We start from the raw sequence: 72,089 nt of genomic DNA, 5'->3' as shown, positions 1-72,089 counted from the left end.
GAATTAAACACGGGACTGAATAAAGTAAATAAAGCAGTTAAAGTTTGTGAACTTGAGAATCTTTGAGCATCTGTGTACACAAAACAATGACCATGGAAGCCCAAGTGATAGTCCCTGCTTCAAGAGAAAGCTTTGCATGGCATTGAGGAATTAAACGTTTTTGCCTTGACTCAGCAAAGCTACATACAAACCACAGTTTGGCTTTTGGATGTTAGAAAAAGAAATGAAGAAAGTAATGACTGCCTAGAATATACTTTTCCAATAGGAATGAGAAGCCATTTTAGAAGTCCACATCTGCCTGGTATGAGTGGCTCACATCTGTAACCCTAGCTACTCAGAAGGCTGACATCTGAGGATCTTAGTGCAAAGCCAGCCCAGGCAGAAAAGTCTGTGAGACTCTTATTTCCAGTTAACCACCAGAAAACTGGAAGTAGTTCTGTGGCTCAAAGTAGTGGAGTACTAGCCTTGCGAGAATGAGCTCAGGGACAGTGCCCAGTCCCTGAGTTCAAGCCCCATGAAAAAAAGTCTACATCTCTTCACTATTTGATTGCTAAATATCTCAAGGAACTTTTCAGCTTGTCTCACAGAGAAAGATGATGTAATATGTACGTTCTTCATAAAGAATTGCTTGATCTACTCAGTGCTTTCTGTAAAACATTGTAAAATGGTGCACCTCCAAGTAAAAACCATGTCATACCAAAAGCTCAAATAGAATAGAGTTTAATTGCACACCCATAGATGGAATTCTTGGCTTTGTCGCTGTTTCATATCTCTCCCAAGTATGCTCAGAACTTTTTGAACAGTCCATGAAAGGTGACAGGGATATTAATTTCCACTTCAGCCCTGGCAACTTCACTCAAGTCCTTGGCATTCAAAATCAGGAGATATGCAGGCTTTTGTCCTGCCCCAGGACTCACCACCACACTTAGCACAACACCTGTAATCATGAATGAATATAACAGTTTTGAATCAAAAGGATATTAGGTCTGTCATTGAGATAATATAAGAGGTGTTACATTAAAATATATAGAAAATTTTGTGACTTGATTTCTTGTTTTGACTTTTCTATCACCTGCTTGTATGGCCACCTAGAGTCATTAATTTTCTTCCTTTCTTTCTTTCTATCTATCTATCTATCTATCTATCTATCTATCTATCTATCTATCTATCTATCTTTCTATCTATCCATCTATCTTTCTATCTACCTACTTATGTATTTATTGTCTGTTATGGGGCTTGAGCTCTCTTGCTCAAGGCTAGCACTTTACCACTTTGAGCCACAGTGCCACTTTTGGTTTTCTGGTTGTTAGTTGGAGACAAGTATCTCATGGACTTTCCTGCCCAGACTTGCTTTGAACCATCACCCTCAGATCTCAGCCTCCTGAGTAACCACCAATGCCCCGCTAACGGAGGCTTTAAACCCATCTTTCCTGGAACATAATCTCCAGAAGGGAGTATGTTAGTATGCTACTCAATATTCTAGCACAGGGACTAGGTCAGCATGACGCTTATTAAACAATGTATGGACAGGTTTGTATTCTCACCTATAATGTAGAGTTCAATATTTGTTCTATCTATTGAAAAAAGTTTTAAGGATTAGGTGAAAAGTATATGAAAAAAGACTGGAGGAAGAGGTATATTATAGCTAATAAGGAAAATCCTTTGATGTGAACTGGTTCCACAATTATTTATCTCATTCTTTTATGATTTTCCATATTTTAATCTCAGAAAGTATAATCTATCCCCTTGTCCCAGCTATGTAAAGGTTAATTAAGATCGATCCTTTGAGAAGTGGAGGTATGGCTCCAGTGTTAGATGGCCAGCCATGAGCCAAAAAAGCCAAGAGTGATAGCAAGGCCCTGAATACAAGCCTCAGTACCAGCACCCGTCGTCCCCCCCCGCCCCCCGGCACAGAGATTGACTCTCTGTACTTGAATTGAGCCACAGAGCTGTAAGCACATTCTTAGCTGCTAGAATCATCCTCTATTTCCTTCTCAGAAAACTACACTTTTACAAAAGCAGCTTTGGGCAGGAAGAACAAACACTTTGGAATTCTGATGCTGGCTTCTTCCTTCTGCTCTCCATCTTGAGCTCATCACAATACCACAATGTGCTTGGCAAGTTTTCTACTAGTCACAAAGAAGATCTGATAACCTTCTTCCAAGAAGTTTAAATTATCTAGTGCTAGCCTATTCCTTATATCAACCTAACGTCCTTCCTATTGAGTTAACACACAGAACTCCATTTTAACACATGCACTGTGTGCATACCATCATCTTCCTCCAGGGCATCTGGGTGAGAAACATAGATGGGTTCTGAGGGATATGAATTTGGCTCTTGCCATATCCATGTTTCTTTAGTTTTGACGTTCAGCTTACAGAGCTGTTTGTAAGAAAAAAGAAATCAATTGATCAATCACTTAATATGCTTTGCTTGAGTAGCATGAAACTTAAAGCCCCATTCTACTGTTCGCAAGATGAATTAATTACCCTGTCTGGAACGAAGTGATTCAAGCCAAGTCCGTAGGCATAGGTATAAGGTTTCCCTCCATACTTCTGGTAATTGATTTGGGGAAACTCAAATGCTACAAAAGAGTAGGCACATTTAGGAGAATTCTTGTTAGCCCTTCAGTTCATCTTTCTGTGTAGAAAAGTTGCTCTCCTCCAACGGAGGTTTTCCTCTAGCCTTGCTTACCTTGACGAGGCCCTGAAAAGAGGATCTCAGGTTCCAGCCAGACGGTCTCATCACTGCATAGAATTGCTGTGGCAGTTGTGTTGGGGAGTGTCACTAAATTCTTGCCTGTGTCAGCCTGAGCAAAAGATCACAGAAACTTCAGGGAGCAGGGTAGAACACGTAGAACACTCAAGTAATCATAACCATACACTCTTTAGTATTTCTTAGGTCAGCATATAGGGAGAAGCAGCAGAGAGACCCTAGATAAGGGAGGCATAGTTCATGAAAGTGATATGTCTACCCATGTGGTCTTGGGCTGGCAATCATTGGGATGTCACATGACATTTCAGGGCATCAATTTATTCATCTACAAAGCGATACTCATCTCTAAGGAAATTTAGGGGCCTGAGAAAGGATCTCTGGGAAAAAAATGATAAGAAAAAATAGACTCTTTAGAACAGCTGCTTGATGGCTAAAAATGTGTTGATCAGTTACAACTAGCTTGTATGCTGGTTTTCTTTGAAATACTCTTAGAGTTCTATTATAAATATTTGTATTTGGTTATTTGAAATTGGGTAGGGAAGGGGGGAAAACAAGATGAGGGGTGAGGGTGGAGGGGAGGGAAATGGGGACCAAGACATGTGAAAGGGTATCAATGTATGGGAATTAATGTACCATCTATCTGGCAAATATCATGTAACCCTTCTATTAATTACAATAATAAATATATGGAAAAAAAGAAAGAAACAAAAAACAGGAAAAAAATGATGGGCCAAATACTTTATAGACATCTATTTCATGCAAATCTCTTGATAGTATTTTATTTAAAACAAACCGAACAGACAACAGTGGGTACCATGAGAAAAGTACATTTGAGGGAGGAGGACCAGAGATGTGGTGAGTAGGTGAGTTGGAACTGTACTGGTTGATCAGGTATATTGGAGACAAAGTCAGAAGATAAAAAAATTGGCAGTGCATTCAAGCAGACAGAACAAAGCTGCCGAGCCGGAGGAAGATGAATGCTGATGGTGTTGGGGAAGCACTGGAAACACTGAGCGAGAAGGGGAGGGCTAGATTGTAGAGATCATTATGAAGATATGGAATTTCTTGGGCAGAGGAGCAATAGGCCATGATTTATTTTTAAAACAAATACTTTGCAGTTCTGTTTAGTCAACCCTTGTATATAGGGTGGATGCCAAGAGTGAAGCCAGAAAAGCTGGTTTGTTTTAGAAAGAAAATGATTCTGGCTAGTCTGGTAGCATTGGAGACAATGAGACTTGAGAAACGAGTCAAGGGATTTTCCTATGGACAGGATTTCAAAGGAGGAGAACTATCAAGCATGGCCCGATAGTGTTTGACTGCAGCAACTGTTTTTCATGACAAAGATTGGCCTTACTGAGGTGGTTTGACTCTGGATAGGAAAATGGGTAATTGGATATATGAGTGCAGATGCTGGTGGGTGAGTAGATGTAGCATGTGTCCGTGGCTCTTTTCAGATTTCCTTCATTTGTTTCAGAGTAAAAGGACACATAGGCATCATCTACATATGAGGGTGGAGGTGGTAGGTGTAAGCAGCTGAGAAGAGGAGGGTGTGGAATACTTAATTAGAAAAGTGAGAATATAAGTGGAATTGGGAAATATAACAGTAACACTTGTGGCCATATATTTAAAATTGGACCAATTAACACCATTATGTGTTTGTAGCACATAAGTTCTAACTTAGAATTACAAACATGGCACGGGGTAGATAAGGTAATACAAGTGGAGTTGTGATTTTGACAAATGAACTTTGATGCACTATGAAAGTAATGAGGATGGGTACAAGTGGGGAATCATAATTTTTGTCCACAGAATCTGAATTGAGTGAGATGGGATGGTAAATCCTTTCAGGGAATCAAAGATAGTGAGAAAGCAATATGCTTGATGGAGATTTTCGTAGGCTAAGTGATACAGAATGACAATGGTAGCATTCAGAGCAGATAATGGATGGGACTGAAACTATAGAAGAAGCACAATCAGAGGTAATAGCAAAGTGAAGAGCATGACTGTGGGAAAGGAGTGAAAGCCAGGATAGAAAAAGACAAGAACCATGGAAGACGTGGTGCACCTGAGAAGTCATGGCATCAGAAGAATCACTAATGAGGCATAAAAGGTGATCCCAAGGGCAGGAGGAGAACTACAGAGAAGCTGATCCAGGATCCAGAGGAAGTTATGGTCAGCAGGAGATAACAATACTGAGCTACATACACATAGATGTATATATGCTTCTTGGCTGTATAATTAAAGTGATGTTTAGGGTGGAGGTTTTAAGAGTGAAGGGAGGAATAATGGACTGAAAGGATAAAAGAGGAGCAAAGAGAGCAATTAATTCCCCAGTCAGTGGTGTAAGGTCTATGTGGAGGAGAAACTGCCTCCCCTGGAAATTGCTCTGAGAAGAGCTCATGTCCTTGAAAAGAAGCCAGAATTTGATTCATGAAGGTGGAGAGTACATTCTGAAGTGAAAATACAGTTTTTTCCTCCCCAATAGTAGATTATGAATTGAGCAATGTAAGGTTTTCAGGATAAAGAAGGAATGGAAAAGTTAATGAAAGCAGTATTTGTGAAATGGGGCCCAAGGCACTTGGTCCTCACGTAGGGAAAAAAAGTAAGTGTGTGCACATATTTTTCTACTTGTCTGCAATCAAGTACAAATGTCATTTGTACCAAACCTGCCAAACCTGTCATTTTATATGGTTTTGAAAAGAAAATAAATAAGAGGAAAAGAAAAGAAAGAAAGCAATGTAAAAAACCTTCTGTAGATATAGAAAGTGAAGGAAGGCTACAGAAAGTCAATTTTTCATATAAGACAATGAGAAAAAGTAATTGTGTAACAGTAGAAATCTTGGGATCTCCTAGCAGGGATTTATAATAGAACAAAATTTAGATATATAAGGCCACATAGGATGATGCTAAATGAAAGGACCTCCAGGATATAGAAACAAAAGCCATATAATGAGTGATTGTTGTCCTTAATGGACTATGTTATCTCTCATCTCTTTTGCTGTCCCTAGGTTATCTCATATTATTACAGTATTTCACCTTGTTATCTGATATATTGTATATATGCTTATTTGATTATTTGAAATAGGATTGGAAAGGGGGGAAAACAAGATGAGGGGCTGGAGTTGGGGGGAGGGAAATGGGGACCAAGACATGAGAAAGGGTATCAATGTTTGTGAAGTAATGCACCTTCTATCTGGTGAATATAATGTAACCCTTCTATTAATTACAATAAAAATATATGAAAAGAATAATTGTGTAATATAGACTTTTCTACAACTATTTAATGCTATTATTATTATTATTATTATTAATTTTTTTACTGGTCCTGGGGCCTAGCTCTGAGCTTCTGTGCTCAGGTTAGTGCTCTACCACTTGAGCCATTGCTCTCCTTCTGGCTTTTTTCTTTTTCTTTTTTTTTTTTGTAGTTTATTCGAGTCTCATGGACTTTCCTGACTGGGTTGGCTTTGAGCTGCCATCCTCCAATCTCAGCCTCCTAGCTAATCACTAGGATTAAGGTATGAGCCACCAGTGCCCGGCTATTCATGCCTTTTGACCTGTAGTGATATTTTCAAGTATTTCATACGACAAAAATGATGGATTCGTTTTCCTACAAGGGTATTTTCTGATGCTTCCTTTCTCTAGAACTTAACATTATTTAAAGTATTATTGACGAAAGGATCCTAAGATTGGTGGGCCTGCAGTATCTTGGGGGAAGCTATGTTTTTTAGAAGGGTTTTATAACTGAGAGAGCCATCATTTCAGGAGCCTGGCTGTCACCCTGCGGGGCTACAGTTGGCTTTTCTTCTGTCCCATCACTCTTCCTTCCCTTTGTAAAATGAGGGAAGTTTAATTAGTTTATTTTTAAAGCTCTTTCCAAGCGCTCACATTTGAAGACTTTATGCATAAACATGAAGCAAGAGATGAACTCCTCAGAGAGAAGGAGCATTCTTGATGTATTTGATGTCTCTGTAGATGGAGGTTACCTTGTCAATGTTTAAAGGAAGGACGTATCTCCTAACTTCAGGTTGAGGAGCCTTTCTGGCATTTCTTTTCACCTCTTCCCAGTTTTCACGTAAATTGGCTAAATATAAGTAATTATAAACAAATTCAAATCTGTAAAAAGAAGAAATCTATCATGAACATAATTATGTTTTTTTCCCTTCAGAGTTCTCCCTATGTGTTCACTGCTAGCCTCAAACAAGCAATCTTCCTGCTTTAGCCTCCTAAGTGCTGCTGTTAACTACCATGCCAGGACAATTACAAAATAACCTTAAAGAGGAAACTCAGGGCTGTTCAGAGAATCTGTGCCTGTTGGTTCTTTATTTTACAACACAGAATTATATTTACATGGATTTTCTTGATTGCTGGTAGATATGTCTTAATAACAGCAGCGTTTTAGTAATTCAGATAGTTTGTAAAAAGCATGCTTCTCCCCATCCTGAATGTGCGATGTTCAAGGCCCTCTAGACATCTTATCATGTATATGTTTGCTTCCTAGGTTGCAGAACCTTTTCTTTTCTGGTCTTCTTCATGAATCCAATTGGTTTTCCTTCATTAATCATGGCTTTGATTTTCAGTTTGTGTTTTCTACTGCTTTTATGAATTATTATTACTATTAGTTTTGGCTGTTGCATACCTCTGGCTTTTTTAAAAGATGTGATTTAGATTAAACAGAATCATATCTGTATAAGAGCCTCGTCTTTTCTAGATACAACATTTTTCTAAATGCAACACTTATTGAATATCCTTTCTTACCCTTTCCAGCAGCAGAGATCCACAATGAGAAAACCATTATCTTCATATGTGTTAATATGGTGGAACAAGTTGAAAGAAGAGGTCCTATATTTGGTATTGAGGTACTTCCTTCGTCTTTTGTCAGCAATGTGGATCCAAACCTTAAAAATCGAGAACACTTTTTGATGCATTTCAAAAGGCAAAAAAAGCATATATCACAAAACACAAGTCTGAAAAAGTCCATTTAAACTCACCCCCATGGTTTCATTCGACTCAAAACAGTCCATGTAGTTGGCTCCCCAAAGACTCCAGGATGAAAGGAACTTGAACAAGTTAATTTTGACAGGTGTCTCCACAAAAACTATGTAGTTGGGAGTCAGACCAAAACTGTTTTCAGAAACACAAAGGGCTTGTGAATGGAGAGGCTGATTCTCAAGCTACAAAGAAACACGTGTACACAAGTTCTTCTTAATTCAATGAATTAACATTATCTCCATGAAGTTGCTTAGATTTGAATTTAGTTTTGCACAAGAAAGCATCACTATTAGGACTGGTATGAAAGTGAAGAAAAGTAAATCTTTAAACTTTTGAGATTTTTCTGAGGATTTGTACCAGACCTTCAAGTTACCTATGGACGTAAGATGGCTTGAAGCGATCACTGCAGGGGAACTGTACAACCACCTCTGACTTGTTTATTGGATCTTCCTTGTCTGAAATAAAGGAGTTAAAAGGCTTTGAGTGGCCTCTCATTAAAAAAAATGAAAAGCATTTTTAATACATTTAATAGTTGTTATTTAACCATTTTAATTTTAGAATAAAAAGCATTAGGCAGGTACTGATATTTTTCAGAGCTTATTTTCATTTTCTCAATCATTGATACAGCTTAGTGAAATTTTTTTCAGTTGCAATTTTCTTTTTTTATATATTTTTATTGTAATTAATAGAAGGGTTACATTATATTCGCCAGGTAGAAGGTGCATTACTTCACATACATTGATACCCTTTCTCATGTCTTGGTCCCCATTTTCCCCACCCTCTCCCCTCATCTTGTTTTCCCCCTTCCCTATCCTATTTCAAATAACCAAATAAACATATACATGTATAATATATCAGATAACAAAGTAAGATACTGTAATAGTATGAGATAACCAAGGGACAGCAAAAGAAATTTTATGTGAAACTGCAATTACCAAGAAAATTCAAATCATAGGAAGTTTTGAAAAGTTCAGAACTTTGGAAAAGTATTATGGATTCCCCTCTTGCAACCAATGCAAGTGAATTTTAAACCAGAGAAACAAGGAAAAGGGTTAGAGGATGGAAATGCCCTTTAGAGAATTTCAGCATGTCTATAAAGTATATTATATTAACATCTCTCTTGATAATTCTTATACAAGTAAAAATTCATGTACAGCCAATGGTCCTCAACTGGAAAATTACATGTGGTACCGAAGAATACGTAGTCTGCTTGGGAAGGGGCTTAAGATTTCTATTTCTAATAGTTTCCCGGATGGTGATGCTATATAAGAAATTATGTTACTAATCAAAAATCTGCATGGAATTAAATCATTGTGTCATCAAGATGGTCAGCAATGAATGTGTTAATGAGCAGAAGATGAACGGACAAGTCTAAATACTCTCCCTTCTCTTTCAGTTCTTTCCTTGACTTGCTTGTAGGTTGGAAACTAAACACAAAATAGTGCACTTTTTAATATATGTATATATCTCTATTACAAATACAGAGATAATTACATAGTTATGTTTGAGATATGAATAAGTGTTCAGTACAGGTTTGGTGTGGTAATTTACACTAGTAATCCCAGTACTCAGTAGGCTGAGTCAGGATTTCCAGGGTGGCCTGAACTACCTAGCAATATTTCTCTAAAAAATAACAACTTGGGCTGAGAATGTGGTTTAGTGATAGAGTGCTTGCCTAGCACACATGAAGCCCTGGGTTCTATTGTTCGGTACCATATACACAGAAAAAGCCAGAAATGGTGCTGTGGCTCAAGTGGTAGCGTGGTAGCCTTGAGAAAGCTCAAGGAAAGTGCCCAGGCCCTGAGGTCAAGCCCCAGAATTTGCAAACAACAACAACCAAACAAATTAGGCTGGGCTCTGGAGGCTCATGATATAATGCTAGCTACTCAAAAGGCTGGAATCTGAAGATTGCAGTTCAATGCCCGCCCAGGCAGGAGAGTTTGGAAGACTTTTTTTGTGTGTGTGCTTTGGGCTTGAGCTCAGGGCCTGAGTCCTGCCCTTGGACTTTCTCAAGGCTAGAACTCTACCACTTGAGCCTCAGCACCACTTCCAGCTTTTTTCTATGTATGTGGTACCGAGGAATCGAACCTGGGTCTTCATGCATGCTAGGCAAGCACTCTACCACTAGGCCAAACTCCCAGCCCAGTTTGGGAGACTTTTTATCTTCAATTAACCACCGTAAAAACTGGAAGAGATGCTGTGGCTCCAAGTGGTAGAGCACTTAAGTGGTAGAGAGCTAGCTTTGAGCAAAAGAGCTCAGGGATAGCTCTCAGGCCCCACGTTCAAAATCCATGACTGACAGAAAACAAAAACAAACAAAAAACCCCAAACCAACAAATTAAATAATTAAATCAGTTATGATAATATGTTAACTGCATATATGCTATCATCTTTTCTGATCTGAAAATTCTATACTTGCTGTAATTTTTTCACAATATAAATACTAGTTTTCAGAGGAGGAAAGGCTGGTAAACTTACCTGCTTGCAGTGGAGGGATCTTTACTATATTATAGGCAATTGAAAAATTTTTTCCAAAGCAATTACCAATGTTGTAAACAGTCCCGTCACTTTCAATGTGGGGGTGAGCGGTGGCTCCGTTGACAGAGACATACTTACAAAGATCAACCTATAGAAGGAGAGTATTGTTTATCCATGGTAAGATAAATCTGATTGTCGTCACATGTGATCCCACTCTGTTTACTTTTTCTTCTGATCTTATCCTCTTTCAGGTTCACTGGAAATCTTGCCTTTACTCCTTCAATTCAGAACTTTCCTCTGACCTCCATCCTATCTGGACCTCTGAAATGTAGATTGCTCTGTCACTGTGCTCTGCACTTGATATAAACCATATATATTGCGCTGGTTGATCTCAAGCAATGATGTATTTGAGTCCTGGGACTTCTATGTATTTCTTCTATTGTATCATATTAGGTTGTTTGGTATTCAATAGAGTGTGACTTATAAAACAAACAAAAATTCAAACTAAAGCTAGTGGCTTTTTTTATTCTTTCTGATCCTGGAACTTGAACTCAGGACCTGAGTACTATCCCTGAGCTTTTAAAATTTAATTAATTAATTTATTTATTTATTTTGCTGAAAGCTAGTGTGCTACCATTTTAGGCACAACTCCATTTACAGCTTTTGGCTGAGTAGGCTGACTTGAACGGTGATCATCTGATCTCAGCCACTTGAGTAGCCAGGATTATAGATATGACTAGCAGTGTCCAGCTTAATTATTACTTTTTAATGATTATTCAAATTCCAATTTTACAAATCATGATGATCTGAATTCAAGATTTATTGAACAATTTTACTTTTTTTTTTTACCTATTTGTTTTTCTTTTAAGTGTGGTAGCATTGTAAACAAATTTCAGATTCCCTGTCACTCATCCCCTATACTCTTTAATAAATATCTGTTGGGAGGGAAAAAAGACATTTTCTTCCTTGACTACAAAGCCAGACAATCCAACGTCACACACAGAGCATGCACTGAAACTGACAGGAACTTCAGGGTTTGTCCAGTGAAAACCATAATTAGGTAAGAAACATGTTTCTTAAGACAAAGCACAAATACTTTTTGAAGAGAGGATTCAGCATTTTAATTTTCTGTAAGAAATTCACAACCGCAAATCTCAGCCTTTCAGTTTTCAGAAGTATCAAACACGTAAAATATCTTGTTCAATGATGCAGTTGAAGAACAAGTAGTTCGCCAATCACTACTAGAATTTCTACCTAGACCTGACTCAATAAAGTTTTATTGAATGAATCAGTAAGTGAGTGTTTAATTAGGAGATTATTTTTAGACCACGCATCACAGAGCTCATCCCTGAGTTCATAACTGATAATCTAGTACATGCCAGAGATGGAGCCATCACACAAGGAAAACAGAAAAAAAAATACCTTCCTTTCAGGAATTCCAGTCTACTTGGTAGCCACATAGCAATTTAAATGTAAATTAATTGCAAATCACACAAAACTTGAAATTCAGTTCCAGAATGGAAGATAAGGCAAGATTCTCAGGAACAATACCTCCAACTGGTGCTTGAAAGATGAGAAAAAGTTAGTCGGGTGGAAGAGAATGACTCTCTTCCAAGGAAACAGGCATGGTCCAGAGGTGAGGGCAAAGAAGTGGGAGTGGTGCATCTCATCTGGGAATCAATGGTTATGCAGCAAGATGGCTGGGAAAGTTTCATGTGCTAAGGAAGTGAGAATGAAGCACCTTCTACCAGCCCCATCTGAACTTTTCCTTTGATACTAGGGGGCTTCTAGATGTGGATGATCCTTTTGTATTTGCATTTTACAAAAGTCACATCTGCTTAATCAGGGAAATTGTACTTTGGAGAATCAGGCTGGAGGAAAAGATACTGGTTGGGGGGGGGGAACAATTAGTAACAGTAAAATAAAAAACTTAAAACTCTTATATGAATTCTTGGAACAGTGTTATTCACAGTGGAATGTGGCCCAGGACAAAAGTCTATGCTACAGACAAACTATAGCTGCTACATTTCCATGGAGGCGCTATGCAACTGAAACACACATTCAGAGTCAGAATAGTTTAGAAACTTAGCTTTCACACACACTTGAACATAGTCACACACATAGCAAAAAGAAAGAACAGTATATGTTAAACTTAGTAAATAGTTTGTTGAGAATTTAGATTTCTACTACCACTTCATTATACCTCTAATCTGTTTTTCTAACTATTAAAAACATAAACATTCTACACTTTCCAGGGTATGCTGTGATGTTTCAATAATATGCACATTGTGTAACGTTTAAGCCAGGTTAAATGTATCTGGTTTCTCTAACTTTTTTTCCATATATTTTTTTATTGTAATTAATAGAAGGGTTACATTATATTCACCAGATAGAAGGTGCATTACTTCACAAACATTGATACCCTTTGCTTTCTCTAACATTTATGGCAAAGCATTAAAGCTGGTTTCTTCTAGTCTTTTAGAATATACATTAATTAGTGTTATCTGCAGTCCAGAATTCCATTCTGGTCTACTGACCATCTTTCTCTCTTTTGTCCTCCTAAAAATATAGCTTTGCTTATGTCATTTATTTAAGCAAAGACTTTCAGTAGACTCTTATTAGCTAATCTATTAATTGCAAAGGTCTACTCCACTATTCAAGCTTTTAGTGTCTCCCCACGCTGTGTCCCACTGTCACTCTTGACATCACATCCCGCAGAAGACACACTCCTAGTTTAGACTGCTGCTGCTTCCTTCTCTGGAAGTATTGGAGGTATTTGGGCCATTCCTGGAATGTAGTAGATGAGGGGAGGGACAGTAAACCTCTGCCATATGCGAGACAGTCCTACAACAGTGAGTTACCTCAGGCCCAATGTTGCCAGGCCTTCCACTGAGAACTGCTGCAAGTCTAACTGAAGGAGATGATTCTCAGTTTCTGTGACCATTTTCGCACTTCTGTATCTTTGCTCAATTTTACCTTCTCCATCTTGAATGTCCCCTCATCAAACTCACCAAAGTTTTACTTCAAAACAAGTTTCTAGCTCAGATGCAAGTCTTTTATATTTTCCCTGATGGGCCTCCACATGTGAGAAATAATTTGTGCTTTGTTCCATTCCCCCGCTGGAACCCCCTTTTTTGGGGTGCCAGTCCTGGGGCTTGAACTCAGGACCTGAGTACTGTCCTTGGGCTTTCTCAAGGCCAGGGCTAGAGCTCTACGACTTGAGCCATAGCACCACTTCTGGCTTTTCCTATGTCTGTGGTACCTAGGAATTGAACCTGGTTCTTTGTGCATGCTAGGCAAGCACTCTACCTCTAGGCCAGACTCCTGCATTCCCTTTTCTTTCTTTTTTAAAAAAAAATAAATTAAATTAATGAATTAATTTATTTTTATTTGTCGGGGTAATGTATAGAGGGGATACAGTTACATTCACCAGGTAGGGTGAATGCACCCTACACTCGGCTCTCCCTTTTCTAAAGGACTTGCTATTCCACTTTCATTCTTTTTTTAAAATTTTTTTTTCATATATTTTTTACTGTAATTAATAGAAGGGTTACATGAGATTTTCTAGATAGGAGGTGCATTCAGTCTATGTGTTGCCCTTCGTAAAGAGGTTTGTAATGCTTTGCGAGTATGTGTTAATAAATGCTGATTAAAATCGTGGGTCCATTTTAAGGAATGCTACATTGAGACTTCCCAAGTTCTTTCAGTCATTTCCTGATATAGCTAATATTTATTCCTGTGCTATTCCATTTAAGGTATAGCTTTATGTTATTAGAAATCTCTCCAAGAAGGGGCAAATTGGCACAACATATTTGTCTAAAATCATAATAGCAAGATTTTTCAATCTTAACAGCCATACTAGTTTGAACACCTACTATGCACCCAATCCATCATAATGGAAAAAGCCCTGGCAAGCCAGACCTTATTGTCTTAAACTTACTGATATATCTCTTACATCTTGCAGAAGTTCTGATACATGGAAAGCACTCAATATGCATTTGTGTTATGAATGCATATGTGATTATATTAGGGATTTTACATGGCTTTCCTCCAAATCCATGTAAATATTTAAAATGTCTTGACTAAAGAGATAAATTTCATCTTTGGTGATATCACTTGTATTGGTGGAAAACAAAGTTCTGAAACTTGACCTCTTTCCTCAAATTGTTTAGTCAATTGAATTCTAAATTTCAAAATTTAAATTCCTAAGCAATGTCGCCTAAGCATTGTTATCATACCTGCTTAATTGTCTCCAAGGTTTCTGGATTAATCTTTGTAATGAAGTTGGTTTCTGTGCAGGCATAATAATCTTCTCCCACTGGGTAGACATTTACAAGGGCATTATCCGTTACTTCCACTCCTCTAAAGTAAGAAAAAAACCTGAAGAAGCAAATTAGTTTGTTTAGTTCAGTAATTTTCAAGGTGTAAGAGGAAAGAGGTTGATGTAAAGTATCATAAAGAACATGCAGCTTGGTTTCAGTAACCTGGAAAATATATTCTTGCAGGGGTCTGGGAAAGCACAGGTGCCAAATTCAGTGATGACGATCCTTTTCTCAGTCATGGCCCGGACGTAAGCATCAGTGCGGATAAACCTGAAAAGTATTGAAACACAGGAATAGGTCACATGCAAGGGCCCTCGCTGCAGTTAGGTAGAGCTCAGGATGATTGTTCTATGAGTTTTTATCAAACTAGGTTCTGAAAGCCATAATGTGAAGAATGAACACACTGTTGGTCTTTTTACTTAGAGTGGCCAAGGGCATCTTAAATTTGGTCTTCTAAACCTTACAGTGACAGATAAGGAAACTGAGGTTCAGAAAATGTAAGTGATGGGCCTAGGAAGCTGATTTGGTTTCCTGGAACTCAGACTGGGCTAGAATCAGCCAACATGAACTTTTTCTATCAGAAAAGTTTTCCATGGGTATTCCGATTCTCTTGTATTCTGGAACCTATCATTCTACATGAAGGGGGAAATCTAGACTCTAGTGTGCTAAATTATATTCCTTTAAATATTCCTGCTTCCCCTTTCTGCTTTGATTCCATTTTAGAATTTATTTCATGAGGGCCGGGAGTTTGGCCTAGTGGTAGAGTGCTTGCTTAGCATGCACAAAGACCCGGGTTCAATTCCTTGGTACCACATACATTGAAAAAAGCTGGAAGTGGTGCTGAGGCTCAAGAGGTAGAGTTCTAAGCCTTGAGAAAGTCCAAGGACAGTGCTCAGGCCCTGAGCCCAAACCCAGGACTGGCAAAAAAAAAAAAAAGAATTTATTTCATGACATCTTTTTTTTTTTTTTTTTTTTTTTTTTGCCAGTCCTAGGCTGGAGCTCAGGGCCTGAGCACTGTCCTTGGACTTTCTCAAGGCTAGAGCTCTACCACTTGAGCCTCAGCACCACTTCTGGCTTTTTTCTATGTATGTGGGACCGAGGAATTGAACCCGGGTCTTCATGGATGCTAGGCAAGCACTCTACCACTAGGCCAAACTCCCGGCCCCTATTCATGACATTTTGAAAATGGATATTCTTGAATTTCCTCCTGTGCAGGCAGATCTGCTGACCTGCATCCCACACAAACCAGCAAATGTTGCCTAGGATTTGTCATGTGAAGAGCAAATTAATATCTGATATGCAGTTTTATGAAGAGGAACGGGAGCTTTATAATGTATGAGAAAGCTCTTTTTTGAACTCCAAAATCTGCTCTCCTGGGTAGATTTTTGGTTGATATGACCAGTTTTATTCTGTCACAGTCCAAGATCTCCTGAATGTTTGAGGTCTTCCTTTTGATGTCAACTCAGAATTCCTGGAATCTGTAGATATCAACAAAGCCATTAACATGCCAGAAGATTGAAACGAGAGACATAGGTATTGTGTTGGCATGAGGGCTTTTTAGAGTGATGGCTTGGACCTTCAAACTCTAGCAATAACCTCTTGTTTTTAGAGAACTCTTTTTGGTATCTCTGTGACATACATGGTCCTTGCTTCCTTTATGGAGCCCTTCTCTCTCTCCAGTCCTTTCCAATTGTAAAAAAGTAAAAGGAATCAAGATAGGTGGTGGCTGAATAACAAAACTTGTCATTATAAAGTACACCTTATGTGCTGGATAGACACTACTGCCAATAATCCACGTAACAACTCTATCAAGTGGACTTTACTAATTGTCCCTTTTCCAGATGATGAGATCAGGAATTAAAGGCCAACATTTTTCCAGGGGTCACCAGTAGAAGCAAATTGTGATGGATACAGGATTTGAAGCCAGGCATATGACCCCTTAACTCTACAACTAGCTTTCTCATTGCTATGATATGGTCCTCAGGAATCTATTAGACACACTGACTGGGAAAGCTTCTGCAGAAAAAGTTGGCACAGAGGTCTCCTCTTGGATTCAGGAGGTATTCATGGTAGAATGAGCTGAGCCAGGCCTTCCTCTGGGGAGAGGGGTCGATGGACTATGCCCTTACCTTCTGTAATATGTTACTTGTCCTTCCTTAAAGTCAAATTTGTGTAGGAGGGCTTGGCCATCAAACAGGTGGTAAAATGGTTCCGATCCAACTTCAAAGAGCCCTGGCCCACATCGAAGGAGGCTGCCAGCAAGCCAGAGGGGTATCCTGCCTGTGATGAAGTGAGACATAGAACATCACTTCCCATCTTTGTCCTTAGTCTGGGTTCATCCCTTGTAAATTGGAATGTTGATACTAGCAGCCCCATTGGGCAGCCTGTTTTGTCTAAGGCTGGCAGTAACTTCCATTCCAGCAACCATGCTGGATAGCACTGAGCCAGTGTCTGCGAGCCAGAGTCTCCTCTCACTAGGAAAGCAGACGGTGGGAAATAGAGCAACACCACAGAGTTTGGGTACTGGGTTGAGGAGGTGAGGGAAACGGGCATCTTGAGGTGAAGAAAATTCTCACCTCAACAGACTTCTCTAAACACAAATCCATTTGCCTTTTGGCTATCTGACTTTTTAAAGAAATTCCAAAAAAGTTCAATGTGTTTTAATGGACTGGGGGGTAGAGGGATGAGAAAGAGAATACGACATTTTAAAAAAGGTGCATTTACAGAAGAGACTGTTTTAATGAAACAGCAAGAATACCTACTGGCATTTTAAAATTGTAATGTATGGCAGGGTTACAGTTATATTCGCCAGATACCTACTGGCTTTTGAAAATATAGAACTCCATTTCTTTCTATCTTTTACTTTTGGTAGGTTATGGGACTTGAAATCTGGGCCTGGGCGTTGTCCCTAGGCTCTTCAGCTCAAGGCTTTGGCTCTACCCCTTGAGCCACAGTGCTGCTTCCTAAAGCTCTGGTTCTTTCCGGGTGTGAATCAAACTTCCTAATGAAAATCAGCTTCCTAGAGCAGAGAGTGTGTAGGGCTGGGTTTCAGGACCTGGATTCTGGTCAGGACATGCCATGGTCCCTGTTAAGATCTTAGCTTCCTCATATGTAAACTAAAGAGTACTCAAGACCATTCTTAAGGATGGTAAGCATCTGGAGTAGTCTGAGCAATCCTTACTAGATTTAAAATAATTTAATGTAATTTTATTGTTATTAAGGTATTGCATAGTGGGGTGACCATTTCATAAGTCAGGTAATGATTCCAATTCTTTTTGGAAATGTCACCCCTTTTTTCACCCCTTTCTTCCTTATCCCCCAGTTTCCTGCTCCTCTCCCTGCCTACAAGCTGTGTAGTTCATTTTATGTATTGAATATCATAACTATATTTGTTCGTACTTCACTCTTCCATGCTTACTGGATTAAAAAACGCATTTTTCCTATAGATCAATTTAAGTAGTCTTTCTGATATGAAGATGAAGAAAGGTGTATTCCCAGGCTTGAAGGAATTGCAGTTAGGTTCCACTTATGCACATTGGAGAGGTGAAATGAAGGTCGATGAGAGAAAATAATGGTATTAAAAAAAACCCCTGAAATTCCCAATTCCCTTCCCTGTAGCCTATAGAGATGGAACAGATATGAAGACAGAGAAGACCTTAGAAAAGAAGATGGTGACCTGATGAGGGAGGCCTACCTGTGACATGAGCTGTGAGCGGCGTGGACAGTTCCTCCACAGTTTCGAACAGCTTCTTATAACCAGCTGCAGGATGCTCGACTCTGAAATGGTGAAGTGATAGGAAGGAGGTGTATCTTGGTACTCTGTTCCAAGGAGGTGGCAGCAGAGTACCAGGAGGGAAGGCCCCATATGCACTACTGCCAATCTGACCTCAGCCAGGGAACATGGCTGAGTGAAAGGGAAAAGCAGTGAGAGGGGCCAGTAATCACTATTGTAAAGTTCTCAGAGCATGGGACTCTTATCTTCAATAAACTACTCAAAAAAGCTAGATGTGATGCTGTAGCTCAAGAGGTAGAGTGTTAGGCTTGAGCACAAAGTGACTCAGAGACAGTACCCAGACCCTGATTTAAGCCCCAGGACTGAGAAAACAAACAAACACAGATCAAGGGAATGAGAGGTTATATACTTACTTATGTCCTACATCTTATCTACATTTTAAAAGTTCCTAGAGTGGGGATTCTGCTAATAATCACAATTACTTGTGTGTTTGTCTATACTAGTATTAGGGCTTGTACTCAGAGTCACAATTTTTCACTTTATTTATTTATTTTTGGTTTATGGCCGATACATTCACTTGAGCCAGGCCAACCACCTGGATTTTCACATTTTGGTGATAGAATCGTGTGGATTGCCAAGGTTGGCTTTGAGTTGTGATCCTCAAATCTCAGCTTCCCGATTAATTGGGATTAGAACTGTGAGTCCCTGGCACTCGACATTCGTAATTACTTTCCACAAATCACTTTTACTCCAAAAATAAATTTGTGTGGTACTGACTCATTTAAATCTCACAGCAACGTAGTAGGGTAAGAAGGATTGCTATAGCAATTCTGCAGATAGAAAAGCCTTTAACCCATCTAGACTTAAAAATAAGTAACTTACTCAAAATCACACTGCTAGGAAATGACTGGGCAAGAAGTGAAAGCAAAGTCTATCAGATATTTCTTTTTTCTTGGGCTGAGGGGGGCGGGCGTCAGTCATAGATCTTGATCTCAGGGCTTGGACACTGTCCCTGAGCTTTTGTACTCAAGGCTAGTCTACCAGTTGGAGTTCCGAGTCTGCTTCTAGTTTCTGGTGCTTATTTGGAAATAAGAATCTCACAGGCTTTCCTGTCTGGGCTGATTTTGAACCACAGTCCTCGTATCTCAGCCTCCTGAGTAGCACATAGGCAAGAGCCATCAAGGCCTGGCTTTATCATGTATTTCTCTGCATGTAACTGCTTTCGAGTCCCAATGTAAGTCACATGAGTCTCACCATCACTTAGATCTGAAATTCTATATCCTTACTTTAATATGGGGAGAAACTCCCCTATTGAGACTGAACAGTCTTCTTTGAACAGATCATCAATGAATGTGGTTCTTTCAGGAGCTCTTGAAACAGCCAATTTACCATCTAGAACCATCGCTAAGGCATTATTAAAAACAAAACACAACAAACAAATGAACAAACAAACAAAAACTCTCCCAGAGATACTTACTGTATAGACATTTTCTTCCAGAGCTGGATCAAGAGGTCTTGTACCAACTGCAGAATTAGGCAACAAGTCCTCAGCCAGGGAGCCTTTGTATGCCTTTTAATTCCTCCCCAGAAGGGGTTATGGCTTTAGGGGCTCCACCTCCTCAGCTGAGGGAGGAAAAGAACAGAAGAGCCTTTCAGCGCTCCTGGTGTTGGAGCATTATTTGGGTTTGATGTTTCTATAACGGTATTTTGGCTGTTTTCCAGAGACCTCAATTCTTCCTAAGGAAAATGAGAAGCAGATTAGAAAGAAAGGCCTGTGTAGGCAGTCAGCCTGAGACCTGAGCTAACCTGAGCTTACCCAACCGGAACCTGACCTGTTTTCTGGCACCTACCTCCTTCTGCCACCTTTGTACCCACATCCCTATTCCCATTCATTTGTTCACATTCCTGGCATTCTAGTGGCTCTATGGAAGCTTCTTTATAGGAGAAAACTGGAGCATGACTACTGGCCAAGTAACTCCATCTTTTCACCATCCCAGAGGTTCTGTAAGCTACCTAATCCTAAAAGTATTTTACATTGTTTTAAATAGATGGAGTTTCTTTCATTGTTTTCAGCTAAAGTCCCAAGCTCTATAAAAGTGAAAAGTGATATAGAATCATGTAAGACATAGGAACAATGTGAGAGTGATACCAGAAGGAAAGGGAAAGTATCTAAACTGAGATAGGAAGAATATATAAAATTCAGCCAGTCAAAGGACAAGTAAAAAGAGTGTTTAGGCCCATTGTAAAGTTTAAGTGTGAGTCTAATGCAGGGAAATAGCAAGAGATGGACTCATACAATGATAAGTCAGACTTGGTAGAACCTTGTACCATAAAGAAAACAAGATATACAATGAGGAGAGAAGGATCACTAAAATGTTTTATTTATGAGGGATTTTTATTTTTATTTTTTATTTTTTTGGTGCCAGTCTTGGGGCTTGAACTCAGGGCCTTTGCACTGTCTCTGAGCTTCTTTTGCTCAGGACTAGTACTATACCTCTTGGGCTCTACTTTTGGCATTTTGAGTGGTTAATTGGAAATAAGAATCCTAAAGACTTTTGTCCAGTCTGGCCTTAAATCAGTTTCAAATCTCAAACTGCAGAGTAGCTAGAATTGCAGGCCTGGTCCATTGGCACTTAGTTTGGTTTGTATCTTATTATTTAGTGTTTACATTGGGCTTAATATATAGCAATACAGGAATGGGGTATTTAGTTTTTATAAATTAGAGGAAGGTACTGATGAAAAAATTGATGATAGCTAGCACAAGATGCACTGTGGGTGGAAACAAATGTTTAGATTCTAGAGATATTTAAGAAGTCTGCTCAAACTTTGTGAGCATTAATCTCCTGGAGAAAAAATGCACAAAAATGATGATCACTATGTCTGGGTTATGCTATAATTTACTGACATAAAACACAGTGTATGATAATGTATGTGTATGCTTGCATGTGCTCATGTATATGCTTGTGATATATCCTACATACGTTCATGTACATGCTTGTGATATACAATGTAGAGAAAACTGTGTTGTATTTATGGTTTATTAAGCTTCAGAGTGAGATACAGTGAGGTGATATGTAAAGGTCAGACTGGGAGTAGACAGAAAAGAAGGGGTAGATTCTGCTGATGAAGGATTCAGACTAAGAGAAGGGAGAGGAATACATCATTTGGAAGGAGAGTGTTAGAAAGTCTATCTCATACACCATTTTATTGGATTTCATTTTCGTAGGGGAGTCTTTTCCTGAGTAGAGGTATAGACGATGTGGTTGAGGCCTTTCAATCCTTGAAGAGGATTCTAGGAAACTAGAATCCAGCTGCTTCTCTCCACTGTCAGCTCTCTTCTCCCCATGACAGGGGATAAAAGCCTAGACTAAGTGAGTGATGAAAAATTCCTGCTGAAGATCACTTCCTGGGAGGTGAAAATCCAATTTCCCTTCGTGCTCCTGCAAGCCACCTGCATCCTTCTCAGGGATTCCTATGTTGCTTCTGGTGTTCTGGGGCTGAAGCCACTATGCTTCTGAACAAAAACTGACTTTTGTTATTTTTTACTTCTTTGGTATCTTTATGTTTCCATCTACATAGATTCTAGTAATTGGATCCTTGAAGAATATTTTCTTGAAAGGTATCAATCATTGCAGCTCACCTCTGGAAAGGCTAAGAAAGTCTGTGAACTGTCAAGTTAGCATGTTTGCTTGAAATCAAAATGAAAACTAATTTCTGAGTGTTAAAACTTATGGAATACTGAGTTTCTCAGTTATAAAGCAAGGGAAATGTGCAAAGGTTCTTTTTTTCTTTTAGCTGAAAATACTACATCTAATATCAAGTAATACTTAATACTTCCTATACATTCTCAGAAAGTTTGATTTGTGTCTTTGAGCTAATGAGCTAACACACCCTACTTTAGGGCTAACCTATTTTCTGTATTCCACCATAGGTATATAGTTAAAGATCAGCTGTGCAGCAGCCTTTAAAAGCATCCTTTTTATTTCTTGGTACCTAAGTACCCAAATATGAGCCTCTTTTCCAGGAGTAACTTGGTTCTTCTGTAGTTTTAGCATAATACCTAGACATTCATCTTCTCTAGCCTGCTTTTTCGCTCCCACTGGAACCCCCAAGAAAGAAATCTCTGGTGGCATGGGAAATGTTGAAGGCACAGCAAGTAGATCCAAAGTCTGCATCACAAGGCAGATAATGAAATTAATTTTTTTTGCCAGTCCTGGGGCTTGAACTCAGGGCCTGAGAACTGTCCTTGGGCTTTCCTCAAGACTAGAACTCTAGCACTTGACTCACAGCACAACTCCTGGGTTTTTCTATGTATGTATATGGGGCTGAGGAATTGAACCTGGGTCTTTGTGCATGCTAGGTGAGCACTCTACCAGCAGGGCAAACTCCAGGCCCAAGACAATGACATTAGGAAAACTGTATTTGCCTCCAGAATATAGAAACAAAAGCTATATAATGAGTGATTGTTGTCCTTAATGTACTATGTTATCTCTCATCTCTTTTGCTGTCCCTTGGTTATCTCATATTGTTACAGTATTTTACCTTGTTATCTGATATATTGTATACATATTTATTTGGTTATTTGAAATAGGATAGGGAAGGGGGGAAAACAAGATGAGGGATGGGTTGGGGGCAGGGAAATGGGCACCAAGACATGACAAAGGGTATCAATGTTTGTGAAGTAATGCATCTTCCACCTGATAAATATAATGTAACCCTTCTATTAATTACAATAAAAATATATAAAAAAAGAAAATTATATTTGTTAGTGCCTTTCTATGTTGACTGACATAGTTGTGAGAATGTAGACTCTGGGATTACATGACTATATATTGAACCCTAGCTCCTTTGAGCAATGGAAGGAAATATCACTTTATTTTTAATTAAAATTATTATCATTAAATAGTTGTACATAGAGGCTTCATTTCAACATGTGGGTCCTTGAGTATAATGCATCTTGATCAGTGTCACCTCTTCCATTCATTTTCTCTCCCTCATGGAGCCCAACTGCATCCATCTCAAGTTTCCACCTTCTATTTTTACATGTATACATTAATACTATGGCTGCTTTCCTCACCATTCCTTTCCCCATTTGCCTACCTCCTTTCCTTAAGTTCTACCCCAATCAGTTAAAATATGTTTCAGCTTTTTGGAATTCAGTTTGTTAAACTGTCAGTTAATTGTTCCAAGGAGTTACACCATAGAAATCCACCCCTGTGTACACTGTACTTTAGTTTTATCGCAGATAATTGCATATGATTCTGCTTAAATTTTCATATACATTTATAGTTGAGATTTAACTTCCTCATCGGAGAGAAAAAAATACACCCTTCCTCAGAAGCACTTTTTTTTAAAAAAAAGCAAATAATGAATTTATCTTTTCCTTGCTTAGGATAGAGGCCTGGAACAATATCTGAGCATGTTAGCAGGGCCAGCGCCTGCCACACCCTTTCCTTTGTACCCAGCAGTAGAAAGTTGTTCACTGGTTCTCCTGGGATGCACGGTATTTCATTTCTTATTTTCTTCAGCTGTCTAGCCTTTTGCTTGCACCTCCCTTTCATTGTCCATCTGGAAAGCTTCCTGCTATGTCTCTGTAGGATGCATCTTTTCTGGAACCCATATGTACCTCTATTTTTGCATAGATTACATTGTGTTCTTTTGCTTTAGGTCAAAAGCTTCTTCCTTATTGAACAGAAATGGAAAGATCACCCCCAGCACAGTCACGTTGGTTCACATAAACTCTCCATTTTGTTAGTCTGGAAAGTGACTGCCCCTCTCCCCAGCCTCCCAGGGGAAAACTGTAGCAGTTATATAAACCCACATAAGTGGCATGTGAACCACCCTAGTGTCCTCACCACCATTGCCTCACCACTCCCATACTTAGTCTGCCTTGACAATATTCAAAAACATCACCAGAAATGGATGCTAAAAGTGTCCTGACCATGTATCTTCTATCATTCCCTCTTCTCCTGTGGTCAGCTTTGGAGTATCTTCTTTCTGATGGGGTCTGTCCCTCATCCTGAGAATTCCAATTGTTTCCATGTGTTTATGTGAGTATAAGCATCAAAATCACTTGTGGTCTCTGGGTTGAGGGGGTAGGCTTTGATAGCTGCTATCTTTTTTCATATATTTTTTATTATAATTAATAGAAGGGTTACATGATATTTGCCAGATAGATGGTGCATTAATTCCCATACATTGATATGTACATTCACATGTATGTACATTGATATGTACATTCACATGTCTTGGTCCCCATTACCTTCCCCCTCACCCCCACCTCTAATCTTGTTTTCCCCCCTTCCCTATCCAATTTCAAATAACCCAATACAAATATATCCGATAAATCAGGTAACAAAGTGAGATACTGTAACAATATGAGATAACCAAGGGACAGCAAAAGAGATGAGAGATAACATAGTACCTTAAGGACAACAATCATTCATTATATGGCTTATGTTTCTATATCCTAGAGATCCTTTCATTTAGCATCCTACTATATGGCCTTTTGTATCAAGGTTTTGCTCTATTGCAAATCTCTGCCAGGAGAGCCTAAGGTTTCTACTGATTATGACAAATGAGGGAGAATATTGGGCCTAAGTTCCTTTGAGTCTGGCTTACTTCACTTAATATGATCTTTTCTAAGTCTTTCCATTTCCTAACAAATGGGGCGATGTCATTCTTTCTGACAGCAGCATAGAATTCCATTGTGTACAAATACCACATGTTGTTGATCCACTCATCAACTGAGGGACATCTAGGTTGGTTCCATATCTTTGCTATGGTAAATTGTGCTGCAATGAACATTGTTGTGCTGGTGGATTTAGTATGCCCTAGTTTCTGGATGATTGGGTAAATGCCAAGTAGTGGAATTGCTGGGTTATAGGGGAGCTCTATGTTTAGTCTTTTGAGGAACTGCCATACAGCTTTCCATAGTGGTTGAACGAGTTTGCACTCCCACCAACAGTGTAGTAGTGATCCCTCCTGGCCACATCCCCTCCAGCATCTGTTGTTATTAGTTTTCTTGATCCTGGCCATTCTAACTGGAGTGAGGTGGAATCTTAGAGTTGTTTTGATTTGCATTTCTTTTATGACCAGAGATGTTGAGCATTTCTTCATGTGTCTATAGGCCATTTTTGTTTCTTCTTCAGAGAAGACTCTCTTTAAGTCTTTGGCCCATTTTTTTAATGGAATGGTTGTTACTTTGGAGATTAGTTTTGGAGTGATTCAATTTTTTGAGTTGTTGATATATTTTAGATATGAGGCCTTTGTCCGTTGTTTGGTTGGTGAAGATCTTCTCCCACTCTGTAGGCTTCCTGATTAGTTTACTAGCTATGTCCTTTGCCATACAAAAGCTCTGCAGTTTAATGCAGTCCCACTTATCCAGCCTTTCTCTGATTTGTTGTGATTCTTGGTCCTTATTAAGAAAGTTTCGACCTGTGCTAAGGAGGCCTAGTGTATCTCCTATTCCTTCTTGTAAAGTTTTCAGTGTGTCAGCTTTCACCTCCAGGTCTTTGATCCATTTGGAGTTAATTCTAGTACAGGGTGACAAAGAAGGATCCAACTTTAGTTTTCTGCATGTGCTTAACCAGTTCTGCCAGTACCACTTGTTGAAGAGGCTATCTTTCTTCCATTCTATTTTTTTTTTTGGCTCCCTTGTCAAAGATTAGGTGGCCATAGGTCTGTGGTTTAATATCTGGGTCCTCAGTTCTATTCCATTGGTCTTCAGGCCTGTTCTTGTGCCAGTACCAAGCTGTTTTGATAATTATAGCTCTGTGATAGAGTCTAAAGTTTGGTATTGAAATTCCTCCTCTGCTGTTCTTTCTGTTAATAGCTGATATCTTAAAAAGTAGAGTTTGGGAGAAACCTCATGGCAAAAGCTAGGCATCAGAACAACACTCAAAACTCATCATCACATAAATTCAGTTAGTAGCAGCCAGCAGAACTTCCTTAATGAGCTGATCAGGAAAGAATGAAAATTTTGTTCATGAATGAGTGCTACATGATTTTGGTTTGTTTTCTCCTAAAGAATTTGAAATATTTGACTTAAAATACTGATTATAGTCAGATTTGAATAAATCAGCTTTTGACTCACATCCTTCCAAAAAGTACAAAAGGGGATTCTAGGTTAGCCTTATCTGACTCATGGTGGTTCAGCTATTAAAGTTCTGTGGTTCTTTTCTAAGATCTTAGGTCCTGCCAATTGGTACAAACACAAAGAGGAATAGACAGTTGAAATTGTTCAGAATGCAAACTCCCTCCCCACAACTCTTTGGGTGAGAATTGGTTTGTTAGATAAAAGAACTTCAAGTGTAAGTTGAAAACCACATAACCTCTTAGTGTGGGTATCACACAAAGAGCTATTCTAATACTGTTAGAAATCTTGGTGAGGGTGATCCAGTTTAAGGAACTATGGGATTGGTTGCTTGGTCTTTTTAGGTAATGGAGAGCAGGTTTCCTGACAGAACACAGTTGTTAGTTCATATAACTGGCTGAATGAACACACTCTTTTCATCTCTCTATGACCAGGGTGTTTTGGAATCTGTTTTGTTATTTCTTTTCTTACAGTTGTTTTTGACATTTGTTTCTAAGAGCATTGGTTAGTGACCAAAATTCACAACACAAAACCTACTAAGTAGTTATTAATTTATTGACCATACTGAGATTTGAATTCAAAGACTTTTGCTTGCTAGGCAAGCACTCTACCACCAGAGCCATGCCTCTCCTTTAGCTTATTTTCCAGATAGTGTTTTGTAATTTGCATGGGTTGATCTTGGACCATGATCTTCTTACCTATCCTTCCTCTGAAGATGAAATTAAAGACATTAACCACCATACCCAGCTTGTTTGATGAGAATGAGTCTTGAGCAAGCCTTGGAATTGAGATTCTCTGTCTCCCAAGAAGCTGAGATGACAGGTATCTATTACCAAACCTGTTCTCACCAAAGAGTTATTAAATACTTGGTACCATTGTAAATGTTTATTTATACAAATCTATGCTTGTTGAATGCTAATGTTGGAAATACTTTTTTTGTATATTGCTCTTATATAATCTTCCTAGCTTTAGTTTTGGACTCTCAGTCTAGAAACCTTTCATGACACTTTGGACAGTACAGATGGATGTCTTACCTCATTTTGTGATTATTATTTTTTATTGGCTAATACCTGAAATATTAAATACTATTCTTTTATTTTAATTGTTTTTTTTGATAAAAGGGCCAATATAGTCCTGACTGAACAACCTTGGTTGGAAATTGAAGTTCACCAGTTGATACTCATTTTGAAATAATTTTTTGAGAAATTTTTGAAATTTATATAGAAATAGGTTATTTTAGGGGGATCTAATTCTTCAGAAGTGGGGAAGTGAAATTATAATTCTATGACTTAAACTATTGAGTGTGGTACAATGGTAGTACACACTCAATAACACAAGTAACAAGAAATATAAGAGAGAAAGTCTAGTGGTAGAGTGCTTGCTGAACATATACAAAGCCCTGGGTTTGATTCCTACAAACCACAAAAGTAGGAAAAAAATGGAAGTGGTGCTATGGCTCAAGTGGTAGAGCGCTAGCCTTGAGAAAGCACAAGGATAGTGCCCAGGCCCTGAATTCAAGCTCCAGGACTGGTAAAAAAAAAAAAAAAGAACGAAAAGAAAAAAAAAGATAGAAAAAAGAAACATAAAGGAGGGAGACTCTTAGGCTTATGAAATGTAGTGTCCATCATACATTTGGAGATAGCAAGAGACAAGTCCCTTTCTTCATCAAATTTCAGCATGGTGAGGATAAAGCCAGATAACCAGCCAAATAAATAGGACAACATAGTATATAAGTTATATGTGAACTTGCTTTTTTCCCTGTTCAAGAATATACTATGTTAAGGACCAGGAGCATGGCCTAGTGGTAGAGTGCTTGCCTACCACGCAGGAAGCTCTGGGTTTGATTCCTTGGTACCACAGACACAGAAAAAGCTGGAAATAGTTCTGTGGCTCAAGTGGTAGAGTTCTAGCCTTGAGAAAGCCCAAAGACAGTTCTCAGGCCCTGAGTTCAAGCCCTGGACAGGCCAAAAAAAAAAAAGAGAAGAAAAAAGAAAAAGAATTTACTATACTATACTTAATGATAGATTTGTCTTTTTCTCCAGCTGGTCTGTGAGCTTCTCTGTAGGTTAGAGATAGAGTGTTTTATAGGTTTTTTTTTATTACCATTGTTGAATATGGTATAAAACACCAAGGTACAGTGAATAAATAAACGAATACATGGAATAAATGGTATGAATTTTTTATATGAGAGTTATATTTTGGGTCATCCTCTGTTGGTTACTTTTAGATGGTTGCTCTGATACCTGTCATTCAAAATCTTCAATAGACTTTGACCAGTGCATGTTTTAGTTGCAGTTTGGATGTTAACTTTGCCCCCCGCATCCCCCCCCCCCAAAAAAAAGAGCTCATGTATGGAAGGTTTGAGCACTCATGGTGCTGTTGATAAGCAGTTGGCTCATGAGATGCTAAGTTCATTCATGGGATCATTCACTGATTAGTTTCTATTGAATGGGCTATTAGGAGGTAGGACAGAGTTTAATAGAGCATATCTTTCAAGGTACAGCTTGTTCCTGGCTTCATCTTGTCTCAGTCTACTTCCTTTCTGCCAGCCTAGCAAGCAACCTGAGCAAGTGCTAGGCTCTGAGTTTAAATGCTCCTCAGAAAAGAAAAACAAGCCAAAATAACAGTTGGGTGGTTTTACTAACTGAGATCTGAAGATCATATTATGAAGTCAGCCCTGAGAGGAAAGTCCATGAAACTCTTATTTCTATCTCTAATTAACCACTGAAAAGCCAGAGATGAAGTTGTAGCTCACATCGTAGAGCACTAGTCTTAAGCACAAAAGCTTAGGGAAAGCAATCAGGACTTGAGTTCAGCCCTTAGGACTAGTACACACACACACACACACACACACACACACACACACACACACACACACTTACACACTCCAATCAAATAAATAAACAAAAACGTTTTAATATCAAGCTTGTAGTGAAACAAGTTTTTCATGTTTATTTTATTAATAATACAAGAAAAACTTCTACTTGAGGATCATTCAGTACTCTGCAATATGGTAAAGACAACTACAGCGAGGCAAAGCTAAAATGGATAGCTATTAATTGTATACCACGCCCAAGACAACAGAACCATTGCATTTGTGTCTGGAATCTCAAACATTGCCTCGAAAAGAATAAATATGTGAGTTAACAATACCTCATAAACCCTTCTCAAGACTAATTCACCATCAGAAAAGGACAAATAATTTTCTGCCATGCTGTCTATGTCTGGTGAGGATGGATTTACTGTGCTTTACAAAGAGATTTCTCATTTCCCAGCACGTGTCCTCTAAAACTACCTGTTCAATAAAGTGGACATTTCACAACAAAAGGGCTTAGGTAGATCTGTATAGGGAATTACTAAGAGCATGTTTGTTTCTAGACAATCTGTGGGGTATCTTTTACCTCAGGCAAAGCTATTCAAGCCATGATTTTGTACCTTGAATTCCAATCAAGTTTGCAAAGAATAGTCGGAAAATTTCTGATGATCTTTGTGTATGCAATCAGCAAGATATGCCAGGGCACATAGAGAAGAGAAAGAAGGAAGCCACATGTGAAAGGAACTATGGTGAGGGAGGTTGTACATAACCAATAGGCCTCTAATGTTACTTTATAACTAAACATTTGGTCAAACACTTGAGAAGGAATCACGTATAATTATGAAAAGGTAAACCAGCAGAAAATAGCCCATTAAAAAGCGCCCAAGTCAGACTTGTTGAATTAGTTCTTTTCAAAGTCTGCTTATCTTGCATATTCAAACAAGGAAAAAAAAAGCTGAGGAGGAAAAACAGATTAGTGGATCCTAATATCTTACCATGCAAGCTTTGTCGATTAGTTTGCAACTGCTGATAGAGGCACAAACATTGCATTCAAGCTGTGAAATACTCCATGAACTGCTACAATGTCCTTTTGTGGCATCTGTCCATAAATCCAGAAATTCACATTTAGTCAGATTTGCTAGCATTTTTTCCTCACTGCAAATCCCACATAATCTTTCTTTAGCTAAGTTAATCATAACTGCCCAGGCTATGTGCAGTTGAGGTAATTATCCAAAGAATCTTAGACTTAAAAAGCACTCTGATCTGTTTGTTCCTACTTCTAAATAAATAGTAAGAAACAAACATGGAATTACTGTTGAGTCAAATTCCTGTTTTATAACTATTTATGAAGACATGTTTTTGAGTGCCTAAAGTATTATTTTTGCATTAGTTAATTAAAGATGGTAATTCTGTGTGTGTGCGTGTGTGTGTGTGTGTGTGCGTGCGCGCAAGGCTTGAATTTGCAGCCTTGCACTCACTCAACTTGCTTGCTCATAACTGGTGCCCCATCACTTGAGCTACACCTACAGTTCAGCTTATTGCTAGTTATTTGTAGATGGAGTCTGTGGACTTCTCTGCCCAGGCTCCTCCAAGTCTTAGCTTCCTGAGTAGCTAAGATTAAAAGCAGATGCTATTAAGATGGGTCTGATTTGTTCTGATCGTTATTTTTTGCAGTCTTAGGCATTTGAATTCAGGACCTGAGCACTGTCCCTGAGATTTCTCAAGGCTAGTATTCTAATACTTGAGCCACAGCACCACTTCTGGTTTTTAATGTGTATGTGATGCTGAGGAATCAAACCCAAGGCTTTGTGCATGCTAAGCAAGCACTCTATCACTAGGTCAAACTTCTGGCCCTGTTCTGATTCCTTAATTGAGCCGGAAGATGATTTTGAATGCTACTGTTCAAGTACTTGGTAGAGACAAGCAATCATGTTCTGCTCACTGAGGAATCCATAGCGAGGCCTCAGGCTCTTCCCATGGGCTATTTGCTGTGAGTCCACACTCTGTGTTTGTTGAGCATCTTCTATATCAGACACTGGTATATTTCTGCTCTCAAATGTGCATTAGTTTCTGTTGTTGGAAACTGCTGGTTCCTTCTGCGATCCCTAAGGGGACTGCCGTTCCAGCCTCTAGAACAGCCTCCAGAATAACCTGACAGTTCTCCTTGCTCTGGATCTGAAGCCAGCAGCAGTCTTCTCTCCTCCTTGACTGCTGCTTCCTTCTTCACATCTTTCCCCTTTGCTTCCAATCCTCCTTTTTCTTTTCTGATAAGGACTCCTGCTACTATATGAAGCCCACACAGATAATCCAGGATAATCTCAGGATTATCATCAAGATCCTTACTTTAATCACATCTGCAAAATTTATTGCTATTACTATTATTATTATTACTATTATTATTATTATTATTATTATTATTATTATATGAGGTGATACAAGTACAGGTTTGGGACATAGGCACAGGGTCTGACAATGGGGATTGAAGTTTAGTAAAGCTAATTGTTAGTTGGGATTCATCTTAGCTTCTTGAGCAGGTTTTAGATATATTTTTATGATATTCTTTATTTCCAAGTATCTGGTAATGCTGACTTCCTTCTATCACCGCCACCCCCAGAACATATCTGCCATTTCTCACTCTCATTATTTGTACCTGACTTCAAGGCCCAAATCTGACACCTCTTTCCAACAATGTCATACCTGGATATATTGCTATATATTGGATGCTATATTGGCTGTCACAAGACATCAGTCCCCAATATTTGATGTCTGTGGGAAATTTATTTGTTTCAGGACCCTTATGAACACTAAAATACAAGAATATTCAAGTCATTATATAAAATGTACATCCTCCATAGGCTTTAAATCATCTTTAGATCATTTAGAATACCCAATACAGTGCAAACAGTTATTTTACTATAGAGTTTAGGAAATATGAGTCTCCATAGATTCAGTATAGAAACACGTTGAAAAATATGTATTTTTGATCTTCAGTTGGTTGGATAAACAGATAGAGGACCTAAACTAACTACTCAGCTAAGGGTATTTATCACCTTAGTCAGAGAAATGGTGCTCCCTTCATTCATAGTAAAAAAAAAACAAACCCTGTGCCTGCCAGCTACTACCACTGACACCATCGTACTCCATGAGAAACTGTGAGAACAGGGAGTGGCATTCATTTTCCTCATGCTATCACTTCGCTGAGAACCTAGTAGTACCCAGTAGACACTTGAGAAATGTTCACCAAATAAGTGGGTATCTGAGTCATAGCTTATTGATTACCTAATTGTAATAGGTAGACAGGAGGGAGGGGAGGGTGGAGCCTTGTCTTTGGTGTTCAGAAAGTTTGGTACAGAGTGGGTCTCTGTTGAGCATGGAGATGAAGATGAGATTGCATGAGATGAAATGTATAGGACTTAGGACTTCAGGCACTGATGAGACACAGCCCGAGGCACTCGGGGTGGTGGTGGGTGGCTGGGAGCTCCTTTCAACAGGGGTGCTTTTGATGTGCTCTAGCTTTGATCCCTGCTGGGTAGCTCTGGCCCTGAAAATCTGGAATGAATTCTTTCTGATTACTAGTTCCCAGGATGTGATAGAGAAGTGGTTTTGGGGGAGAAGAAGGATTCGTTTTTTTCTGGTGGCAAAATAAAAGCCAGGGTCACAAAGGTAAATAGTCTCTCCAACACGGTTGAGAGGTGAGGCAGAAGAAAGAGGATACAGATGGAGGATTCAGTGTGCAAGCGAGAACTACACAGTGCAACATAAAAACAAAGATGACACAAGAACTTGTGGGAAGCTGGCAGCAGGAGGGAGGTTAGAAAAGCATTTTGTTGTTGTTTTTAAAATTAAAGGTGCCTGTGGGACATGGAGATGCCATGGGAACACAAGGAGTGATGTTTCAGATGCTCATACCTAAAGGAACAGGGCAATACAGGTTGAAGTATCCTTAAGGGAGGAACCAGATAGCGAAACAAGCTGCACCATTCTCTGTATAGGATGCCAAGTGGGATTTCATATATGTAGTTTATTTTTAGAAGCAGATATTGCTTTGAGAGAGGGTGGGGGTGAAGGAGAGAAGGAGGGGGAAAGGAGGGAGAGGGATGAGAGGGAATGGAAGAGGGAGAGGGAGAGAGAGGGAGGAGAGCTCCAGTGTGCACATGCGTATACCAGTCCTGGGGCTTGAATTCAGGGCCTGGAGCACTGTCTCTGAGCTTCTGTGCTGAAGGCTACCACTCTACCACTTTGGAGACATAACTGCATTTCACGTGTTTTGGTAGCTAATTGGAGATAAATGTCTTGAGGACTTTCCTCCCCAGACTGGTTTTCAGTCTCAGTCCTCAGATCTCAGCCGCCTAAGTAGCTAAGAGTACAGTCATGAGCCACTGGATCCTGGCTTAGAAGCAGGAATTCTGGCATCATGTCCAAGTTAAACTTGCTGAAATTATTAAGATATAGATTCAGTTATTTCTGTTGCTAGGGACTGAACCTAGGGCTTCATGCACGTCAGGCAAGTGAATTTAGGTATTTCTTAAATACATCTTTTATTTTAGAAATGTTCTAAATTCATGCAGTAGTCAGATCCTGTGGGCCTTCTCAGAACAAGCTTGCATAAATGTTATTAAGAGTGAAGGGGATTTCTCTCTCCTAGCTTTGAAGTCTACTGAACTAAATTGACAATAGACAAATGAGGGGGGGGAAGCCCACAAATTGGTTCACCAATAATATAAATTTGCAATAACCCAAGGAGACTCAGGAACTTACATATTGTTCACAGAAGGAGGAAAATGGAAATGTGTAGGTAACTTCAAGGAACAATACATGCTTTTTAGGAGAAAGCAACGTATCTAAAGGATGGATAGGCCTTCTGTGGTCTTTGAGTTTTAGTTTCTTCCTCTGTGATGAGCTTACTCTTCCTTAGTAAGGAAATTTTCGTAATGAGATGTTCATGTTTCTTCCTGGTGTATCTGGCTTTTAAGCAGTTAAGAGAAAAGCCTCACCAAATATCTGTTGATCCCCAAGGGCCTTAAGTTAAAACAATAAGCTGCTGAGTGATAGGTTTGGGGATATTGTTTTCTGAGTCCCAATAATGTAATGCTTTTTTAATCTTTCAGGTTGTTAGAGAATGAGTGAGTGAGAGAGAGATGCAATGAGAGAGAGAGAGAGAGAGAGAGAGAGAGAGAGAGAGAGAGAGAGAGAGAGAGAGAGAGAGAGAGAGAGAGACTTAGAGACTGAGAGTGAGAGAAGAGAGTAAGAGTCTGAGAGACTGAGAGTAAGGAAGTCTTAGAAAGAAGCATACAGAACTGGTTTTGGAGTGCTACTGGTAGAAAGATAACTAAGCATTCCCAAGCCACACATGTGAACAGATGAGGAAGCAAACAGCTGGGAATGTACCTGAGCACATACTTGTTGGGACTTGATTCAAGAAGGTAGCACTTTCTGAAATACACTGTATTTTATGGTTAAATGATCTCAGCTCCATATCCTGGTATTCAATGGTATATGTAAGTCGTGATAAAAATCACTGAAGTTTTCATATAAAGGCCTAAAATATGTGATTTTTCTCTCTATATCAACTCTATTTTATTTGCCACTGGAATAGTTTCTATTCATCATGAACACTTAGAAGTTGAGGCATTAAATCTGTAAAATGTGCACACATGAATAGGGATAAAAACTGTATCAAAATCACTTTTTTCCCCCCAAAGAGCTCTGGTGCTCTGAGGCATGGCCGTCTGCAGGTTAATCCTGGGAGGAAGTTAATAACACTGTCAGCTACATTTTTATTCAGTGCCTGTTGTGTAGTGGATATTGAGCAAGATAATTTGGATGCATTCTTCCTAAGCTTCAGAATAATTCTCTAAGGTATAGGCTGTTTTCTTTGTCTTATAAATAAGTAAGCTGTGAGAAGTTAAACAACATTTTCAAAGTTACTTAGCTACTAAATGTGACTCAAAACCAAATCTGATCATCAAATAAGAGCTTTATATTCATACTAGATAATCTCCAACAAAGGTTTCTATTTTGTAAAATGATTCCTTATAACAAAACCGTGCATTGTAAATGATGATTTCTTTGGGAAATATAGAAATAACCAAGGAAAATGAATCAACCATGATACTTCCACTATTTTTAAAAATAAATATGCCAATGCAATGGATCTCATTATTCAAAGTAGGTATGCTCTACAAAGTCACCAGGAACCTGGGAAAAGTGAATATCTAAACTTTATGCTCAGGGGAAACATACTATTGGTTTTTTTTTTTTTTTGCCAGTCCTGGGCTTGAGCTCAGGGCTTGAGCACTGTCCTTGGACTTTCTCAAGGCTAGAGCTCTACCACTTGAGCCTCAGCACCACTTCCAGCTTTTTGTTATGTATGTGGTTTACCGAGGAATAGAACCCGGGTCTTCGTGAATGCTAGGCAAGCAAGCTACCACTAGGCCAAACTCCCGGCCCCACTATTGGGTTTTTTTTTTGTGAACCTCAGGTCAGATTTTTATCAGCCTCCCCCCAATATGTAACTTTATATGTTTTTGTTTGAAAATACATTATATAAAGCACAGTGTTGATATATTACCATTAAGTTCACAGAAAGAAGCACTACATAATTGCTGACTGAATGAAGTTTATCTAACACGCACATTTTCTCTGACATACCCCCACAATCTTGAGCACTGACTAATTTTGGGGCTATCATTTAAAAGAGTGAAATGGGCTGGGCCGAGGTGGCTCACTCCTGTAATCCTAACTACTCAAGAGGCTGAGATCTGAGGATCATAGTTCAAAGCTAGCCGGGGCACTAAAGACCTTGAGACTTATCTCCAATTAACCACCAAAAAAACAGAAGTGCTGCTGTGGCTCAAGGGGTAAGGCGGTAGCCTTCACTTGAAGAGCTCAGGGACAGTACCCACATGCAGAGTTCAAGCCCCATGACCGACAAAAAGCATAACAAAACAAAAACAGTGAAATGGGCAACAGAAAGCAGTAGGGAAGAGTAGCAATGTATACACCTTGAAAAGGTCATTTGCTTCCAGTGTTGGAGCTGATTCAAGATGGCAGAGCATCATACTGTCTGACCTTAGCTAGGAGACTGTGTGTCCCGTGACATCTACCACTCAGAGCAGGTCTGCAAATGACAATGAAAACTGGTTTGATTGAGACTTAAAAATAAATTTTAGCAAATTACAAAATTTCCAATCACAGAGTCATGAAAATGAGGATTGAGTACTTCCTTTTGAGAAGTCCAAATTGGTTGAGGAAAACGATGGACTTTTCAGAAATGTTTGCAAAGCTTTCTCCTATTAGAGACTTTGGTGATACAGATGCATCCATCCATCCATCCATTAACCCACCCATTTATTTAATTTAATATGTCTTAGATACCTTCTTCCAAAATACATGCTAGATAATGATTAGTACTAGAGATAATATAAAAGAATAACAGCACTCCCAAGTCTCTTGAGTTCTTGGTTTAAAGGGAAGAAACAGACACATAGCAACTTATTGTAACAGAATGTAGTAAGTTCATGAATGGAGACAGATGGGCCACTTAATAGAGAGGGTGATGTCTCAGCTGAGCATTTAGAATTGAATCTGACTTAGAAAGATGAAAAACGGGTGAGACTAATTAAGTTGAACCATGAGTCTTTGGAAACAATAAGCACAGATTACCTCTTTTTTTTTTTCCAAACAGAATCTTCTAGACTGCATAGGTTTACTCTTAACTGTTTTCTTTTTTCCAGGTATTGACATACATTTGTGTTTTATTTATTTATTTTTAAATCTACCTGTTGCTAAATGATTTCTGTAATCCTAGCTACTGAGGAGGCTGAGATCTATGAATTGAGGTTTGAACTGGCTCTGGCAGGGAAGTCTGGGGGACTCTTATCTCAATTATCCACCAAAGAGCTAGAAGTGAAGCTGTGGCTCAAATGACAGTTTAAGCCTTGAATGAAAACTCAGGGACAGGGCCTAGGCCCTGAATTCAAACATAAAAAGTATTTATAAATAAGTGTGTGAGTCCATTTCTAAAATAAATCAATGAAATGCTAGTGTTGAGATGTGGCTCAAGTGATAAAGAGCCAGCCATAAGCAAGATTGTTATGAGAATATACAAGTGTGTGTGTGTGCCCTAGTACTGGCAAACACACACACACACTGTGCTGTGTATGACTGAAATTAAAAGAAGAGTAGTAAATGAAGTACAAGACATTTTCATTTCTCCTAACTTTGACATCTGCTGTATTAGTTTCTTGCAATGCTTTGCATCTTACAGTGCTTGCCATTCTTGCTTTGGTTGTTTTTCAAATAGAATCTCTTGTTTCTGCCTAGGTGTGCCATGTACCCAATCCTCCTACTGTTGTCCTCCTGGCTTGTTGAGGTGGAGTCATGTTTTGTTTTTTGTCTGAGCTGGCCTAATCCTGGATCCGCTGTTTCCATGTCCTAAATAGCTGGGATTATAACCACGAACCACAACTTTTGGCCTTTTTTTTGTTTCATTCTCTGTTTTGTTTTGAAAGAGGGTCTCCTTATGTCATACAGATTGGCCTGAAACTCATGACATATGTCGATTGGCCTCAAACTCATGATGAGATTAGGTTTTTAAGACCTGGTAAATGACAGAATGTTTTTCTTCATGATTCTAATATCCATATTTAGACTATATATTTTCTAGACCCTGAATATCTAATATTTTGAGTATCAATATGGACACAATAACATGATATTAGCTCAGTGGTGAATCTAGCTCAGGTCTATTCCTGTAAATGTACCTTTCTTAATGTCCTGTTGAATATCAGTTTTGTATTTAACCTTGTGAAGCCATACTGCAGAGCTTCCCTCAGGCCAGGCAGGAGTTGCACAAAGGAGGCCTGCAGATGGCACTGCTGCCTGAGTCACTGAAATGAACCCACTTACAGCGTTCTGCAAATATGCATACATAAATAGCTACTTTAGGACTTATCCAACCTTCATTTCCAAAGTTAAATTCCAGCCAATTTTGAAATGATTTACAAATCATGTAATTCCTTGCAGTTTATGGCTGAAATTTAATTTTCCATTTAATGAACAGTGAGTGTAATGCTTAACAGCATCCCAGCCCAGCAACAGGTAGATTATAAATCCAAGAGAATGGGACACAGGAATATTAATTAAGCCAGAGAAGAGAGAGATTTGGTTTCTGTGCTGAGGTATCAGTGTTGCCTGATAAATCTGCTCACTTTGGGAAGTATGAAAGGCACACTTACATAGACTGCCAAAGTAGGAAAGTAAAAGAAATCTTCAGGATTTCTAAGGTACATGTGGTAATTTTTTTTCATATATTTTTATTGTAATTAATAGAAAGGTTACATGATATTTGCCAGATAGAAGGTGCATTATGTTGTGGTTTTTTAAAAAAAGAAGTGAATACAAATTTAACATATTGAACATAATAGGCAAAATAATGGGTCTTTTCCACTGGTTTTTGTATTACCACATTTTTGTAAAGAAACATAATTGATCATCTCTAACCCTAGCTAATTATATAAGCTATAGGTGAAAAAAAAAGAGAAAGAGAGAGAGAGCTACTTTCATTTTAAGATACAAAGTTTTAGATATACAAAAGACTCATGTTTTCCATAGGGTTGTATGTACATAGGTGATTTAAACTGTTTCATTTCTAATGCATCTATTATAAATGGACTCTTTTTGTTATTGGTGTCCAGTCCTAGAGCTTGAGCTCAGGGCCTGGGCTTTCTTTTGCTCATGGCTAGTGCCCTACCACAGCACCACTATTGGCTTTTGTGGGGAGGGGCGTAATTTATTGGAAATGAGAGTCTCATGGACTTTTCTGCCCTTGCTGACTTCACAAGGTGATCCCCAGATCTTAGCCCCTTGAGTAACTAGGATTGTAACAATCATGTGCCAATGGTGCCTGGCTTGGAAAATACTTTGTAGTGAACTAAAAAACAATCAAAACCACCATTGCTATTTTTTTCTGCCTTTCTCTGTGGTAGTCACATAATATGCTTTTTTTTTTGTCAGTCCTCGGGCTTGAACTCAGGGCCTGGGCACTGACCTTGGACACTGCCCTTTGCTCTGCCATAGCACCACTTTTGGCTTTTTCTGAGTATGTGGTATGGAACCAAACCCAAGGCTTCTTGAATGCTAGACGAGCACTCTACCAGTAGGTTATTTTCCTGTCCCCACAATCTGGTTTTTTGTTGTTGTTGTTATTGTTGTTTTTTATTGTCGGGATAATATATAGAGGGTGGTTAAATTACATTCATCAGGTAGTAGGTTCATTACTTCTCACACATTGATACCCCTTCTCATGTTGTTCCCGTTTTCCTCCCCCCAGCCCCTCCCAATCATCTTGTTTTCCCCCTTCCTTTTCCTATTTCAAATAAACAAATAAACATATATACAGTATACCAGGTCTAGGACTCTCCTAGCAGAGGATTACAATAACTCAAATCAGGTCATATATAAGGTCATATAGGATGAGACTAAATGAAATGAACTCCAGGATATGGAAACAAGAGATTTATCTTGTGTGATTGTTGTTCTTTCTTAATGTACTGTTATTTCTCTTTTTTTCCCCCTTATGGTTAATCTCATGTTGTTACTGAATCTGTTTTTTTAATTATTTTAATGCTAGTACTCTTTTGTACATGAGTTGCTCTGCACAGACCCCTGTTTATTATCATGGCTGTATTTCTTCCTAGAAACTATGCTTGGCTGTGGGAACCTGAGTTATCCAGGTTTATATCTTTTTCCTTGGATCACCCTTTCTCTAGTGACTGATTTATATATGCAACATATTCCAGCTTCATTCCTGAATCTGGGAAAAATATCAACCTAGCTCTAAAGCTCCTCAAATGGGCATTGCAGTCAAGTTTTTCGTTGCTCTATCCTAACAAGGACTGTCCCCCAAGTAAACCTTTCCATGTGTCTGAGCATTGTGGGAAACATGCCCTAGGACAGCCGCTTTAAGGGTAATCCTAGGTAGCTACCATTCACTCCTGTCCCACATACTAAATCAAAATCACTATTACTCAATTATTTTCTGGATCACCAAGGGTTTTTACTATATCTTTAGTTAACATATGGTGTTTATACTTGAGTGGTGTGGTATTATAAACAGCAGAATCAATATGTAATGATCAAATAGGGGTAGTCGGCTCTTCTCTCTTCTCAAATACCATTTCTAGTGATGGGGAACTTAAGCCTCCCCTATTTAAGCTACCCTTCCGAACTTTGTTCTATTCTCTACTTCAGCTGACTTTTTTTCCCCCTTCTTTTTGGTGCCACAATTGAGCAAGAACATGTATTTGTCATCTATATATGGTTTGTTTCATTTGACATGATGTCCATGTTGCTGCAAACAGAAGACTTCCACATTCCATTGTGTGTACCTAACACGTTTTAGAATCCATTTTTCCATTGATGAACATCTTGATTCTACATCTTGCTTACCATGAATAGTGCTGTACTAAGTATGAGAGTGTGCAGGTGCCTCTTTGACAGGATTTTATTCCCTCTGGATACTTATTCAGTTTGGGAATATCTGGAACATATGGCATTTCTATTTTTAGTTTTTGAAGGAACTTCCATTCTGTTTTCCTGAGTTGCTGTATTAACCTACTTTCTCTCTCTTTAAATAGTGTTTTTAGGAGCTTAACTTTCTCTGAATTTTGGCCAACATTTATTTTTTGTCTTTTTTTGGTTTTGCCAGTCCTGGGGCCTGAACTCAGGGCCTAGGCACTGTCCCTGAGCATCTTGTGCTCAAGGCTAGCACTCTACCACTTGAGCCATGTAGCCACATCCAGCTTTTTCTGTGATTAATTGAGCTATTAGTCTCAAGGACTTTCTAGCCCAGGCTGGCTTCCAACCATGATTCTCAGATCTCAGCCTCCTGAATAGTTAGGATTACAATTATAAGCCTCTATTGTCCAGCTTTTTCTTGTGCTTTGTACAGTAGCTACACAGCTAGTGAGATGATAGATATCACATTGTGATTTTGCCTTGCATCTCCCTGGTACGTGATGTTCAGCATTTTGCCCCTATATTTGGTGGCAATTTGTCTATCTTCTTTTGAGAAGTGTCTATTCATGGTATCCTTTTGTTTATTTTGATTAAGTTCTTCAGAGTTTGGATATTAGTCCTCTGTAGGATGAAAAATCCATAAATACTATCCCCATTCTGTGAGTTTTCAACAGATGTTTCTTTTGCTATATATAAGCTTCTTAGTTTTAGTTTTCATTTGTTTCTGTCCTTTCTGGATCTTATTCCAAAATGGTTGCACATTTCAGTCTTTAGGGTGTTTTTCTTTTTCTGATATTCTTAGTTTTAGGTCTTACACTCAGATGGCAAAAAGCAAGGATCATTTATTTTTCTGTTTATGCATAGTTTCCTGGGCACCATTCATAGAAGAGACCCGATGTATGTCTTTGGAGCAATCGTCCAGTTATGTAGGGGAGCTCGGAATGGTGGTACACACTTGTCTCAGCTACTTACAATGCTGAGATTGGAAGATCACTTGACCTCATAAGTTTGAGACCAACCCAGGCAACACTGTGCACTCTTTAGTATTTGGAGTAATTTTAATGTTCATACCCACTGTTCTATGTGTTTTGTGCCAGTTCCAAGGTGTTTTACTATATAGTTTTGAAGCCCAGTAGAATGATGTCTCCTCTTTTCTTTCTTCCTCAGAATTGCTTTACCTTATTTTTGCCTAAGTTAGTAATATTCTTGAGTATTCCACTTGAGTGCATTTAAAAGTGTTTATTTTAAGCTTTTGTATGGCAAAGGACATAGCTAGTAAATTAATTAGGAAGCCTACAGAGTGGGAGAAGATCTTCACCAACTATACAATGGACAAAGGCCTCATATCTAAAATATTTCAACAGCTCAAAAAATTGAATCACTCCAAAACTAATCTCCAAAGTAACAACCATCCCATTAAAAGATGGGCCAAAGACTTAAAGAGAGTCTTCTCTGAAGAAGAAACAAAAATGGCCTATAGACACATGAAGAAATGCTCAACATCTCTGGTCATAAAAGAAATGCAAATCAAAACAACTTTAAGATTCCACCTCATTCCAGTTAGAATGGCCAGGATCAAGAAAATTAATAACAACAGATGCTGGAGGGGATGTGGCCAGGAGGGATCACTACTACACTGTTGGTGGGAGTGCAAACTCATTCAACCACTATGGAAAGCAGTATGGCAGTTCCCCAATAGACTGAACATAGAGCTCCCCTATGACCCAGCAAATCCACTACTTGGCATTTACCCAATCATCCAGAAACAAGGACATACTAAATCCACTAGCACAACAATGTTCATTGCAGCACTATTTACCATAGCAAAGATATGGAACCAACCTAGATGTCCCTCAGTTGATGAGTGGATCAACAAGATGTAGTATTTGTACACAATGGGATTCTATGCTGCTGTCAGAAAGAATGACATCACCCCATTTGTAAGGAAATGGAAAGATTTAGAAAAGATCATATTAAGTGAAGTAAGCCAGACTCAAAGGAACTTAGGCTCAATGGTTTCCCTCATTTGTTATAATCAGTAGAAACCTTGGGCTCTCCTGGCAGAGATTTGCAATAGAGCAAAACCTTGATACAAAAGGCCATATAGTATGACACTAAATGAAAGGATCTCTAGGATATAGAAACATAAGCCATATAATGAATGATTGTTGTTCTTCAGGTACTATGTTATCTCTTATCTCTTTTGCTGTCCCTTGGTTATCTCATATTGTTACAGTATCTCACTTTATTACCTGATTTATCGGATATATTTGTATTTGGTTATTTCAAATTGGATAGGGTAGGGGAAAGGGTAATGGGGACCAAGACATGTGAAAGGATATCAATGTATGTGAATTAATGCACCCTCTATCTGGTAAATATCATGTAACCTTTTTATTAATTACAATAAAACATATCAAAAAAGTGTTTATTTTAGTGAGTTATTTTTTCAACTTGCTTCTTGTTCAAGGCTAGCACTCTACCATTTGAACCACAGCTCGATTTCCTGTTTTTTCTGCAATTAACTGGAGATAAGAATCTCCTCCACTCTCCAACACCAAAGCAGGTATCAGTATCAAATCAGGATCCTCAGATCTCAGCCATCTGATTAGGATTAAAGGTATGAGCCACTAGCGTCCAGCTCCTTTGTCGTTTCTTTTCTAATCAACCCACCTTGTTTACTTGTATGTTCTGCACATTTCATAAAGGAGAAAATTCAAGTTTGTTTTCCCAGAACAAAACAAAAGGCCACGAGTGGGAAATTCCCTTACTTTCCATTATTAAATGCTAGGTAACTCTGGACAGTGAATCATGATCTGACACCAGTTAGCAGACAGTACTGGGGAGGGTTATGACAATGATTCTGGGACCAGAATTGCAAGTAAGAAAGTAATTAGACAGCATCTGACCTGGACTCCTTTTTATTCCCTGTAGTATGATTTTGTCATTTCCTGAGAAAGCAAACGCAATCAAAAAAGAAATTCTACATATTGCTAAGATCAGCTCCACAGGTCAATCCATCTTTGAGAAGATTTCAGCCTTCCTGTTAAAACAGACTCTGCTACAGTCTAGCCTTGGTGAATGTGTCAGCTGTGTGCTGAACCCAGCGGGATTTCTAAGACTCCAGACTCTAGAACAGTGCTTTACTGTTTTCTTTCTCAACAAACTTCCAGTGGTTAAGTAAAAAAATTCAAAACAAAAACTGGGTGTTGGTGGCTCATGCCTGTAATCTTAGCTACTCAGGGGGCTGAGATCTGAGGAATGCGGGTCAAAGGCAGCTGGAGCAGGAAAGTTCATGAGACTCCAACTAACTGCCAGAAAACCAGAAATGGTACTTTGGCTCAAAGTGGTAGAGCAGTAGCTTTGGGCAAAACAGTTCAGGGACAGCACCCAGTTCCTAATTTCAAGCCTCTATGACCAACTAAAAGTAAATTTAAAAAACAACAACTGGGAAACAGTGTGCACAATCAGAACCTCTACATCATTATTCAACAATAGCTTAATAAGTCTTACCAACTTGATGTCAAGTATGATATACAGTTTATAATTTCAGTATACACTAATACAAGTTTTAATGTTTTTAATATTTATAAATGCCATGTCAATAAATACATAAGCAACATTAAAATGTTACAGGGCTCACAATATTTGTATCCTAATTTGAAACATCATTCACATTATCATGTATACCTTTAAACAAGCAAAGTTTTTGAGTACAAGCACCTTAGAATTCTAATGCTAATTTGGTTTGGTAATGTTTTACATGTTCTCTGGGTTAAAGGTGTATTTATCATTTCTCTCAAAGTTTTTAATGAAAAAATAGTAACTGAGAATGGAACATTGTCATTCTCCATATGAATAAGTTTTAACTGAGAATTCAAACGATTAAACATTGAGTTTATTACATGTATTACATATCCCTTTATATTTATGCAATAGATTTTACATGATTTTGGAAAAAAAATGTTTCAACTTTCTACCAAGTCAATCATGAGACACATTTATTCTTGGCATTGTTGTCCAATGAAAAATAAAATCAATGCTTCACTGACTAATACTCTGTGCCAGTGTTAATGCTAAGAAATGTGAGATGAACATTGGAGTGACCCGGAAAGTTAAAAAAAATACCAATACTTATTGAATGTAATTCCAGCATTTAGGAGGCTGACATAAGGATTGAAAATTTGAGCCAGCCTTGGCTACAGAATGAGACACAGTCTCAAAAAACCCATAATCCCCAACTCCCCAAACCAAGGTTTATATACCATGTTTCTAATACAGAACTGCTAGAAGGTAGGCTCTGGCTAGAAAGAGACTGTTCTAAAATGTCTCAGATGACACTGATGGGAACCAGGCTTATCAAGCATTAGAGAACGTTTCCATATCAGAAAGGTCAGTTTTCAGATGGAAGATTTCCCACTTTGATTTTGATGCGTATCTCGTTTTATCCAATGGAGGATAAGGTTAGAAATGATGTTTTCTGTTTTATTCATCACAATTTTCACACAAAAGGAACAGAGCAAGTGTCTTTTGGATGAATACTTGATCGATTAGCTTACATTTCTTTGTTATTACTATCTTGTCCTAGATGATGAATCAAAGAAATTCAAAAAGTATGGATGGATAAAAGGATGTGACTGAAATAGTTATATAAACTTGCTTTAAAAACGCATGCGCTAAATATAAAAGCCAGGTATGGTACACGCCTGTTTTCTCAGTACTCAGGAAGCTTTCACAAGAGGAACTTGGGTTTGAGACTAGCTAATGAGATTCTGTCTCGAAAATCAAACAATCCCTAAACAAGAAACTCCCACACAAAAAATAACAAAACCCAGCCCCCCAAATATATAAATAGATCAAAAGTAGAAAAAAAATTAACAAGGAGTGCAATATTTAGCAGCTGAGAATGAACTTTCAAATATTCTTCATATCCTTACATTCAGAAATAAGAAACTAGTTCTTTAGCTAATATCCATAATCATATGCCTGGACCAATTTTCTTTTAAAAACAAGATTACAGCTTAATCTTGACCATACCACCATTTTCAAAATTCAAATAAATAAAATTTAGTACAATCACATCAACTTCTACATAATTGCATTAAAAATGATTGTTTTGGTCTAAAATATTATCACTACCTATTGTTATGTCCTCTCAGCTGAGATCCAATAGCTGCTTAGAAGTCTCACACTGATGAAGAAAACTTATTTTGGCACTTCTGTACATATTTATTAAGAGAAACCTTATTAGTAACAGACTTCCTGAAGTAGCTAGATTCTCAGATATGGCTTCATTTCTCAACATTTCACCAGTATGAGTTACGTTTTTCATTCTTTTAGTATCTCAGACTACGCAATTTTGGTTTCCTTAAACTCAGCATTGGTTGCTTGATTGTAGGTTTGTCACCAAAAAGTGCTACTTCACTCTCTGTGGTTGGAAACCTTTTTTGATATATCAAGGGATATTCCTTCTGAAACTTAAAAATGAAACAAAGAATTAGATAGCATTTAATATTTCTTTCCCAGTTGAATACATATTTTTTCATTTTATCCCTGCTTTGCCTTCATTCTAGGATCCTCTTCTGCTAAATCTCCTTTAAAATTTTACAACTTGTGCAGAAACTTTTTATTTTTAGGTAGTTCCATTTATTGAGTCTCTCTCCAAATTGCTGTGACCCTGGGATTCTGTTCAGGAATCTTTTGCCTGTGCCTATGAGTTCCAGTGTCTCTCCTACTCTATCATGTAGCAGCTTCATGGTTTCTGGTCTGACATTGAGGTCTTTGATCCATTTTGAGTTAATGCTGGTGGGGCTGTGGAGAAAAAGGAACCCTACTGCACTGCTGGTGGGATTGTAAACTAGTTCAGCCACTCTGGAAAGCAATGTGGAGGTTCCTTAAAGAACGGAAAATTGACCTTCTCTATGATCCCGCCATACCACTTCTGGGCATCTATCTGAACACCATAACCCAAGATATGATAAGGACACCTGCTCAGCTATGTTTATCTCTGCACTATTCACAATAGCCAGGCGATGAAAACAATCCAGATGCCCTACTGCAGATGAATGGATACAAAAAATGTGGTATATATACAATGGAATTCTACATAGCCAACAGACAAGATAAAATAATGGCATTTGCAGGGAAGTAGGTGACTCTACAGCAAATCATGTTGAGTGAGACAAGTCAAGACCAAAGGAACAAAAGGCGCATGGTATCCTTAATATGTGGCTATTAGATTCAAACAGTACTAGAACGAGGACTCAATACTTGCATACCTAATGCTATGGACATGGTACTGGAAATATAAACACAATTACAAACATAAAAACCTATGACTCTATAGACATATTGTTTTATTACATAGATTAATATGTATCTATGATATACAAACCCTTAGTTTAAAATTTTGATTATGTTCTAAAAACTAAGTGCCAGTGATTGTATATAGAGATTCCCTTCTTGAATACTTGTTTGTTAAACATGTCATTTGAACTATGATGTAAAAATCAATGTTAATGAATTCTTAAAAAAAATTCTACAACTTGTTTCTCACTGATATAGCTCAAGAAAGTCACAAGATTTGCACAGTTACATTTCTTAGTGCCTACAACATACATGTTCTTGGTAAGAGTTAAGGGACTACTGGGTTTGAATTTAGAGCTAAAGATTCTAAATGGTAGTGATGAGTCACTCAAGAATTATAAAGCAGATTTTCTAATTGCTTTCCCACACTAATCCGAAGTATAATTAAACAAAACACTAGTGACAAAGCAGAGTCACTACTGGAATACAGAGTGAAATCAAATAAATGCGCAGGTAATGAAACAGTAGCTTCATGTGTACATATGATATATAGCCTCTTCATTCAAACTTGCTTTAATAGTATTAGAACATACTTATATGAGTACGATGTTGCTCATTCTCTTACCTGCTTCAGTTTTCTTTTTTTCTCCTTAATAGATAAACTCTTATTTTTAATAAGAGTCTCTAACAGTTCTGCAACTGCAGCTTGAGAGGTAGAAACCTTCTGTTCATCAAACTCCTGTGCACTAATCTGCTTGCAATAAGAGTATGTTGGCAAAGGAGCAACCAGTTCCTCTCCAGGACTTCTCACCTACAGTGAAGAAAATGAGACAGTAATGATCTGCTAACTCTGGTTAAGTTATTCAGTAAATTGCTCTTTGCTGAGCAATTTACCACCAAACTACAAATGATGCATTAGAGAAGGATTTAAGTCCCAGCATAACAACCTTACAAGTTTTGTAGCCTTCATCAAGTTACTTGTCTTAGATTATTTCATTATTAAAATGGTGGTTCCATAAGAACATGTATATAAAGTACTTAGTACCATAGATTTTATGTAAACTATAAGACAACAATAATGTGATATTTCAATTCATCTTAATATCAATATTCTGAACTTAATCATAAAACATGCATTTATGGTACAGGAGTTTGGCTTAGTGGTAGAATGCTTGCATGCTAGCATGCAAGAAGACCCGGGTTTGATTCCTTTGTACCATATACATTAAAAAAAAAGTCAGAAATGGTGCTGTGGCTGAAGTGGTAGAGCTCTAACTTTGAGAAAGCCCAAGAACAATGCTCATGCTCTAAGTTCAAGGCCCAGGACTGGCAAAACAAAACAAAACAAAAAACCCCCATGCATTTAGCAGAGGTCTTGGGCATGGGCAGAGTCTACATGTCTGCTGATATGAGGAATTGTAGGGGGCAGTTTAAATTATGTATGACAAGCCAGGACAATAAACCAATGTTCTGGTCAAACAATGCATGAATAAAGTCATATGTCTTGTTATTTTGGGCTGCTTGGTATTCCTTTGTCTTCGTTTTGTAATGATTCCTTCCCACCCCCCTCGCCCCCTCCCCAATGTCTATTTGAAGAAAAAAAAATTCTGCTCTAAGGGGTATAGAGCCAATCAGCCATCCATTGACCCTCAAATACCTAAGGATACACAGATAGCTGAGCCTGGGCCATCAAGGGCCCACAGCCACACTTTTCCAGACTGGAGCTACAGGGCTGCCTTTTTCTTTTAGGTATCAAAGTTAAAGCTGTGATCCATGAACTTTAATCAGTCATATTCCCATCATGTAAAGAAGTCACTTGTCAAATACAGGACAGAAAATGAAATAAGATATGGAGCCAGTGGTTCCTGTTTATAATCCTAGTTACTCAGGAGGCTGAGATCTGAGGAATGTTGTTTGAAGCCAGCCTGAGCAAAAAAGGTCCCTCTGAGAATCTTATCTCAAAATTAACTACTCAAAAATCAGAAGTGGGGCTCAAGTGTATAGGACTAGCTTTGAGCACAGAGAGGATCAGGGACCACTCCCAAACTCTAGTTCATGTCCTACAACCATCTTAAAAAAAAGAAAAAAGAAATAAGACATGGATCAAGGGCAAGAGTCCCAGTGCTACTTGAGTTCCCAGTTCTGTCTATACTCCTAAATTGTGGGGATTTGTTGATATGAATGAAGTCTCCATTTTAGATAGAGCTAGTGTAAGTTTGGCACTTGCTAGTAACCAGTGAAGAAACTTATTTTTGGTCAGTTGTGGGGCTTGAACTTCTAAGTCTTTCTTTGCTCAAGACTAGTGCTCTAACACTTTGATGGACTGCTCCATTTCTGGTTTTCTGGTGGTTAATTGATGTCAGGAGTATCATGGACTTTCCTGTCAGTCCTGGCTTCAAACCATCACTCTCAGATCTCAGCCTCCTGAGTAGCTTGGATTGCAGGCATGAGCCATCAGTGCCTGGCCAGTGAAGATACTTTTAAGACTCAAAATACCTACACAGCCCTTCCTTAAGTAGTCAAGATGTTTCTCCACAGAACTCTGCAAGTAAGAGGGTACTTGTAGAATTTCTTGATGATGATCCATTAAGAAAGAAACTAATCTTGCAGCAAGAAGCTCATCAAGATCCACTTCTTCAACACAGCACAGTACACACCGAGAAAAAGTATGTATCATCTAGAAACAATAAAAGATGTTTAAGAATGTATGGTTTTATATAGATTAGCGTTATCAGTAATCTTCAGGTATCATTATGTGAAGTATTAAAGGGATAAGCACATTTCAGCTTGAAAATTAGACAATAATTTATCATTGAATCCTATAATGCTAAAGTATATTTAAAAGTACTTGCTAAGAATGTCCTTAACATGGATACAAAGGATTATATAACTCAGGTTTTTCTTCAGTTTTGTTACAATTTTATTAACTACGTATGTTTTATTAATAGCCTACTGCTATGCTGCTTAAGATTAAAGGTTGTTAAGAAAACATGCACTTATTACATGATTTTACAAGAACACAAACGAAGACAATAAATTCATCAGAGGTTGTAAACATAGTCTATAATGTATTCCATAGGTTTTAAATAGTAATTTAATATGTACGTGGTACATGTACTTTTAGATAGATAGACGACTTGTTTTTTTTGTCAATAATGGGGCTTGGACTCAAGGCCTTGGCACTGCTCCTGAGCTCTTTCTTTTTTTCCTACCATGTTGAGCCACAGCAACACTTCCAGTTTTCTGGTGGTGAATTGGAGATAACAGTCTCACGGACTTCTGTGCCTGGGCTGGTTATGAAGTTGGATCCTCAGATCTCAGCCTCCCGAGTAGCTAGTGTGAGCCACTAGCACCAGGCTTTCCCTGAACCCTTTCTGCTCCAGACTGGTGCTTTACTTCTTTGAGCCACAGCACCACTTCCAGTTTTCTCGTGTTTAATTGGAGATAAGAGTCTCAGACTACCCCCCCCTCCCCGCCCCGGGCTGTCTCTGAAGCATGATACTTAGATCTCAGCTTTCTGAGTTCTAGTATTATAGGTGTGAGACACTAGCACCCAGCCCATCACAGAGATTTTTAAATTTTACAGAAAATTATGTCTCAAAGTTTATTGCATGCAATTCAAAAAAAACTACTAACTTCATTTTGAAACAATGAAAACAAGAGAATTCTATTTCAAGTACTTCCCCTTAGTAGATGATCAGAATATTTACTGTATTGAGTACTTTTAGTTTTACTGTGATATGACAGATAATTTTCTTGTTCCAAGCTCAGTCCTCAGCTTTTTTTCTCCTTTCTATATCCTTAGCCTGTACAACTCATTTATTTTCATACCATCAATTGCCACCTCTATATGATGACTCAATAAACTACCTTCTGCCATCAGGCTCATCTTTTGACTATTTGGTCAGATAAATTTCACTTGGATGTTCTAGTAATTTTGAAAACATGCAGAATCCCCAAATTACCATTTATGTCTCTCAAAACATCTTCCCTTATGAAACTGTTTTTCAATATCACTTTAATTGATTCAGGCATAATTCTTCTTTATTTATAAGGTCTGTCATTACTAATGAACTGTCTGTACTGATGACAAATAGCACCAGGTTTCTTACTATGAGAACCTTCTATAAAAAACACTGCAGTCTACAGAATTGACACTTTCCAAGAAGACAAATACATACAGACAGAGTGAGAGTGAGTGCCTCTATTTCAGGGTTCACTTTCTATCAATATTTGCACACAATGCTAGCATATTTGTTTTCCATTCTCTATAAACAGGCTGAGAATGAGATCACTTGGCAACAATGTGTCCCCAAACTCTTGTCTACAGTGACTTGCTATCAAACTTTCTGGAACACTTTGACTTATACATGGATGTCCCTTACACTTTCAACAGTATTTTTATCTCCTCTCCCATCCCTATCAGATACATGTGACACAAGGCAATCTATCAAAGTCTGATTGTCTGAACCAGGGATGTCTGAAGAGGCGATGTTCTCCATTAGAATTAATACAAAAATGAGATAGTTTAACAAACTAGGCATGAGGAATTTGTGTGCCAATATTTGCTGCTTGATAACAGGACCTCAACAAGTTTGCATAATCCATGAATCTAGGACTAGATCATCACTTATGTCGTACCTTTCAGAGGGCCTGGTTCTCTTTGTTCGGTTAGTGAACCGGGACATCTTTCCATAAAAAAACAAACTTACCAGTGATCTTGTGCCCATTGCATCGTGCAGTCTGGGCATATCAACATTTTCACTCATTCGAGATATCATCCGCATTAAGAGCTGAAGCTTCCTACGGTTTGGCGGGGGGAGTAACAGACAACATAACTGCAGTGCGTTGATGGCAACTCTCTCTAAGTGAGGTTGCAGCATGCCTAGAAGGTAAAGTCATCCCCCCACAGGGGAAAAAAAGAGAATCATCAATGATACTAACTTTCATATGAACAACATATCCAGTTATATGATAGGGTAATCTCAATATCTCATTTAACTAATTGTAGAAATGTCTACATTCCTCAAAACATAGCAAAATTTTCATAACCTACTTTTTTATTAAAGAATTTATTAACATTGATTGTTACATCATATTTCAAATGACATGTTTAACAAACAAGTGTTCAGGAAGGGAATCTCTATAACCTATTTTTAAGTATCAAAATACTTTCTTACTATCAATAGTGACTTTGATAAGCAAAAGGGAAAGAACAGTGCTTTAAGGAAAAAGAATAAAACTTAATCATGCCATGACAGAAGTTTTTATAATAATTTTAGAAGAGTAAAATAAAGAAATTTCAGAGAAAAAAAGCTACGTAAGCAAATAGAAAGTTAGTAAGCACTAAGTTAATACTGCATGCACTGAAAGCAACAACCTTACTTTGTGTGCCAGTCAATACAGAAGAAGCTGGAGGTAAAGAATTTTCTGAAAGTTCTATTGTACTTTTGCACATTCTTTTATTGATTGTGGTACTAAACTCTCCAAGTCCATTTTCCATAGCAGTTTGGTCACTTTTATTGCACTGTCTGAACTTTGGTTTCACGATAATTTCAGCCACAGGCATATTGATATAACTATTTCGTCTTGTACTACTTCTTAAAAGCAAACTCTGAGATCTACAAAGCTGTTTTGACTTGCATTTTTCATTACATAACTCTTCTTGGTCTTGAATTGTCAAAGTAGAGGTTCTCTTAAAACCAACACAGAGTGTCTTTTGAATACTTTCCATGGAATGATGATTTAATAGGGATTCATGTTTGGGATTTGACTCTAAAAACTGTCCATTATGTTGTTCTTCTATGTTCAGAACAGAGTGATGAGAGATACTGGACAACTTTCTCCTTGAATTCCCTGGCAAATCTACAATTCCTTCCAAAGAAGAGCACCTTGGTTTGATGTCAGAGGATAAAACATGCATACTACTTAAAGGGCCTATTAAGTTATGGCAGCTTCCTCCAATTATGTCATTAGCACTGGACCTTGTATTTCTTAAATTAACTAGCTTCATTTTCTTAGCATCTTTTTCTTGAAATCCTTGATCACTTATCTGTAGTTTTTCAGTTGAATCTGATTCTTCTTTGTTTTTGTCTTTGTGAAGCAGACTAAGAAGAAGACACTCAGTTGATTTGAAGGAATTCAAATTGTTTAAGTGAAGGGCTTTTGAAGACTGTGGATCATCTTGGGTTTTATGTATCCCACTGGGTCTATCTGAAACTGTGATGTAGCCACAAGCAACTACCAGAAAATGAGAGAAAAATTGAGATGCAACTGTATGATGGTGGGCAAAATATAAAATGAAAACAATAGTAAAGTTAAAAAATAAAGCATCATTATAGTGTATATATATTGTTAGTATAGCACAAATAGCAGCTGCTTAGTCTGGAAGCCACTTAAATAGGACACATGCAACATTCAGTTACATACGTGCAAGCATAGCTTGTCTGTGATATAAATAGATTAAAATTTATTATCAGCCTAATTAAATGGATTGAGCCAGGATACACTTAAAAACATTTCCAACCATTCTACAATCACTAGAAACCTTTTAATTATGTGAAGTACAGCACAACAGAATATATAATTATCCTATGGTATCCATAGGAAATGGTTTTGAGGCCTTCCCATAGACACTAAAATAAGTCTCTTATGTGAAATGGTATAATATTTGCATATAACGTAAGCATATCCTCCCATATATTAAAATCATCTCTAGATTACTTATAGTACCTAAAATAATGTAAAAACTAAGAAAGAATTATACTGGGAAAATAATAATGACAAAGAAAAAAATTTTGTTGTTCAGTACAATTGTAATTTCTTGTGTATTTTTGACCTAGTCTGGTTAAATCTAGGGATGTAGAAATCAAAGAAATGCAAGCCAGTGCCAGCTGTACTAACATTTTTGGTTCCTGGCATGGAACACCCCCAAACCTTGAAATTTCTTGAATGATGACTCATTAGATTCATGTGAAGCCTATATGAGCCCCATTGAATTCATGCTAAACTAACTCAAAACTGATTTTGTTTACTATTGGAATTTTCAGCCTACCACCTCTTGGGAAAAAAAGGGAGACTGAAGATTGAGTTCATTCATTAAAAGTCAGTCAATAATTTTCACCAGTCACATCTAGATAATGAAATGTGAGCTAAAACTAAAACAATGAAGCTATGGGAGCTTCTGGTTTGAGCCCATGGATGTCCTGGGAAGATTGTCTTTCTAGAGACAGCATGGTTCTGTGCTACCTCACATTCCAAACTTTGTGACATACATCTCTTTCCCGTAGACCTTTCTCAATTCTGTCCTTTTGCAGCATACCACACGTAGTTGATGTCAGAACAAGTGATGTTGGAACAACATAATTGGATCATTAGAAAAGGACTCAACAACCAAAGTATCACTGAAGTTTGATTTCTTAAATTTTAGGCAATATGAACAGAATGAATTTACATAAGAAGTAAAATTCACATACCCAAAACATTCACAAATAATTCATAATATTCAAACGTAAGCAGAGGTTCAGGGAGATCCAGAAAATAATCTGCAATTGTTCTGAATACATCTCGTTCAAATCCAACGTAAGTTGGGTTACTTGTATCATTACTTCTTGGCCCTGTGAGGTAGAAGGCAAAAGAAAGAGTTGAAATGTATTTTAATTTAAAGGTAATCTAAAAGTACTTAAACTTGTATTTCATGAGTAAGTTATGTTTGACAATAAATTCTGTCACAGTAAGAAAACTTAAAGAATTGTTCACATCTCATTTCTTCTCAGATCATTTGACTAGAAACCTCTGTAGGCAGTCAGTTGTTAGTGTTCTAACAACTATTCAGAGAACAAATATGTATCTTAAAATGTTGAAAAAGCACTTGATGAAGTTGACAAAGCACGTGATAAAGTTGACAAAGGTGATTACATTCAACTAAAAGTCTTCTACAAAGAAAGTAAGTCTCTTCAAGGAAGAGATGGCCTACAGAATGAGAAAGAAAAATCTTTGTCAACTACAAATCTGGGAATAATAATCAGCAAATACAAAGTCAGCTCAAACACTAAACTTCAAGTTAACCAACAATCCAATTATGACAATTTTTGAAAGAAGTGGCCAGTAAATACATGAAGAAAATAAAAATTAGAACATTGACATTTGTTTCATACTTGTCAAAACAGCTACTCTAAATGCTAGTGAGAACACAGGAAAAAGGGGAACCTTTAGATAATACCAGATGGAATGTAAATTAGTGCAACTTCTATGGTGATTCCTCAAAAAACTAAAAATGGGACTATCAGAGATGGTCTAGAGATACTACTCCGGCAGATATCTGAAGACTGTCAATAGAAACTGGCATTATTATATTTATTGCAACACTATTTTTAACATCTAAGGTGGCCTTCAAATTGACAAAGAGATACAGAAAATGTGTATATGCACAATGGATTATTATTTAGCCAAAAAGAACGAACAATCTCATTTACAGAGGAATGAACAGAGGTGCAGAGCATTATGCTTAACAAAGTAATTCCATGTTTAAGAGAACAAATATGTTTTCTAAAATGACAGAATTCAGACCTATGTTTTTACACACAAGCATAAACACACACACACACACACACACACACACCACATACACACAAAGTTGACTATAAATGAGGAACTGTCTAGGGGACAAAATGAAGTAGAAGAAAAGAGAATGATGGGTGTAAACAACATGTCTATATGTGAAGCAGGCATAAAGCAAGCCAATGAAAGTATGTGAACAATAGAGGGGAGAGAAATCAGAAAAAGGAGAGCAATCCATATATAAATGGATGAAATATAAATGGATGAAATAACAGAATAAAACTTCTTTGTAGAATTCATATAAACAATTTTTCAAAAATCCATTTTAATCCAATCATTTTGTTAAGTAAAGAATATGTGGATATTTCTTTTGGTTACTTTTAAAGTTTTGTGTGTGTGTGTGTGTGTGTGTGTGTGTGTGTGTGTGTGTGAAAAGTTTGTCAGAAGCATACCCTTAATGAATTTAAATAACAACTTCACATCAAAGTTTCTTAAACCTAATACTATTGCTGAAAAAAAAATTCCCTATTAGTGTTTTCTTCAGAAATTGTATCTGATCACAATTTACAATTAAGAAAAGAGGATCCAGATAATTTTCCCAATATAAAAAGCTCTTGAAAGCTAACCTAGAATTAAAACTTAGTGAAGTAGAGCATGAAAACAAGGGTCAGAACTTTGAGGTCTAACATTTGGAAGTGTGGTACACGGACTGTATGTATCAGAATAATCCAGCTCAATGAATAAATCCAGCCAGGCAGTTAGAAACGTATTGACCTGGAAATATTTGGTCTGGTTCAGTACATGAGAAGTATCTAAACAAAGACCAGGAATCAACATTATGAGAATTTCCTGAGGCTTGGTTAGAAAAAGACACACACACACACACACACACACACACACACACACACACACACACACACACACAGTTTATAGGCTAACATGGATTTTGTGAAAACTAAATTTTGTTCCTAAGGAAGGTATAAGAAATATCCTCAGAATGTAGAATAATTAAGTATCTGGTAATCAGTAGTAAATTTTCTAAAAAGCATGGTTTACTAGAAATAAAAACAAAGAATATGTATTGAGAATTCAGGTTTGAGCTCTTGCTCCTCCGTTCTTCCCTGAAAAAAACTATGGACAGTATAATGATCACAGATCTCTATACCTTACAGAATGACTCTAGCAGATTAAATAACAAGTAAAGTAAAGTAAAACTCTTAATATAGTCTACTGTTAAGCACATTGAAACCTAGTTACATATCTGTCACAAATCTAGTATTATTTAGGTCTATTAAGGCCTGGGAACGGAAAGACAGAAATCCATAAAGACGGACAACAGAGAATTCCTATTAGTATGTTAACCACAAGCCAAGGAATCAGAGTAGTTGAGTAGGAAAGGAAAAAAAAAGAAATTAAAATCTTAAGCTTAAGGAGGGAAGAAGTTTAGCTGGGCAGAGGCTCCATCTAACAGGAGACATCCCAAATCTCTGGAGAATATGCCAAGATAAAGTGTAGTACCTACCTTCCTGCTATTCTCCACTGAGAAAGGACAGTGTTTGGTGTGGAAAGACAATCATATTCTTCATCCCTAAGTTCTGGGCTTTGAAAGCTCATCCCATACCATGGGTATGTGATGGGTGATGGGACGCAGCACAGAGTAAGATCAGAAAGGAGATATCCTGAGTTGTGACTGCAACCAGCAAGCTCAGATTCCACCTTTTGGAAAGATAACCACCATATACTCTCCTCTAGACCTATTACAGCCTGGTTTCTCTATTACAATAAAATTATGGTAGACTAAAAAAAAATTCTTAAGCTTATGATCAGATCTTTAATGTTATAAATAAAATATTTCTTAACATATTCACTTCCTCACTATTTATTCTGATACTTTGTCATATTGACACCCAGTGGACAGCAAAGGAATGAGCATTTATCCTGAACATTTCTAACATCTCGTTAATATTCTCAAAATTACTGGTTTTTATCAGAACTAGAACACTACATCCATAACTAGAATTATTGAAATGCATTGTAACTCTTGATAAGAGTATGTTTTTACAAAATCTATTTTGAAAGCTATTAGTGTTTGGTGCTTGAATCAGTTTTAATTGATGTGTCAATTATTACTGATCACCACTACTAAAAAATGATTTGTGGATTAATGACAGAGCTTACTCTATATAATCATAAATAGCATATTCTTTGGAATAGAAGCACATTACAAAGCACCTAAATATTGAAGTCATGAACAACTGTGAGGACTGAAATGGGTTTCATAAAACTTCACTGCTGATTGATACTTCTTTGGCTGATGCACTATTTTACTTCCAAGCTGCCACTTGAATCCTGTACTTCAGTGGGAATTACTATAGTGCAGGTTTTTCCTGAAAATCCTCTGGCCTACATTTTATGATTGTTGTGAACTGAGCCATAAATGATGGTTTGAATTATAAAATCACCTTCAGTATAATAAATATTAAAGGTCCCATAATGTAATCTAGTCTACTTAACTACCATTTAAACTTAAAGGAACAGTTACACAGACTCTAATAATAAATCATTTAAATATTTTTTGATTCTTGTGAAGTACTTCTACTAAAAACATACATAGGTAGTTTTCGACTTACAATTTGCTAGGCACTTCATGGCAGATAAGACCCAGTGAGGAAGGTCATCTAGACATACAAAAAAAGCATTGAAGAGTAAATCACATCAATTTTATGCCAGTAAAAATTTAAACTTTTCACTATGTGTATGTATGTGCATAAAAATGTGTGTGAATGGCTGTGTGTGTGTGATTATTGTGAGGATAGACATTTGGCGTAGGTTGAATCAGGTCAATACTTTAAAATATAGAAATTTGGAAAAGTGACACAGAACTTGATTTTGACCCTATTCACAATATAAAAAACAATCTACTATGTCCAAATCACAGATTAGTTTAGTGTAAGGGGTAGGTTTTCAGATAAAAGCTCTCAATATTCCACCTTGTCTACTTCCCTACATTCTGTTCATCCTGTTTTGGTCTGTCTATTCCTATGCTGATTGACTATTACTGACTGGGGAGAGAGACCAGTGATGGAAATGAAGTATAGTGAATATAATGGAATTTCACCATGAGGCTTTCCTAAATTTTTTTTTTTTTTTTTTTTTTTTTTTTTTTTTTTGCCAGTCCTGGGCTTGAGCTCAGGGCCTGAGCAATGCTCTTGGACTTTCTCAAGGCTAGAGCTCTACCACTTGAGCCTCAGCACCACTTCTGGCTTTTTTTCTATGTATGTGGTACCGAGGAATCGAACCCAGGTCTTCATGCATGCTAGGCAAGCACTTTAACCACTAGGCCAAACTCCCGGCCTTTCCTAAAATTTTTTCAGTGCCACCATTTCTATCTTGCTCTCTACTAAATCTTAATACAATGTCTAAAATACTGTAGGCCCTCAACATCAATGCAATTAATCAATATTTTTTATGCTTGTTGGTTTTTTGGATCCACTTTGGCCTCTATTTCTTCTAATTCTGTACATGAATAGTATTCATGTGAAGTTATTTTACTACTTCATTACTAAAGGGCCCCTAATGATAAAACAGTAGACCTTCTGATGCTACTGCAATGGAATAGTCTAGTCCGCTTTCCACCTTAGGTCTGTATTCTCCTATGAGTGTAACTTTTGCTAGTAAGTTGGAAGGATACCAATTTCTTTAATTGACACCTACCTGACTTGTCTTGTAGTACAACGACTCCATGTTTATTTGTGTTAGCCATGTTGTACATTATATATTGAGGAATTATTTGGTTTGGATTTATGAGTCCTTCTAGAGATGGCACACACAAAATAGTTTGTAGGCTAAAACAAGGAAAGAATACAAACTTTTATAGATTCCATAAAATAAGAGAAATAGAAGGTAAATATGAATGATAGTCAAAGCCAGAGTGTTTAATTTTTCTCCTAACCCAAGGATTAGTTAATGCCTACTTCCAAATATATTTCTCTCAAATAAAGCTCATAGAAATCCAACATGACTCCTGACTATAACCAATACAGAGCCCAAACTACAGCTATGACTTTAATTCAAGAAAAAGCAAATTTCACTGAAAATCTATTTCAACTCTATTAGCAAAAGCATTTACTAGAAAATATATGTAACAGGTTTAAATTCTATGCTTAAAAATGACTCTGTACTCATTTTAATATTTTGACAAAAATATCAAATCAGTCATTTAAATGCTTCAGAAACTTGATTATAGCTTAGATTTATCTTACTAGATTAGAATAATATATTTCCAAACTTCTTCAACATCTTCTTGGCTTATTTCTCTATTATCTGTAGGGTTTTCCTTATCTTCACTGGTTATTTCATGATTTGCTTTTTCTATATTTTCCTAAAAAGAGAAAAGATCACGTTGGTTTTATTTGTTTTATGCTCCAACTAAGGAAATGTTTTTATTACTATATGGCTATGGTGAGGCCACAAAATAAGTGTTGCATGAAACAATGATGCAACATAAGGTAATAGCTTCTGTAGCTGTCAATGTCACATCCACATCAGAACCCAAATCAACTTTCTCTCTAGGTACTTTAATTCTGAGTAGGGACAGAGAGATTAATTGAAAAGTTATATAGAAATTCCAGAGCTACAGTTTAGATCTTGAAGTATTGGAAAGGCCCATGTGTTTATAAAGTTTTTGGGCTATTAGGAGATGATGGAACCTTCAAGTGATGGAGTCTTGTTAAAGGCAGTTCTGTCCTTGGGACCATGTCCTAGGAGCAAGTATTAACATCCTGGTCCCTTTCCTTTCTTTTGCTTTTACCTTCTTTTACTGTCATGAGTTCAGCAGTATCTCTGCTACTTGCTCGTATAACAGGCCCAAAGTAATGAAGCTGAACATGGGTTAAAGCACTAGAGACCATGAACCAAAGTTAACATTTCTCCTTTTTATTAATTCTCAGATACTTCATCAGTGGTGTAAAATTAACTGACACAGTAACACAATAATTTGAAAAAACACTGTTAAGCTATATAGCACTTGCAAATATGTCTCACTTCTACTTTTGTCATTATTTTCTGGGTTCCAAATACAATTTACAGATATATTTGTAGTATGTAATCTAGGTTAGGAGATTTTAGTGTTGGCTTCAAATATAAAAGATTTACTTTTATTGAGCCTTTTAGCAAGTACATGGTAATTGTATTTTTTAAAGTGATCAGTAAAAGGTCATTTTACCTGAGAATAAAGTAATCCATGCTTCTTAGGAGTTCTGCGAGATAAGTTTCGTAATCTAAAAATGCTCTCTTTATCTTTGGAAAAGTTTTCTATGCTGTTTTTCCTCAATTCTGGATGTCTTCGTGGGAGACTTTTAAGTGGAGAAGTTGGAGGAAATCTGGTTTAAAAGTAATATGTAGTTAAATAATCTAGAAACTTTTAAAACCTACTTCAAAAATTATGCAAGTAACCTGATTTATTTACATTACCAAAGAATGAAGATTCTACATAAATCACTTTTCACTGATATATTTAAAATATTCTGATAGTTTCCTGCCTGAATATTTTATTGATGGAAAATTCAGGGTTACCATTTGGATCAATTCAGTTGAAGAAATATGCATACACAAAACAGTTTGCGATTACAATATTTCTATGTTACTTTGACAAACTGTCTTCGTACATACTTTCTGCCTTTTGTTTGTGTTTGTCCTAATTTTTAGACCCCAGTCTCTTGTTCCTTCTTTCTTTTTTGTTCCAGTCCTGGTCTTCAATTTATAATCTAAGGGTTGGGTGCTGTCTCTGCCTGAACTTTTCTGCTCAAGGGTAGAGCTGAGCTCTACTACTTGAGCCACAGCTTCACTTCTGGCTTTTTTAGGATTACAGAATTCAGCCACCAGCCTCTGGCTCTTGTTCCTTTTGATTAATTTTTATTTTACTATAGTATTTCAATGACACAAACAAGTTTAGAAAACAACACAAACCAATTCCCATGTATGTAACTACCACGTAATATATTTGTTCACATTTGCTTGAGTTCATTATCTTTCTTTTTTTTAAGCTGGTTTAGGGGTTTGAACTCAGAGTCTAAGCACTGTCTCTTTTTACTTCAAGGCTGGTACCCTCGAGTCACAGCACCTACTTCTAGCTCCCACACTCACATTAATTGTATATAAGGATCTTTTGCATTTGTCTGCCTTGGCTGGCAGTGAACCACAATCTGATGATCCTAGCTTCTTGAATAGTTAGCACTTCAGGCATAAGCTACTAGTACATGGCTTCATTATCTTGTGTGTGTGTGTGTGTGTGTGTGTGTGTGTGTGTGTGTGTGTGTGCCAGTCTTGAAGCTTGAATGCAAGGCCTGAGTGTAGCACTTGAGCTACACCCAAGTACATTCCACTTCTGGCTTTCTGATGTTAATTGGGGATAAAAGTCTCACAGGCTTTCCTGCGTAGGCTATCTTTGAACTGCGATCCTCAAATCTGAGCCACCACCAACACCTGGCTTTCATTATCTATAAGTAGAAGTTCATTCCTAAGGAAAAATCATAAACTATAGTTAATGTATTTTCTCCTCCCTGCTTCCAATATATAAGAGCTATATGAGGGCTTGTGCTTTTCTGATTCTTGGTGTCTTTTATCATATACTAAATCTGTACCTAACTTTTCAGTTACAACAGAAGTGGTTTATTACTCTGCCCTAATACAAAATATTTTCTTAAACTTTTTGCAAGAATTTTACTTTTCATATGTAGGTATTTAGACCACATATAACAAAACCAAGTTAGCATCTGCATGGGGGCTTTATTTCTTCCAGTACCTAATTACTTTAAGCTAATTTAAGACCAGATCTCAGGTAAGACATAATTATCAACATGAATTTTAGAATTTGTTTCTCAAATTCTACAAAAACTTACAATGAAGTTTGAAGCAAGAATGCACTAAATTTACACATCAATTTGGGAATGGTTGCTATATATAATACAAAATCTTGAGCTGGGTGCCAGTGGCTCTCACCTGTAATCTTAGCTACTCAGGAAGCTGCGATCTAAGGATCGTGGTTTGAAGCCAGCCTTGGCACAAAAGTACGTGAGACTCTTACCTACAATTAACTGCCAGAAAACTGGAAGTGATGCTGTGGCTCAAGTGGCAGAGTGCTAGCCTTGAGCTGAAAGGGGTCAAGGACAGCGCCCAGGCGCAGAATTCAAGCACCCCCCCAAAAAAATCTTTTATTTCTCCATCTCAATAATAATTTTATATTTTTTTCCATTAAAGTTTTATATATTTTTCAGTAACCTTTATTTCAAGGTATTTTTTAGTTTTGTAATCATTACAAAATCCTAGAAGCAGAGACTAATTGAGGAGTTATGCAGAATAGGTAATAATATTAATCTAACAAATATTTGTTTTGGAGAGAAATGTACAGTTTAGAGAACTATTTAGGTATTTACAATGTACCATTTTGTTACCAATGTATACTTAAAGTTGGAAGAGAAAAAATTAAAATCAACCATATAGAATGTTGTCATTCATTTAGACACAGAAGACAAAAATTTAGGTTAGGATGATAATGATTTCTAATGGTTGAAAACATGAATCTAAAGATCAGGAAAGAAACCTGGATTGGAAGTTTGAAAATCGTAAAAAAAGCAAGCTAATGTGAGATCCAGATACTGCACTCCTTAAAATTAATGAAAGCACAAGTCTACATAAAATGTAATGTTCACAACAGCTTCATTTTGAATAGCAAAGACTTGAAAACAATCCAAATATTCATCTCCTGGTAAACAAATAAACAACTCATGGTATATTCACACAACAGATCAATAAAAAAAGGGTCTATCTACTAAACCTTGGGCTCTCCTAACAGAGATTTACAATAGAACAAAACCTTTATAGTATGATGCTAAATGAATGGACTTCCAGGATATAGAAACAAAAACCATATAATGAGTGATTGTTGTCCTTAATGTGCTATGTTATCTTTCATCTCTTTTGCTGTCCCTTGGTTATCTCATATTGTTACAGTATTTCACCTTTCTATCTGATATACTGTATATATCAAAAGGGTGGAAAACAAGATGAGGGGCCGGGGTGAATGGAGGGAAATGGTCTCAAGACATGAGAAAGGGCATCAATGTTTGTGAAGTAATGCACCTTCTATCTGGTGAATATAATGTAACCCTTCTACTAATTACAATAAAAAATACGGAAAAAAGGGATCTACTACTGAACATACAATGTAGATGAATCTAAATATGCTGAGTAGAACAAGCCAAACAAAAACAATACTCATTCATTCTATATATTATCATTTTTCAATCTTGAAGAAATTGAAACTAATTTAAACAGACAGAAAGTTGATCAGTAATTCCCTTTGCAGTGATAGAAATAAAATGAAAGGCAGAAGGAAATTAAAAGGAGTAATAGAAACTTTTGCCTGAGACTGTGGTGACAATTTTGTTAGTTTCCACATAATTAAACATTTGTAACTTACAGTATATCAGTTATATCTCAAAGATTATGTTTTATCTCCAATGTAATGAGGTAGAGATGTTATGGAATCTTGAAGAGGTAATAAAGTCAATTAAAAGGAGTAATACTTTTTTTTTAAAGGTTGTAGTGCTTGAACTCTGGCCTCCTTTTTAATCACTCAAGGTTAGCACTGTAGTACTTTGATCCAAAATGCTGCTTTTGGTTTTCTAGTAGTTAATTGGGGGTAAGAGTCACATAGACTTTACAGCCTGAGCTGGCTTCCAACCATGATCCTCAAATCTCAGCCTGAGTAGCTAGGATTACAAATGTGAGCCATCAGTGCCCAGCTGGATTAATATTTCTTTAAGGACTCTCTAAGGAAGGACTGGATTGGTTATAACCAAAACAGGAGCATCCCTGTTTTGCCTCTTTTGCAATTGCCTGTCTGCCCTTTTGCTTTTCTGCTATGCTATAATGCTACTAGAGGACTTCATTAATGTTGTCGCTAGAACTGTAGTCAAAACAGATTTCCTTTACCAACTACCTGATCTCATTCTGTTATACCAACAGAAAATGAACTAAAGTAATGGGAAAGGGTCCACTTCTAAGACGTTTCACTTGAAAAATAGTAATGAAGTCTAAAAAAAAAAAATTATGGGCTTTAGAATTGAACAATCTAGTTTAATGGATGTTTAACAAAGAACTCTGGGTACATGAGAGAAAAGGAAACTATGACAGCCAGAGGAAGCCAGAAAATATATTGCTTCAAGGTAGGGAGAAAAAAAAACAGAGACAAAGTACAAGATTTGTTTCAACATGATGTGTTACTTGTAAAAAGGTTTTATGTATAACCTGCTCATTTACTCTGGGAACTCAATAAAGAAACATGTGTATCATGAAACAGAGTTTCTGGTACTGCTTTAATTGGTATTTTCTTTTAATCTGTGTTTTATTTTTTCTATTATTTGTTTCACATTCTATGTTATTTGAGGAAAAGGACCTGTAAACTTGTCATAATTACAGAGTCTATGAAGCTAAAGGTCATTAACATGCTTTCATTTGTAGCATTTAATTTTGATCTTACAATTTTCCTAAATGGTTTTAGCTTAAAAGCAGAAACATTTTTTTCCAAAAAATAAAATATGTATCTATATATTTCTTAAAAAAGCCACTATTGTAGTGAAAGTATAATAAACTGGAGGTAATAAGACTTAACAGTAACTTCATTTTGCCAGTACATAGATAAATCTGTTTAATACCTGAATAGCTGGTTGTTGTCATCAAGGTTTTCAGATCCCCATCTGCCTTTGATATCTTCAATAACATGATTCTTAAGAAACTTTCTCAAGAGCTGAATAGTTTGTTGCCTAGTAACTTCAGGACCAAAATTGGTGTTATTTCTTAACAGGTCATAAAGCCAATCCACAGCTTCTCCTGCTGTGAAACAATTGCCGTATTTTTTAAAGTGTTGTCTGTGCTTTCTTAGAGGCATTCCTGCTCGGAAAGATGTGGTGACTTCATTCCACTGCAAAAAAAAAAAAAACAAAAAAAACAAAGGAATTAAAAAAAATATTCTTATGGGTTTAAAACCTCTAGGAAAAAAATTATTTAATGTCACCTCTAATTATACTGTACAAAATTCTTTTATTCTGACAATTCTTTTAAATATATTGTTATTGTAAAAGTGATGTAGAGGGGTTATAGTTACCTCAGTCAAGGAATGAGTATACTTTTTTTTGAACAGTGTCACCTCTTCCCTCCCTTCTTTCCCGTTTTTCCCTCCTGCCTCCCAAGTTGTATAGTTCATTTCCAACATAGTGTCTAGTGGGTATCACTGCTGAATTAATCTTTTGTCCCACCATTTCTGTGCTCCCCCAACCTCCAAATCAGATAGACAAGCTTACATATAAGACAAAAAAGTAGAAAAGTCAAAAACAGTGACAAAGGGGGAAAAAATCTACAAAAAATAAAATAACAAAAACACCCTTCTTGTTTCCACTTTTTGGAGTTCCTTTTGATAAGCATTATTTTATACATCATATGCACATAGCTGTTGAGCCCCTGTGATCCTCTCCTAAAAATATCCTCCTTTGGTCTCACTGTGTGAATATTTAATTTATCATAGACAGTTTTCTGTGTGACTTTTGTTAGCAATTGTTTTGTCTTAGAATATTGTAATTGGTTTAAAATAAAAATAATTGTTCAAAATTCTTAAAGTATTCCCGCCTCATAAAATTTTATACCTTACAGATTCCTTTTTTTTTTACTAATTCTAATGTCATAGTTATAGTTTCATGTAATAGTTTTTTTTACATCTATCAACCCATGTATTTATCTAACTTTGTATATCATCCACTCATATACTATCAACCTGCCTTAGCCCAAGTTGGAAACTGACTCAGAGACATCTGTCTCCTCAGCAAGTGTAGTGAAAATAGTGGTGTGAAAACAGAACTGGAAATCCCAAAGCACAGAACAGTATAAATAGATCCAGTGACCACCCAGAACGTTCCAGGCCTGTATTTGACAGCACTCCGTGTTTAGTTTAAACTCAGCTTAATCAGTAAAAGTAGCTGGAAGACAAAAGTAAGTATAAAAATACAAACCCTTTGCAGGGGAAAACAAGATGAGGTGTGGAGGTGGGGGGAGGGAAATGGGGACCAAGACATGAGAAAGGGTATCAATGTATGTGAAGTAATGCACCTTCTATCTGGTGAATATAATGTAACCCTTCTAATAATTACATGAAAATATATGAAAAAAAAAAAACCCAACCAAACAAAAAAACCCAGGCAGCTCTGCGGTCAGTACATCCTGCATGAAACCCTACAGGCCCAAGAGTCAAAACCCTTATCGTCGTCCCTCATTCGATCTCCCCAAGGTTTAGAACACATTTTCAAAGTTCGCTGCATCGGAGGGGGTGGAACCCTCAGACACCGGCAGAGCTGGGTCCTTCCCGGGCTGCAGGACCACAGGGAGCCCCCGGGGCACATGAGTCATACGAGCAGTCCGGTTGGACACGGACTTCTGGGCGCTTTGCCCCGAGCCTAAGGCGGCGGCGATGGGCGGCGGGAGATGAGCGGAGGCCCAGACCCTCCGGAGCAGGGGCCGAGCTGGGCCAGCTCCCGTACCTGCCTCCGCAGGAGGCCCGGAGGCCTGGACCCCATCCCTTCCGCCCCCGGTAAAACCGATGGCCGCTGCCTCCCCGCCGTTCCGTGCGGTCTTACCAGCTTGGTGGCCCGGTAAGGCCCAGGAGGCCCACCACGACCGTCCATAGTCAGCGCCGGGTAGCACCCATGGTGGTGGAAGAGCACGCAGCTGGATGCACCACTGTATACCCCGCCGTCGATTTGAATAACTCACAGGACTGCGCTGATTGGACGAGCCGCGGGGTCACGTGACCGCCGGGGCACCTCGAAACCTCCCGAAGGCGGGGTCGACTTGTTCGGATGGGCGTGGCCGGGCGGAGATAAACTCCGGGGAACCTGCCTCCTGCATCTCCACCTGCTTCTCCTGTTTTGCTTGTCACCAACTTGTGGAGTTCTGAGGTCCTCGGACCAGGAAGAACAGTTTAGTTTCAAACTGGACTGTTTGTTTGGTTCAGCCTCTGGCTTAAGGACATTTGAAGTTTGAAAAGAAGAAAAAGAATGGTCTTTTCTTCCTGGTCCGAGGGGACCTTCAGCAGTATTAAGCGCATAAAACAGAGCTGTGGGGTAGCTTTCTCAGTGCAGACAAAACTCCTGAAAGGCTTTAGGTGTCTCTGGAGCTCTTTCCATCTTGGGTTTCCAACTTTCTCCCCTGCCTCCCCCAAGCTTTCCTCTCTCCCCTCCCTCCATTCTAACAGGGGTCCTCGTGAAAGGTCTTGGTGGCAAAATTTTGCCCCCATTAATTCATCTTCACAGAATAGAGGAGTGAAATAGAAGCAGCATATTTTTTTTCTGAGTAAATATGATGTGAGATTAGGGTATGTTGTAATGCGGACCAATGCTTTTCTTTAAGAAATTCTTTATGCAAGATTCCTTTCTAGCTGTTTAAATCACGATTATACAAGCAGGGCTCTGGTGGTTCACAAGTATAATTCTAGAGGCTGAGATATGAGAATTGTCGTTTAAAGCCAGCCTGGGCAGAAAAGTTCCATGAGACTTATATCCAGCTTGAGCCGAAAGAGAGCAAGACCCCTACACACACTTATACATTAAAACATCATTGTTATCTTAAAAAATAAGTCTGCAAGAAGCATCATCTATTAAGAAGGGTACATTCTTAGAGATGGAGGAGCCCAGATCAAAAATGCCATTTTTCCATTTAGCCCAAAATGACCTATTCTAATTGGCTTTCTCTGCTTTGCTTGTGAAGTTTTATTTCTCCAGTGTGGTCCTTGCTCTATCTCCAACCTCTAAGATTGCACAGTAATAACATAAAATATATTTGGTGAATGGATTAATTTCTTTTCTCACTAAAAAGAAAGTTTATGGGTAATATAATCCAGTTATCTTTCCTTCCCAGGAAACTTGTTTTTTTTATATAAAATCTTTCTGCCTATTTATAAAGTTTGTTTATCTTTAAGGCATAGCCAATCTTCCATGTTATGCATAGTTATGAATCTTATTTCATGAATCTTGTCCAATATTTGCCTGGTCTGAGAAATTTCCTCTTTTTTTTGTTTCAGTGTATGTTCTTTCTTGCTTCTGAAACTACTATTGATTATTTGATCTTCCAGATCTATCTCATTTTTTTGATGACCTTCCTTGTATAACTTTCATTTTATTATTCCCACCCTTCTTCAGGTTCTGAAAGGATTCTTTCAACTGAGCTCCTAAGCCACAGATTCAATTTCCTTTTCCAGACAACCTCCTATTCATCTCCAAGAAACCTTTTCTATTCTTGCGCTATTATTTCTATTCAGCCTCCTTTTGAGTTTTCCTAAGAATCTGAATTATAAATTAGAATTTAACAATATTGTCCCTAATGTTTTATAATAAACTCACTATAAAATAATCAAAAATGATCCTTTTCTTTGAACTATTGATTTTTTTTAAAAAGTGTGCATCCTACAATTTATAATTAACATGAGCCATAAAAAACTGAGAAAAATTGTAGTAACAAATCAGGTAAATTCATGTAAATATCCAACTAGCCAGTTTTTAAAAAATTTTAATCATTTTGAGTATTAAAAGTTGTTACAGTGTTTAGGGAGAGATGTTTGATTAGCAATCAGCCAGGCATTTCCTTGAGGAAAGGCATATCTCTTCATACAGGGGAATACTTCATCCTCAGAGCAGATATTCCTATCTTCCCTGCTCTTAGGAATTACCAAGAAATGAACTCTTGATACAACTAAGTCATACTTCAGTTTCTTCCTACTCTATGAAATGGTCATGTGATCCAACCAGAGCCCTTGGAGAGGTTTTTTTTTTTCCCCTACACTGGAAAAAAAGAAGACCTTTCCTTTCCTAATGATTAAGCTGAGACAACTTGAACCAGGAGCCCATGTCATAGTTAAAGCTGGATAGGTACTCCTCGTCAGATTAACACCCTGATGCCCAAAGAGAAGTAGAAATGGGAGTGCTAGACTTAACTCAGAACTAGAACATAGAAAGTCTTAATCTTCTTGAAGCTTGGTGTGTTCCTGGAATTGAGTTACATGAATCAGTACATTTTTTAAAAGTCAAGCCAATTTGCATTGAGTTGTACTATGTGCTACCCAAGAATCTCCAGTATGAGAGCAGTTAGAGAAACATTGGATGGCAATGGCATTTCTCACAGGGAAGCCATGTAGCTTCTTCGTAAGATTTGGTAGCATTCCAAGATGTATAGACCTGTGCAAAGATAAAAGAAAGTATCAACATTGGGCAAAATTGTCAAAAATGCTCATGATCAAGTGCCATTTTTCCTAAGGGGTTTGTTCCTTGTCACAAGTAAATTATTTGGGGGTGGGGGAGTGTATCTTCTTGCGGTAAGTTCTACTTCTGGACATATCTAGTATTCCACTTCATAAGACTCTCTAATATTTCTCCAATAACATTGCAAAATCTCATATTCTCAAGACTACAGTCAAAGTGTACAGAGAGGATGTTGGAGGAGGAGAATGATCGCTATTATGGTTTCAATGTGTGTTCCTTTCAGGCTTGTTTCTTCCAGCATTGTTTTGGGAAGTTAGTGAAATTTCAGAAGATAAGACCTACTTAGAGTAGTAGATCATGAAGGCTTTGTCCTTGAGGACAGTGTCTTGTCCTCTCCAATCATTCACTGTTTCTTCTCCATTACTATATGAGCAGTTTCTATTACAGGCTCCAATCACCATGATGTTCTGCCTCATCCTGGGCCACAAGCAACAAAGCCAAAGGCTATAGTCTGAAACATCTCAAACCATGAGACAAAATAGGCAGTTCCTCTTTCAAACAGGTTTTCTGCAGTATTTGTCAAGTGACTGAAAAAAGTAACTGAAATCAATACTTACAGTCAGCCTGTTATATTTCATAATATCAGACAAACCCATAATATTTGTAACCTTATAGGACAAATTATAGGAAAAAAGAAACATTTCAGTTTGAAAAAGACTACAAATTATTCAATTACTGTTTTTTCCCATTCAATATTGTTAGTCAGCCTCCAAGATTAAGTCCCAATGAATCACGCTCCCTAGTATACATGCCTTTGTGTTATCTATCATAAATCAAACAGCTAACCTATAGAGCCAATACACATGACAAAAGTGAATGGAAATCTTGCCACAAGCTTGCTCCTTCCTTGCTATCTCTTTGCTCTATTATTGTTTGGAAAGTCAGGTGCCATATGATGGGGTCATTCATCCAGTTAGCCTTTAGAAGAGTCCCTGTGGTAAGAAATGGTTGCTTTCCATCATTAGGTAAAATAAACTGAGCTAATTTTCTTTTTGCCCTTCCTGGGGCTTGAACTCAGAGCCTGGGATTTTTCTTTTTTTTAACTTTATTTTTTTTGCTAGTCCTAGGGCTTGAACTCAGGGCCTGAGCACTATCCTTAGGTTTTTCACAAGGACAGTGAAGTCTACCACTTGAGCCACAACACCACTCACAGCATTTTTCTATGTATGTCGTACTGAGGAATTGAACCCAGTCTTTGTGCATGCTAAGCAAGCACTGTACCACTAGACCAAATTTCTGGCCCCAAATTGAGTTAATTTTAAGAACAATATCCCATAATACTAGTCAAGATTAGGGGTGAGCAGTCCTGAGAAGCATCTTTTTTTTTAAAAAAAAATTACTGACAGTACTGGGGTTTGAACTCAAGACTTTATGCTTGAACCACACCTCAGCTCTGTTCTTTGCTGTAGCTATTTTTCAGATGGAATCTGGAATATTTGTTCATCGCTAGCTTCTCATCATGATGCTCCTACCTACATATCCAGGGAGCTGTGAGCACAGTGCACAGGCCATATCTGGCTTATTGGTGGAGATGAAGTCTTGCTCACTTTTTGCTTGGGCAAACATTTTGTTTTCCGTTTTGTAAAGGTTCTTGTTCCAGAAGAAGCAGCTAAACCATATTTGAATTGCTGATCTCCAGAACCATATAAGACACTAAATGTATTGTTTAAGAGGTCGTGTTTCAAGAGAATTGTTGAATATCAATACATAAGTTACATCAAGAGACTCATTGTCCTGTAAAATGAACAATAAGTGGCAGTGGAGTCTACTCTTATGAAAAATATTAGGGGAAGAACGGAAAGGAATGAAAGCTTCTGCTTTTGTTAATTATGAGAAATTGAAGTTCAGATGTCAGATATGTAGTTGGATGGAGATAAGATTCTTGAATTGTTGAGAAAGAGCAGAGTCAAGGATAGAATATGGTGGAAAACTGTGAAGAGATACAGGTCGAGAAGAGGGTAGGTCATTCTTGAGTTGGAAACGGAGATGTGAGAAGTAAAGAGAAGAATGTCTTTCTAGAAGGGGGGTGGAGGGGTGGAAGGTTCACCTTGTTCAAGGTGAACCTGTGAGAGTTGGGCAGCAAAAATCAGGAAGATCCACTGAGAACATGAAACTCAACAGCATCTTGATGAGAGTGGTCTTACTGTTGTGGGAAAAAAAGAAGTTTAGTTGGAGTGACTTGACAAGAAAAGATGTG

The 72,089-nt window shown here is 37.7% G+C and overlaps 2 protein-coding genes across 2 annotated transcripts; both read right to left on the bottom strand.

Moving 5' to 3' along the window:
• Positions 1-785: 785 nt before the first annotated feature.
• Rpe65 (retinoid isomerohydrolase RPE65) lies at positions 786-19,725 on the bottom strand. The gene is made up of 14 exons (XM_090333975.1): positions 19,715-19,725; positions 18,199-18,281; positions 16,634-16,784; positions 14,667-14,774; positions 14,421-14,562; positions 10,183-10,330; positions 8,078-8,159; positions 7,704-7,836; positions 7,471-7,610; positions 6,699-6,828; positions 2,695-2,809; positions 2,490-2,584; positions 2,271-2,382; positions 786-937 (listed from the first exon to the last, which is right to left on the bottom strand). Exons 1-14 carry the CDS (start codon positions 19,723-19,725, stop codon positions 786-788), a joined length of 1,602 nt encoding a protein of 533 aa, XP_090190101.1.
• A 24,827-nt stretch (positions 19,726-44,552) lies between these two features.
• Positions 44,553-67,264, bottom strand: Depdc1 (DEP domain containing 1). The gene is made up of 10 exons (XM_090333721.1): positions 67,217-67,264; positions 65,249-65,514; positions 59,247-59,377; positions 58,163-58,210; positions 54,445-54,589; positions 54,265-54,275; positions 51,686-51,837; positions 49,474-49,650; positions 47,599-47,784; positions 44,553-46,144 (listed from the first exon to the last, which is right to left on the bottom strand). Exons 1-10 carry the CDS (start codon positions 67,262-67,264, stop codon positions 46,004-46,006), a joined length of 1,305 nt encoding a protein of 434 aa, XP_090189847.1. The 3' UTR covers positions 44,553-46,003.
• Positions 67,265-72,089: the final 4,825 nt, after the last annotated feature.

The sequence above is a fragment of the Megascapheus bottae genome, chromosome 6 (genome assembly GCF_031878675.1).
Source record: "Megascapheus bottae isolate mThoBot1 chromosome 6, mThoBot2.hap1, whole genome shotgun sequence".
In the NCBI taxonomy this organism is placed as follows: Eukaryota; Metazoa; Chordata; class Mammalia; order Rodentia; family Geomyidae; genus Megascapheus; species Megascapheus bottae.
Note: the sequence above shows the minus strand (reverse complement) of the source record. Positions and strands in the feature narration are given on the sequence as shown.

Bases quoted from the DNA above. Each gene is read 5' to 3' on its own strand.
- Rpe65 (XM_090333975.1), bottom strand. The intron at 8,160-10,182 runs GTAAGTTTACCA...CCTTTATTTCAG, and splicing joins GATCCCTCCACTGCAAGCAG to ACAAGGAAGATCCAATAAAC. The intron at 938-2,270 runs GTATGCACACAG...TCATGATTACAG, and splicing joins TGCCCTGGAGGAAGATGATG to GTGTTGTGCTAAGTGTGGTG.
- Depdc1 (XM_090333721.1), bottom strand. From the start codon at position 67,264: ATGGACGGTCGTGGTGGGCCTCCTGGGCCTTACCGGGCCACCAAGCTG. The intron at 65,515-67,216 runs GTAAGACCGCAC...TTTTTTTTGCAG, and splicing joins CTTACCGGGCCACCAAGCTG to TGGAATGAAGTCACCACATC. The intron at 47,785-49,473 runs GTAGGTATTTTG...TCTTCACTGTAG, and splicing joins ACTACTTAAGGAAGGGCTGT to GTGAGAAGTCCTGGAGAGGA.